At 33.9% G+C, this 72,089-nt stretch overlaps 5 protein-coding genes across 9 annotated transcripts; 2 read left to right on the top strand and 3 right to left on the bottom strand.

Moving 5' to 3' along the window:
- Nucleotides 1-13,455: 13,455 nt before the first annotated feature.
- On the bottom strand, nucleotides 13,456-32,403 carry Kl-3 (dynein heavy chain 8, axonemal kl-3). The gene is given in 65 exon segments (XM_076384824.1): nucleotides 13,456-13,581; nucleotides 13,640-13,801; nucleotides 13,871-13,992; nucleotides 14,076-14,265; nucleotides 14,326-14,467; nucleotides 14,553-14,720; nucleotides 14,797-15,036; nucleotides 15,107-15,368; nucleotides 15,427-15,613; nucleotides 15,672-16,377; nucleotides 16,451-16,704; nucleotides 16,780-16,931; nucleotides 17,010-17,145; nucleotides 17,211-17,366; nucleotides 17,455-17,610; nucleotides 17,685-17,981; nucleotides 18,053-18,190; nucleotides 18,274-18,489; nucleotides 18,561-18,728; nucleotides 18,814-18,990; nucleotides 19,059-19,281; nucleotides 19,343-19,569; nucleotides 19,666-19,984; nucleotides 20,042-20,287; nucleotides 20,344-20,544; nucleotides 20,623-20,893; nucleotides 20,968-21,304; nucleotides 21,375-21,493; nucleotides 21,614-21,812; nucleotides 21,874-22,019; nucleotides 22,103-22,280; nucleotides 22,344-22,691; nucleotides 22,763-22,903; nucleotides 22,979-23,162; nucleotides 23,280-23,500; nucleotides 23,582-23,720; nucleotides 23,787-24,072; nucleotides 24,150-24,370; nucleotides 24,441-24,646; nucleotides 24,721-24,951; nucleotides 25,058-25,196; nucleotides 25,269-25,414; nucleotides 25,476-25,647; nucleotides 25,743-25,942; nucleotides 26,009-26,249; nucleotides 26,315-26,569; nucleotides 26,642-26,805; nucleotides 26,875-27,212; nucleotides 27,292-27,472; nucleotides 27,554-27,681; nucleotides 28,055-28,229; nucleotides 28,308-28,504; nucleotides 28,564-29,048; nucleotides 29,132-29,358; nucleotides 29,427-29,766; nucleotides 29,850-30,124; nucleotides 30,201-30,347; nucleotides 30,429-30,530; nucleotides 30,639-30,860; nucleotides 30,935-31,111; nucleotides 31,179-31,342; nucleotides 31,421-31,619; nucleotides 31,684-31,835; nucleotides 31,914-32,136; nucleotides 32,272-32,403. Coding segments are annotated over 65 exon segments (13,779 nt in total).
- A 1,117-nt stretch (nucleotides 32,404-33,520) lies between these two features.
- On the top strand, nucleotides 33,521-48,165 carry Vps13b (vacuolar protein sorting 13B). The gene is made up of 38 exons (XM_076385351.1): nucleotides 33,521-33,607; nucleotides 33,678-33,855; nucleotides 33,933-34,011; nucleotides 34,085-34,260; nucleotides 34,329-34,432; nucleotides 34,501-34,750; nucleotides 34,825-35,015; nucleotides 35,130-35,339; nucleotides 35,416-35,554; nucleotides 35,625-35,742; nucleotides 35,818-35,960; nucleotides 36,026-36,198; nucleotides 36,285-36,461; nucleotides 36,523-36,811; nucleotides 36,903-37,065; nucleotides 37,143-37,530; nucleotides 37,654-37,789; nucleotides 37,861-38,028; nucleotides 38,094-38,317; nucleotides 38,390-38,606; nucleotides 38,665-38,869; nucleotides 38,941-39,118; nucleotides 39,188-39,517; nucleotides 39,604-39,807; nucleotides 39,881-39,996; nucleotides 40,071-40,416; nucleotides 40,509-40,625; nucleotides 40,692-40,808; nucleotides 40,884-41,153; nucleotides 41,227-41,835; nucleotides 41,925-42,020; nucleotides 42,095-45,662; nucleotides 45,744-46,148; nucleotides 46,226-46,402; nucleotides 46,480-46,650; nucleotides 46,725-46,918; nucleotides 46,998-47,336; nucleotides 47,411-48,165. Exons 1-38 carry the CDS (start codon nucleotides 33,521-33,523, stop codon nucleotides 47,639-47,641), a joined length of 11,283 nt encoding a protein of 3,760 aa, XP_076241466.1. The 3' UTR covers nucleotides 47,642-48,165.
- A 181-nt stretch (nucleotides 48,166-48,346) lies between these two features.
- LOC143183182 (RING finger protein 37) lies at nucleotides 48,347-50,029 on the bottom strand. Of its 2 annotated transcripts, XM_076384654.1 has the most exons (3): nucleotides 49,726-49,894; nucleotides 49,336-49,663; nucleotides 48,347-49,245 (listed from the first exon to the last, which is right to left on the bottom strand). In XM_076384654.1, exons 1-3 carry the CDS (start codon nucleotides 49,757-49,759, stop codon nucleotides 48,393-48,395), a joined length of 1,215 nt encoding a protein of 404 aa, XP_076240769.1. In that variant the 5' UTR covers nucleotides 49,760-49,894; the 3' UTR covers nucleotides 48,347-48,392. The 2 variants fall into 2 exon arrangements, with proteins under 2 accessions (XP_076240769.1, XP_076240768.1); XM_076384653.1 differs by having other exon boundaries at nucleotides 49,336-50,029.
- Nucleotides 50,030-50,140: 111 nt separating this feature from the next.
- Nucleotides 50,141-51,184, top strand: Nhp2 (NHP2 ribonucleoprotein). The gene is made up of 3 exons (XM_076384434.1): nucleotides 50,141-50,388; nucleotides 50,497-50,569; nucleotides 50,658-51,184. Exons 1-3 carry the CDS (start codon nucleotides 50,220-50,222, stop codon nucleotides 50,887-50,889), a joined length of 474 nt encoding a protein of 157 aa, XP_076240549.1. The 5' UTR covers nucleotides 50,141-50,219; the 3' UTR covers nucleotides 50,890-51,184.
- A 118-nt stretch (nucleotides 51,185-51,302) lies between these two features.
- Rhobtb (Rho-related BTB domain containing) lies at nucleotides 51,303-71,461 on the bottom strand. Of its 4 annotated transcripts, none has more exons than XM_076384339.1 (15): nucleotides 70,464-71,461; nucleotides 63,225-63,571; nucleotides 61,637-61,740; nucleotides 61,374-61,571; nucleotides 60,664-60,871; nucleotides 59,979-60,221; nucleotides 59,817-59,902; nucleotides 59,605-59,731; nucleotides 58,713-58,847; nucleotides 58,046-58,069; nucleotides 57,334-57,484; nucleotides 56,661-56,791; nucleotides 55,753-55,995; nucleotides 55,518-55,666; nucleotides 51,303-55,145 (listed from the first exon to the last, which is right to left on the bottom strand). In XM_076384339.1, the coding sequence occupies exons 2-15, from the start codon at nucleotides 63,402-63,404 to the stop codon at nucleotides 54,911-54,913; spliced, it is 2,214 nt and encodes a 737-aa protein (XP_076240454.1). In that variant the 5' UTR covers nucleotides 63,405-63,571; nucleotides 70,464-71,461; the 3' UTR covers nucleotides 51,303-54,910. The 4 variants fall into 4 exon arrangements, with proteins under 4 accessions (XP_076240454.1, XP_076240456.1, XP_076240457.1 ...); XM_076384341.1 differs by having other exon boundaries at nucleotides 71,176-71,461; XM_076384342.1 differs by lacking the exon at nucleotides 70,464-71,461 and adding an exon at nucleotides 64,548-64,672.
- Between the last annotated feature and the right edge of the window lie 628 nt (nucleotides 71,462-72,089).

The raw sequence follows: 72,089 nt of genomic DNA, 5'->3' as shown, positions 1-72,089 counted from the left end.
AGAGCATTACGTAAATCGAATTTTTGTGGTCGTAAGAAATGATAAGAATAACGAATGTAAACAATAATAAAAGTAAACAATGGTTAAAACCGTTTAAATAAATTATAACTAAATAGATACCGAGAAGGTACTTACTGTTGTTACCATTGTACAATGATGCAGTGTTCTACCAAAGCAAACCTTTGAAAAAGCTATAATTATTACCGAAAGTTATGATAGACTTGTCCGTTAAAAGATTAAGCCGCAGTATCATCAGAGCCAACTTTTCAATCTTCCTAAATTTCCTACTGTTTGCCTTTTTCTGAATAAGTCTGATATTAAACTGTAACGATCCAAGAAGCAACGGTGAAAAAAAAAAAACCCGTAAGCTTCAATCTCCATCGACAGCCTCCGCTAGAGCTTTTTCACCTGTGCATTCGTTATCAATCACAAAAGTCCCATAGGAACCGACGAGTCCAGTGGAATCGAATGAATGCGTTACCCTATATCGCGGCAGAATCTCGCAGGGAGCGTTTCTATTCAGCGGGTATACCATATATACCTCCCCCCGAAAGCCCAGTATCGCTGGCCCCACACCCCAGACCATCTGCCAGTGATATCCAAAGTTCCGACGCGGCCAGAGTACATCGAATAATTTCGCAACGGGTCCCTCTCGCGCCACGTAGGTGCAATATCAGGTGCAGCGGCAGGGCGCCATGGGAAAACGTTTGCCTCTTGTGCGTTTACACCTACCCAACGCGCTAGCTAGACTGTTCATTTAATGCATGCACGCCGGAGGGGTGAGTGTGCACTCGAATGTATCCCGCTAATGGTCCGCATCGTGGACAGTGTACGTTTCATTGTGCCACCCTACCCGAGCCGGGGACTCTCTCCTTCTGCCTCTCTTTTCACTCCTTTTCTCCTGGCTCTCATCCCAGCATCGCAATTTTCCCGACCCAACGACAACAGCCAAAAAGAAAGACCACGATGAATACGTCTTTGACGCATACTGCCCTTTCGTCGACAACTGAGTCCGCCGTCCTCCGTCGTCGTCAGCTGACAAAAGCCGACTTCGACTCCCCACACGGCTCTCCAGCTGAGAGTAAGTATTGCGGATCTGTCTTATGCGCGTTTTTCGTCCGCTCTGTCACCCACGGATCCCTCTGCTCGCCTCAAAATGAATCTCGCTCGGTGAGCAATAAGCGACTTGAACCAGGAGGCCGTCATACGGTCGGGATTACATCGAGGAAGACTGCGATGATATTGCCGTAGACTACTGTAAGTCTTTTTCGAGGCACTTATTGGACGCTAGAGCTTGATTCCTGGTTTGGATATATGAGTTATCTTGCATGAATTTATAGTTTGGAACAAGTGCATTTTGAACTACTTATTGCTATGCATCTATTCTAATCCCGTGAATACGAGTACTTGACTCGCGCTACTGTGCAGACTAAATTTAAAATAAGTTCTGCATTTTACTCGAGATAATAAAGATAACATTTGTATTTTTCTGTTTACCTTAAAATTGTACAAGTTTTTCATGTTAATTTGAATTTGAAAAGAAATTAATGTATGCATATTTATGAAACCTAAAGATACTTAACAAATAATAGTACGGAGAAAAAAGTACTATGAATGAACATGTAAGATATTGTACTGCACGAAATAGTATTTCAGAATTCAACTTCTTGTACCACCGATACTATCTCAATTTATGTTGAAGTTAATAATTAATATAGTATAGAATAGCTCATCACTTTTTTTAAATAAGTAAATATACCTCATAACATGCTAGTGATCCTCAAGGGATCACTTTATACCCTTTTTGCTTTTTTTCCTTTTTTTCTCAGTCTATTTCCGTTTCTGGCGCAAATAGTTTTCAACTAATCAGTAGTTATCACCACTTTGTCCGATTACTCCCCTAAGGGTCACTAATACGTGTAGGTACTCTAAATACACATACGTACCACTATACCTATTCCATTTTTCGCTTCAAACAGAAAAAAATAAACCAAAGAATCACTTCCATCTTGGCTATACCATCAGCAACGGGCAATCTCGTATTTAGAAAAAAAGAGATCTGAACTAATCATGAATCTCATCAGTAAGATGGACATAGACCCATAGATTTCAGGAAGATTTCATTCTTTCAAACAGCCTCTTTCAAATGTAAACCGAAAGAGTACCTTTAGATTGAACATTGGATAAACACAGCAACATTCCAATGTTACTTTTTCCCTGAATAGCGAACGTCTTTGAAATTCGATTCCCCGTTGCGATAGCAGAGCGTTCCAATGCCGATTTGTATTAATTAAGGTAACGAGCAGCAGGAGTATATTTTCGAAGGGTTTCGTGTAATGAAGGAGGCCTCTTTTGCTAGGAACAAACAGAAAGAAACGCGAATTTAAAAGACCCTTTCAGACTGGTGAATTGCCGGTGAGGACCGGCATGCAAGCTGAAAAATTCATTCGCCCTGGTAAAGCGGGACGAACGGTCGCCGATGCTTTGGAGCCGCTTCCTAAATCAGACTATCCTGATTTCTGGGAACTGGATGCTACCCCTAAATTAGACCGCCACCCGGTTAATCTCGGGCCACTTCGTATGCGGGACGAGTGTGCCACCACCCCCTGGCCACCTCGCTTTGCCTCGCTGGCTAGGCCACCCAATTAGCGTTGTCTGCAGAAAAAAGTTACAAGCGTGTCCTTTTTCCTGCAGTCCACCTTGCAAATTTTCGCGGTAAAATGGCTGGGGATGCACACGCCGCTGTAGCGAGATAAAGAAACGCGCTCGTGTTTGTCAACGGTTGACTTGTTAGCATGATAATCATCAGGCGAACACCAACTAGCGTACCAGAGATTAAACCCAAAAGAACTGGCAGCTATGAAGGATGCAGTTGAATTCATGATACGAATGGAGAAGAGATAATTTGTCATACGGAAAAAAATTGAAAACGTTGAACAGAGTTTACTTTTAAAAGACCGCTTTCATTATACCTACACCCAGTGAATCTTGAATTTGGACACGATAAATTACTAAATTCACGTGCTGAGATTGTAAAGATATATTATCTTTCGTATTTAACCCGTAACTATTGACACGTAGTTTGATAAACTCCATGTGATGTATATTTATTATTGTTCTCACTTAAATATCCAAGACTTTGTAATAAAAGTTGGGTTAAAGCACATTCCAATTAACACTATACTAATTTTAAAAATATTTAATATCAATAGATTTTAATCAAAATCTTCCTTTCTTAAAAGTGAGTGACCATAGTTGAACTGGCTTGTGCCGGAGTCACTTCTAACTCACATCGGCGAGTCATCAGTGACTCAGGCATAGCATTGGGAAGGTTAAATTAAAAAAACTAAATAAAAGTTGAATGCAAAAACTAGGAATAAGGCAAACGAAAAAGAAAAAAGAAAACTTTTGCTCTCTCAAATACATTTGAATAAATAGTATTCTCCATGTATGTCCTCAATTATTTCCCATTGCCCTTATTTGTTTTTATTTCCTCAACATTTGCACTATGTATAGTATGTACTTTCGTAAGTATTCAAGAATACAATACGTTGCTTTCGAAACTTTGAACTAGTAGAATCTTCGAGAAATCATTGTTTGAAATTCAAAGCACGTGCCTAATTCAATACACAAATACGCTGCAAACTATACTATTTAAATACACGACTCCTCAGTTTCTAATTCGCCCACCCTTCTCAGAATTAAAATTCGATTAAAATCAATTCATCCTAGCAGATATAAATGCTCGCTACAGGACCAATTGCCTCACGCTCCAGGTTATTGGAACAAAGCAAACTTGATTCTAGCAACCAGTTAGTTTAATCATTTGAACCACGAAAAAAGGACTCGTTTTGACAAATCTATAGAATACCGTCCAGCGTGACGATTTCTCTGATGATGTCTGTTTGTGACATGCGTTATGATACAGTGCATACGTACACGATTATTTGCCTGTCCTCGCCAGAACAATTATTATAGCAGCTATCGTCTTGTCGAGACGCGCCCACAACTGAACAACTTGTGGCAATGCACACTACGAAAAGTGGAAACCTCTGTCCAACCATGTGGCCCAACTGTGCAATGTAGAATGTACAGGACAGGTGAGATAAGTATTAAGACCTTGCAATAGCTATGCATGCGATATAATCATCTCCTGAGTGTTACGAAACTGATGGTACAAGCAGAAAGATGATTCTACATGAAAGAATAACTGGAAAGTATAGGTTAAAATTTAGTTGACAATGTGCTCCGTTTCCAAGAAAATTGAATTTCAATTATTTACGTACTTTGAATTACGTACGTGTAAATATACAAAAGTACAGTTTCGGTTGCTTCAGTGGTAGAATGAGTAAGCAGAGTGCTCACGGTCTGACCACTGACTGTATTTACTGTAAGCTAAACACACTCCCCTTTTCCCCTTTGTCGTCCGTAAATGGCCTAAGGCTGTACTTCAATACTTTCACCCTCGAGTAAAATATAAGTCAATTTTTTTTAAAACAGATCATGATATCCAAAAATTGTATTCTACATTTTTAATTTATTTTTTCATGTAAAATCGCTACCTTTCTCATTGTACTACCATTTCTGGAACACCCTGCATATAAAGATTATTTAAAAGTAATATTTACAAGAACAGTCTCATGTGGAAGTATGTTATCCAGAAGATACTATAAATATTGACTCACGTATCTCTTAACAATTTTCACTTACAAATAGAGAGGACATTCTTTTAAACTATTTAATAATATTTGGTGCGAATAGTACCTACAATTCCTGATCGAACGCATGCAAAAATTCAATTTTTCTAACTATAATACTATCTCATAAATGGCAAATTGCATTTTGGTTATCTAAATTATTACTATATTATTAGTCACGTGCACATAATTATTAATTTGCCATCATTCGATCATTCACAATGCCAAAATGAACTTCCAGAAACAGTAAACATGTACATACATCTTTCAATCGTTTTAATCAGTCTTACTATAATTCTCAAGTAAAGTAAGAAGAAGATAAACGAAGGCATAAGGTATATAAAATTTACGAAAATAATTTCTTTCCGTTAGCGTTGAATATTTTGTTGTACCCATATGTGGGTATATTAGAACATTACTTCATTATCTCTGTTGTAGAAAGATTTAATTAATTAAAAATTAATAAAGAGAAATAAAATCGCGAAGACTGAGTTATAAAAATCGTCAATTGTATAAAGTTTCACTAACCGTAAGTTGGATATTGTAAGCTGTTCCAAGTCCAGGAACTGTATTACGGACAGCCAGGAATTAGGATAGATTCGAACGTACTCTAATCGTACTCATAATCTAATTTGATTAATTTTAAGCGTTGAATCTACAACTAGTATTAAAGTCTTCATTGTTTCACCATCTGTGAATGTAGAAACTATCCTAACATTATCCTTACTATATTGTTAGTGTTGAGCCTGCAAATGTTTGAAAGGATCTTGACTTGACTCTATAGAGGATTCCTCATTTGACAGGTAACTCAAGAGGTTATAATTTACCTTATTATTCCGAAAAAGAATTTCAAAGGAGATGACAAGCTTCCATTTATTTTCAAGCTTTTCTAAGAGACCAGTAGATACCTAAATGAGATGAAATCGAGCTAGAACTTTAACAAACAGGAAAGGAGATTCGTTGGCTGGTGAAGCTGCTCACTATGCAGTCCGAAAATAGCTAGCCACACAAGTAACTGTTTGGAGTGGGAACTTTCGAACGATAGAGAGTATGCAGGACAGTGAACAACAGACGAGACCAGCAAGACTTTGTTGCGCGACTTCGCTCGTCCCGCATACGTAAGTTTCCTCTGAGTGGCCCTCGCAGACCGAGATTTATAGGGTACACGGGACAGTCGGTCGCAGAAAAGATAAGACTCGCTGGACGGTGCAGAGAAGAATGGAAAGCCGTCGGGGACCGTGTAGCAGAACGGATTACTAGGTTTATTTACTCGAGAGATGTTTGTCGCGAGCAATTCGATACGCGGTTCAGCGAGGATCTGCATCGAAAGAGGAGTTTGGAATGTGGATCAGTTCGTGGAAACAGGGACGATTAAAGACAGGCGAGCCATGGGTTTAACGCTGATCTACAGAGGTACATTGACGAGGCGTGCTCTCTGGGAACCCGAGTACGAGTAAAGCAATCAAACATTACAGTAAACAATCGCCAACGATGCCGCTGGAAATCGGATACCCTTTCGACCCGAACTTCGGAGTCCAGTGAAGCGATCGAAATCCTAACCACTTTTCCAAAAGTGATACTGAATTATACTGGTCAGTCTCAGGAATAGAAAGGAAGAAATAGAACTATCGTTTCGAAAATTTTATCAGTCTCCCTTCGAGGATTTGGAAGAGCTGTTCGGTAGTAAACCCAAAGGAGTAAGACTTCAAAAGTTTCACTCTTAAAAGTAGCTTCTAGATTGTGAAAGTATTAGATATTCGACAATAAAACAAATTTGTCATCTCCAATCCAGCCCCGTATCAATACCTACATTCCTTTAATACAAGCCATGCACACCCTCATAAATAACTTGCTCTGTTTTAGAGGTAATTTTCAAGAAGCAAAAGCCTTCCTCGAAGGAATCACTTCAGCCACTTTCCCGCCAGTCATTCAGTTACATCAGAGAAAAGTTCTCGTAAACTCGAATTGAATACGACAACTTAGTTGCCAGGGGAAAGAAACCGCAGCTACCGTGAACTGACCAATAACGGAAACGAGTAGAAAAGTTTTCTTTGACATTTATATATCCCCCGTGAGATAACAAATGTCAAACCAACTTGGGTCCCCAACGCCCAAGCAGTGACAAAATTATAGCGTTCCCGTCATGTCTACTACTTCTGATACCTTCGAAGAACGATCGCTTAACCAGTGTTGACCTATAGCCTTTTCCTAATTTCGATGCAGACACTCTCGACTAATACCGCAATCCGTTATCATAAATCAGAAGACGTTAAGGATGTGCTTCTTACGAACCTACATCTTATAAATTATATCTTGGAGCTGTCGGGAGCATTATTCTTACGACAGTACTGATTCGATGTAAATCATTGCGATCGACATGAAAATTGAAATTGTCTCTGAAGTGAATGTCACTACAGATTATACAGTAATGTTGCATAATTTGCTTTGAATTTTTACACAGTAATTATAGTTTTTTTGTAAATTTCTTTTCCTATCTCTAATAGAAAATTGTAACTTACGAATGTTATACTATTACCTTAAAATTTTGTTCAATTTCAAAAGAAGTCTTGAAATTTTGTAGTGACATTTCCGTGGATCATCTTATAAATGGTGTTCCAAAACTAGTATCAGGAATTTTAAAATCTAGATGATCTAAAAAATCTATAAAATCGAGAATGACAAAATTGGTCTTAAGATTCGTTTCAGAGTCATCAACTCTTAAGAAAACGCCTAAAACACGCGTGAAATGTGTCTGACCCGAGATTTATTTTACTACCAAAGTGTCAACGCGCATCAGCCAGATCAGACACAGTGAAATAAGTAGAATAAATCCCAAATCAGAAACATTTTACGCAAATTTTAGGCGTTTTGTCAACAGTTAATAACTCTGAAATAGAGCTTCAATAATACCGAACCGATAATACTAGTATTGATTCTTTTTTGTACTCCTCTCGTTAAATACTTTCATATGGACCTGCTCAAGTATTGGGAACATACATCGTATCGATCTCATCGCTAGTACAAACGCTAACGAGGATTATCGAGTTTAGCTATACGATTGATTCAAAATACAGTATGGACACAGCCGTGGTATGAACCTATTGGGCGAACTTAATCCGCCTGAAACCATTCATTCCGATTCGAATTCCAACGTGTTGCCATTCAATTTCAAACCCACCCGCTTACAGCCGGACTAATTTGAAAATCAGCACGTCTTAGAACTAACGCGTGTTTCGCGCCGTTATTGCCAACGTCGACAATACACCTGCTGGTCTAATCCAGGATTACGAAGGACAAGGGACGAAACAGTTTGTACGATACAATATCAATCATGTTCAGTTAAAGTTCCTGTAGAATTTCAAGCAGACTCCAATTCATAGAGTAAGTGAAATTAATATTCCCGACGACGAGACTGTCGTCAGTTTACACGATTTCTACCTAATAGTATTTCTGAAATTAAAATGTGTTTTTTTAATTTCAATCATCCTTAAATTTTCTTCGTTTATTCTGAAGCAAAAAACACCTCCCAACTTAATAACCTTACTGATATCGATAATCGATATTGTAGTCTATTTAAAATTCCCTATTATAACTAAAGCTATAAACCAGAATCATTCCAGCAAAATAATTCCATATGAAAAATAACAAGAACACGGCAGCAGTCGTGTAGCTATCACAGAAGTATGCAAACGGAAGCAGATTTTACGTACAACGCATTTTTATGGTCTCTCAGCGACACTAAAATTGCTTCTTTTTGCTATGCCTTCCTTTTGCTCTTATAATAAAGAATTAACCCTCATCCAACGAATGTCGGATCATTTTGACCAGACTGTTGAAATGATCGCTTCACTATTCAAACATAAGCAATGACAGACACTGTGACTTATATGTATAAATAAACTTATATAAGAAATTATTACTGAATGATAACAGTGTACATTATATTTTCCAACGCCAAATTCTGCATTAAAAGTTTCAAAACGTAGGCGAAACCTTTATGGTAGATCAAAATAAGCCGGCATTCGGACTCCATGTCGCTGCTCAAAGCGTTTGTAACCCGAGTGTTAAAACTAGAATCCTGAGATTAATTTTAACAATAGAATGTTAGAAACTAGAAGTGTTACTAATGAAAAGTGAAATCCCTCGGTGAATACAATGTCTTCAATTAATGTATAATGTTTATATAAATACCGGGAAACGTTAAAATTAATGTGGTACTGGAGAGCTAACGAGAAATTAAGAGTGGTCAGTGAACAGCAGTGAACTAAATTAGCTAGATACTAGAGGCACACTGAGAGATCAAAAATAGAAGAAATAAAAATTTATCAGAAAATATTTTCAACTCCTCTTGCAACAATTTGTCATCACACATTTCCTATTAGTTTTATCGACGTAAGATACCGCAGAGTAAACCATTCCCTTAATCGTAAAACAAATTTCCTACTTACGTATACAAGGTGTTCAACAAGAAGTATCAGAAATTTTCAAGAATAATTCTAGAAGCCAAAGTAGGACGAAAATGAAGAATAACGAAATTACGTTCAAAGCTTCATTTCCGAGCTATTAGTTTTTGAATATACATATGTATACTTAAAATGCGCCTAGAATGTGTCTTACTTAGAGATTCATTCTACTTCCGATGTAAATTAGCTAGGTAAGACACAACGACGTTAGTAGAATAAGACAGTACAAATAACTCTAATTAGACAGTGCATTTCAGACAATCTTTCAGCAATTAATATCTCACATGCGAAACCTCAAACGGAATTTCGTCATTCTTCATTTTCGTCTTGTTTTGATATGTAGAATCGCTCCTTAAAATTTCTAATGCATGTTGTCGAGTATCCTATACATACACTTCTCATTTGATAATTTAACATGTTTATTGCTACGATGTTTTAGAAAATAGCTCGCATACTTAATTTTATCTTTAATAATCTTATTTTATGCAATATACTCGTATTTTCTAATTGAAACCACAAAGTATAAATTCTCTAATATTTGTACTTTGAGAAAAATAAATAAGCAGTCCGACTATTTTGCAGTACTTGTTTCAGAAAAGTGACAACTTTGTGAGAATCACTTGACTTGCGTAACATTATAAATTTTATTACAAATTATTCGCAACAAGCATTGAGATACTTGTTCTTAATTTCTTCAATTTTTTATTACTTTTCCAATTTCGATTATCATATTTCATATTGATTACGTTCTTAGTTTTATACGTTTTAAAATTTCAACTCACGTGACTTCCATAGCGCCCTACAGATTCATTGCAAATAAACAAATATCATATGCCCCTATTTAAATTTTATAACTAGACTGCGGATTTTTATGTATCTACACAAAACTTAAATATGTAAAAAAGTACAAAATGCATACAAAAATACATAAAATATTAAAAGCAAAATAAACATTGCAATATTTAAAGAATGAAATAGGTTTTCACTCAGATTCTGTTTTTTAAAATGCATTTATAAAATTTAATTTTCCATAAAAATCCACAGTCTGCTAACAACTTTTGTCTAAAACATTTTCCTCATTAACCACATTTTTCAAAATATTTGCACATTTTTAAATAAGTCAAGCACATTGTATGTGAATGTTTTAATCGACAAAGATAGTAGTTGAAGATATTTAATAAAGTATACAATATTGGTACTCACGTTAGTTTATATAACTCAATCCATTGCAGAGTAAATGTGTACCTCGAATTTATGATTCCATTTTTCGATCCATAGTTTGAACCTGGACAACAAACATGTATATTATATATTGCATCTTAGATTCTAAAAAGTTCATTCCAATAGGTAAAAGGAAAATATTACAACACTCAGAACCCCAAAAACATAGTATAACAGAAGAGTAACTGTGAAAGATTTTTTAAAAAGAGAATTACGGTCTCATTAATTCCCGTTGGCGACTACACAAAATTAAAATATTAAGATTTGCGTGCATTTTCCATATAATTTTACGCAAATTTTAACCAATATCCTACAACCATAATATAACATATAAAACCATATTGAATACTGTTAATTAAATACGGTACATTAAAATTACCTATAAAAATAGGATTTTTCTTTACCACGCAATAAAAAGAACTTTTACACAAAAACACAAAAGACCAAAATATGAAGAATACAACAATACAAAACTAGGTTGACTGGCAAAAAATTAATTATCTGTTCTATAAAAAAGCAATAAAAACTGGAGAACGAGCTAGATATCTGAACGAACGGACACTATAAAACTTAAAAGAGATCGTGCATGCGCAGTAATTCGTTCGCATTAGTTTCTGCGCAGTCAGGTCATTACGGTTATATCTGTAGATTCATATAAGTATATTTTTTAATAAAAATTATGCTTAGTTTTAACGGTCATTAAAACATATATTATTAATACAAATCTAGTATCGATTTTTAAAACTTCAACATATTCAACATAAACAACTAACTAAACATAATTAGTAACTATGTTAGGAAATAAATACTTTACACTCTACACCTGATAAAAAAAATACTTCACGCTATAACACAGATGCATTACTACTCATATAGCACAAAGAAATCTCTAAACTGTCTTAAAGACATCCAGTAAAGTCTTAAAAATGTCTAAAAGATGTCCTTGAAATGTCCAAAATTACAAAAGAATATGTCATTAGGACGTCTTAAAAGACATTCATAAAACATCTTAAGAACGTTCAAATTATGTCGTAAAACGTTCAAGCATAAAAGATACATAAAATAGACATCTTCAAAACGTCGTGTACTATCTGGATAATGACATAATCTATGATTACGATTGATCGAATTAACAATACATCTGTGTTGAAATATAAAGTATCCTTAACGGTGTATATCATACAAAAAACCAAAATGTCTCAAAACATTTTAATAGCAGTATAATATATGAAATGAAAAAATTAACTCACATTGACAATACGATCACCCCAATGAAGATATTTCTTTATTATCTCAGTTGATTCCTCTTACGCCATGATTCTCTCTTTCTCTGTAGTAACAGCAATCTCTAAAAATCGATACAGCAAATATATACTGCGCCAAGATATGCTCGGTAACAAAAGCAATTCGGATTATTCCCCATGGCAAATGAGGCAGACCCTGATTAACACACATTGGCTCAATTACATGGGTTAGGCAAGAGAACACGAAATTACCTGCTACTAACGGAGGCGCAAGGGTGGATAGAAACACGAGATCTATCGAGCGGATAACAGGACGATACATGTAAAACCGTTGAACAGAATCAGACACACGCGGGAAAAAGTTTCTTCAATGATCGTCACCGTGACGTCATCGCGTAACTTATGCGCGCGCAAAAGTTCCAAGTTAACCCTTTCGTAACTACGAACATATATGTTCCAGTTAATTTTTTCTGCTGGTGCATTTAGAATGACGTTGGAAACCAACTTCACAAAAAGAAATAAAAATGAAAGATATTCAAGGAAATTATTCGAGCACGAAAGGGTTAGAATGAGACATCCCTAAGGTTCTATTTAGCATATGACCGCATGCGAGATAGCAGTAAATTACAAATTAAAGCCGATGTTCATAAAAGAAAATAACGCACTTTCAATTTCGTAGAAATATTAAAAACAAAATAAATATCATTGACAGTTATTCGTTCGAAATGAATATATGCATTTCTATCGAAAGTGATCACTTATGACAATACAAATTTATTGTTACATGAATCGCGTAGACTCAAACATATAGAAAAACAAAAGAAAATACAATAAATGAAATTTACCATAAAATTGCAGGAAAACAAAGACCATTGACATCGTTCCTTAGAATTTTGTTATAATTGTGAGACGTTCTCGTCATTCGTGTGACCAGGCTTTTAAAGTGGACTCGTACCGGAAATGCGCAATATGTCACAATCGATACTCAATCTTTGCAAATTATAAAAATCATAATTTCAGTTAAAAATATTCGTTAATCACATATAAATTAAAGAATTAAAAAAATTTGAATTTTTATTACGATTTTAAAAAATAAATACCAACTTTATACATAAGATGTAAATAAATATAATTTCGACTCATGCATTGTGAATAATTGAAAATACCGCACTAGACATTACAAAATATTTTAAAAAATGAGACAAATAAACACACTGTGAATTAAAAGTGTTACGAAACATTTTAAATTATGTCTCTTTTACAAATAGATATAACGATCATTTGAACAAAGCGACTTCTATAAGAACCATCTTGAGTTATGTAGTTATCAATCTTTGCAATGTCGCGGGAATATTGTTTTAATGACATAATCGAACACAAACATGTTACGTCGCGTCTTTCGGTCCTACTTCATTAAATTTTGAAGTGTGTTGTGTAAAAGTGTGTTGTACGCATAATACGACCTGAGCGTGGCGAACTCAAATTATATTGCTACCGCGATTTGAAGTAATGATAGTTTGAACTTGTTATTTTGAGACTGAAGATTTTTAATAATTTAAATGTTTTCAACGCCTCTCGCGCGAGTTATTAAAGATTTGTGAAAGTAACAGTTAAAATTCTGAACTTATGTGCATGTGAATCTATTTATAAAAATTTAATTGTAGAGCCAAATTTCTAACCCGCACCTAACTTATTGTAAAACCCAAAAACCGTTAAGTGTTTGATAAAATCCAGCTATTATTTGACATCGACTACATAACGTGAGTACAACAGCTAATTTTATATAAAAGACATCGATTCAAAACAAAATATGAATTTTATTGAACTTCATTATTTAATATCACACAATAATGCAACACCGCGTAAGACCCAAAAATCAGGTGGCTTAATCGTATGCAACCACAGAGGTGTTATCAATAGTACATACGTTCTTAGTGGCTTTTTGTAGACTGGACACTATAATAAAATGATATGTTATTAATCAATTCAACACTCTCTTTTTATATATACTTACTTGATATAATTTTGGATCTTTATCAGGAATGTTATATAGGGCAAAAATATGAATTACAGGCATTAACACAAACAAAATTTTATTAGCTGATTCACATAGTCTATTGTTTCTTCTATCCCAACCTGCTCCTTCAAGGTACAATCCATACACATAAACTCCTTCCTAATAATTACATACAAATTCGTTATTCATTGAGCAAACTTAAGTTCACAGAACATATAAATAACATACTGCAGCTGCCTCCTTAATTTCTTCTGCTGTATAACGTAAAACTTCATTGTGCAATGTTACATTGTCTAGAGCCCATCCCTTGTTAGCTCTTGTTATTTCTTGCCTCATTGCAGTCAGAAAGCCTATATGATACAAGTTACTGATAAAAGGAATTATGCATAAAATTTATTAAATTCTACAGATTTATATATAAAACATTGTGTACCTTGAGGATTAAAAAATCCAGTCATCCAAAATTTGATTGGCCTGCCACTAAATAACCAGGTAGAAAATTGTTTATTTCTATCTAATAACTCTGTAAACCAAAACCCTAAGGATGACGATTCCCATGATTTTGCTTTCCATATTTGTGGTATTCTGGCATCAAATATGTTATCAAGAGCATCTCTTAATTCCTGAATGAATTTATATGAATTATTACTTAAAAAATATTGATTTTATAAAAGAAGAATTACCTCGCTCATTATAATGACACCTTCTATGGCTAGTAAAAGATCTTTGAGAATAACACCCACTAATTTAATCACTACTTGTATTCTGTCAATTTCTTGTTTCAAGAAAATATTCATTGGTTGAGTAGCACCTAACACATGCAATCTAAGTATAATAAAGCCTTTTAATTAGTTTGTAAAATTAGTTTTTATGTAAAACCATTTTATTATATACTTTTATATTACTTCACCTTTCTTTCACTTCAAATGGATCATAAGCTAGCGGCAATTTTTTCAACATGTCTTTTGCTTGCCTTGTTACAATTACTTCTCTAGATTCACCACCACCAACACCTGCTTCCTTTGGTTGTACAGAAATTATAGTGTCTAAAACAGCTTCTGTAGTATTAGTTTGATATCTGCAATAACATACATTTTTTATAACAAGGTATAATATTCAAATTCATATGTATGTGTTACAAAAGCTGCACTTACGTAATGTCTGCATTATAATGTAAACCATAAACTTGAGGTGGATCAACAGTTGGCATTTCATCTATTACTTTCAAATAATCTGAAACTTGTTTATAAACAAGAACAGGATATCCTTTGTAAAATTCATAGTCTTCTGTAAAAAGTGCATCTGAAAACCAAAATTTAGCAAACGTATTCAAGAGTCTTTTATCATAATCATCTGTAACACGTCCTCCATATTGCACTTCTCCTATCATGTACCTAAAAATTAAATACTTTGCTTATTTTAAATGCACCGAATTAATTAGAAAAATCAGTTTTTATTTATTACCGTACAGTCTGCCAACTTATTCCTTGTTTTACATCAAAATCACTCAAGTGATTGTTGATAAATATGCATGAAGCTAACCAATCTGCCAAATTAAATTCATACGGTATGTTCCACCCGAGAGGTCCAAATTTTCGTCGTTCTTGTACAATAGTATGTAAAAACGAGACTGCATATATAATTGGTATATATTGTGGAGCATCACATTGGTCTAACAGATCTTGACTCATGGCACTATATGTGGCAAGTAAACCTGCTCTTATGCCTAAAATAAAATGTTCTTTTCACATTTAACATAGAAGGCTAAACAATTATATTTTTACCTTGAGGTGGTTCATAAGTGAATTTTATAGACATTTGGAGAAGAGAAATTGGAAAATCTTTGTGTGGTTCTGTAGTAATCCACATACGAAAATCAGGATGAGGTGCCTCCATGTCCAAAAGAAAATTTACTACTTCTAACATATATTCTAAACCTAAGTGACAATTCTGACATAAAGCCCAATAACCCTGAAAACATGTAACTCGTCATTACAATTTTTCTTGTATTTATTTCATATAAACATACTTCAGTCTTTGCACTTTGAAGTAATCTACGTGCATGAACTTCTTGTCCTTGTCCCATTGAAATACTTTTACATGTAATCTCCATTTTCCTGGCAAGTAGTTCAATGCTAGGAGTGGGATCAGATCCCATACTTAAAAAGCAGATCATTGGTGTATTTGGTCTTGACTCAGAATGCATTACATCCAAAAGGGTAATTACTGGTTCTGCATATCTTTCTCCTAACGATTTACTTATGTATTTCCTTGACTGTGATAATGTTCTATCTATACACCAAGCTCTTATCAATAACAGACGTCGAAAGGTATCTAAATTATTATATTCATTTGGTATCACTTCCTCTTCTGGAGCCTCTTTATCAAACCATTGTTTCCAAAGTTTCTCAGAAACTGGTATTTGAGAAAGAATATACTGAAATTGCCTTAAGCTAGACAATGCGACTAAGTTGAGCCAAGTAATGTCGGAAATCCATTTACAAGGTTTTGGTTCAACAGTATTTAAATCTAAGGCTGCACCACCTTTTATGAAATACTGAAATTCATCATAAGTAATAGCGTCACGTTGCAAATCAATTTTTAATGTCATTAATAAGATGAACATATATTTGTGAATCTCGTAAAGCCCTCGAGATTTATATCTGAATATTTCATAAGTAAGATATTCGGTAATGAATTGTATTCTTCTTTGATTAACTGGACTTTTTTCAGACCTAAATCAGGAAAAGTATTTTCATATTTATACTCGAATAGTAAGCAGTATACATATATATGTTTTGTACATACCTTTCCATTGAAATATCGAATCGCTCTAAAAATTGAACAAGGGATGTTTGGTACATACAGTTTACTAAAGCCATGTCGCAGATTAAAAAATATAGAACACTACCACGCGTTGCGACTGGTCTAAATTCTTCTCGTGCTGTATCAATTCTCAATTCTGTATCTTTCGCGATACTTAATTTTTCATTTATTTCAGCAGCCGTTTGTTTCGTAATATTCAACACCGACATCAATTCTACGTCTTCTATTAAAGGACCCTGCATGAAAATAAATAAGAAAAGTAAAACTTTTAAAGTACAAGATATTTTGAAAAGGAATTGATATGTACTTACCTCTACAGTAGTTAATTTTTGTAAAAGATTAGCTTCTAGTTCTTTAATCTTTCTATTATTTGCAGTAACATCTGTAATTAACTGTGTCCTTTCTGTTTCAAGTTCATTTTTTTCTGATAAAATAACTCGTCCTAAAAGTTGATCCTCTAATCCTGTGCACAAAATGAACAAATGATATATTCATCTACTAAACTTTATTTGTAATAAAATCTTGCAATTATCTTAAATACCTTTTATAGTGACTGTAAAATCAATTATAGCGGTCCGAGCAAATATTTCGGGCGTGTACGATGGGTTTGGTAGTTTTGTAGTGATATAAAGTCTAAAATCTTTGTGAATGTCTACTTCCTTATCACCTAATTTAACCTATTATAAGATTGTTCAAATGTACTTAATTTATTTCTCATATTGTATAGACATAACTGTCTTACTTTCAAAGAAGTTCCTATCTTTATAAAATTTTTCTCCAATAAATTATCCAAAATAGGATCTAACTCTTCTCCTACATCTTCGATAAGTAACGGGCGACCAAGAGAAACAGTATCTTCCAAATGATTTCTGAAATATCTATGTGTAAGGGAGGTAATCTAAAATGGAATATTATAATGTTAATTCCAGACAAAAAAACTAGGAGATAAAAAATTAGATCAATTTAAAAAATGAAAACTATTCTACCTCTAATTCAAACTCTGCTTCTTTGTTCTTAATCCATGCTTTACCTTGCAATTGCGGATCAATCAAAAGAGGATATCTAGCCGCTTTCGTCACTATGATTGCATTTTGAATGGACAAATCATCCGTTGGTAGTCCTTGCAAACTCCATTCTCCAATCTTTGAAGCAACAAATGTAAATATTTCTTTGATTAGAACATACTTGAAACAATAACTTTTAATATATTACACACCGTGGCAGTATCTGTTAAAGTAGATGTAATATTAATGACAAGGGAGATAGGTATCTTCCTGCCTTGAATAAAATCAAACCACTTTCGCTGCAAGAGATTTCTAAATTCTTGATTAAAAGCTCCACAATATGATAAGAAACCTATTAAAATCAGTACATCTCCAACAAGACGATCTGTTTCTGATTTGAACAAAGCCAGTTGTTCTGTCCATCTAACTCTTTCACCAGAAAGTCCTTCAATCATTGCTGTTGCAGTATCTGTTTTTGCTTGACAAGCTTCAGCTAAATCAACTATTTCCTAATTATGAAAATACTGTATTAGTATGCTCTATTACATAGATAATATTTAAAAAATGTTTTATATATTACTTGACGCTCTTGCATCACTGCATCAAACTCTGCTTGCACCACCTTTAAGTCCTCATCTTTAGCTCTTAGAAGACTCTCAGCCTCCATTAAGTTTCGATTTGCCTTTTCATATTTACTTGCTTGCACTGCCAAATTTGCCTTGAGATTACATATTTTTTATCTGAGTAGATATTTCTAAAGTATCTTATTTTATTTCATGTCTTCTTAGTTAAACAAATTACTTTCAGAGGAAGCACATCTTTATTTACTCCATAGAACGTAACCATAGAAATAGTCCATTGGATAAGACCGGCTACATTTCCACAAGCTTGTTTCGCAGCTTCATAGGTGTACAAATGATAGTTTAAATAAGGTTGCATTAGATCAACAGTTTCTGCATTAATGTTATCTTTTGGGAAATTTTGTAAGTTGTAGAGGAATCTGGTATCAGCCATCACCTGTAATAAAAACACATTAATATAATGAATCGTACCTTTTAAATCTCTATAATTAATTTCAATAACTATACCTTTAATGCTTCGGACCAAGAAGGAGTTAAAAATTGTTTTTCATAATCAGGTTTAACTGGTTCCAATCTTCTTCCAAATAATATCATCACACAATCCATTATAAGAGTGATTAAATATGGAGGTTTGCCCAATTTTCGAACTGTAGCAATATCAGCAGCTTTTATAGTCTAGAAATAGAATTTAGACAAATGGTATCAACTAACAACACTCAAAAGAACACAAAAGCTTTAATCTACTGAGAACAAGTTTAACCTGCAACGCTGCTTCTGCTGCCAAAAGTGCTGGTTCAGCGGCTTTCAGTTTTTGTTCTGCAACCGACTTTTCTTTTGCTATGACTTTTAAAATAGTTTCAGCCTCGTCTTTAGATACTTGTACCTGTGCCTTGACTGCTTCTGCTTCCCTTTTCTTTTCGTTGACGACAACTAAAATCTACAAGCAATATATTTGAAGCTAACGAATTAAACAAATGCATTTAATCTAATAACAAAGGTACGAACAGCTTCCACTTGCACATTCTTTTCAGCGATTTCCTGCTGATTCTTTTCCAAGACTTTTCTCAGCTCGTCGACTTGAGCAGCAGCATCCACCAATTTATTCAACCCGTTGCTCATACGGAAAGCAAGAGTATTAATATTATCTAAGCGTTGCTTGTATAGCACTTTGTAGCCGTTTAAGAAAGTTAAAAATGATTTTGGAGTGACATATACTTGGCGTCGAAATCTAATGGAATAGAAACAATGTATAAAACAGCGTAATATAAATTAGGGTAATAGACTCTTGCCTGTCGAAGTACTCTACGCAAACATCGTTTACATCATTCTGTATGTCTCCCATAACTTCGATTAATTGTTGTTTCACCTCTGGAGTGCTAATTACTTTGAAGTTTTTCATGAAATGTTCTCCTACTTTATATAATGCATCCTTTGGCCATTTCCAGAACCAGTTAATTGTACAACCAGATGTTAAGGCTGGAAACTTAAGTGCTCGAGATCTGAATTTTTCACCCACCTGTGATGCAACATTATTGAAAACAATAAAATTGTTTTGAATTTTATTTACAAACACATAAATAAAAAAAGACAACAAAGTAGCAAGAGTACAAACCGGTGAAAAGCACAAAACTACATGTAAATGATTCCTCGCACGTGATATGAAATAATCATAAAGATTATCAGGTGTTGGCGGTCGCCTTGGATCGTCAATCTTCATCAACGGAGTAACTGTCGACAAAACCTCGTCAAGTTCGTCGGCTGGGAACAAATTTGCAACTTCTCCAACGCTTAAAATATTGTTAATATATTCGAGAAAAGCTTCTTCCTTAATCTCATTATCAGTAAATATAAATGTATGTCCTTTAGGTCCTGTACCGGCTTCACGATAAATTTTCCTAAGATCTTCTATTAAACTTCCAACGTTGTAACTCCTAAAAAGGAGATATTTTAATAACATGAATTAGTTGAAATTAGCCTTTGCTCGTTACCTAGATAGCGCAATCTGAAAGAAACTAAATCCTGCGATAAAGGATGCCAGTCTTGTCAGACTTTGCTTGCCTGAGCCTCCGATGCCCACAAGCAATGCATTGCTTCTAGGTACTCCAAGCAACCTTGATATTCGTATCAAATGTACCAGAGCATCATGGAAGAACACCAAATCGAGGTACATACCGCGAATATATTCGTTGAATTGTTCCATATTTTGCTGAACTTTGGCGATTACAGCGTCATAGCTAAAAATGACATGTTAAAAACCTTAATGTAAAATGAGTTCAAAAATAAATTATACCTAGGAATTTCTTCATAAATTTTTGGTGCTTCAAATATGAAGTCCTCTGGTTCATCTCCTGTAGGTTCTGGCGGTTCTCGTAAGAAATTAACAAAGTACGTTTCTTCGGGATCATAGTATTTAAAATCAGGACCTAACATCTTTTCGGCTGTACGTCTTAACGTTTTTTTGAACCAATCGGTGTCTAATTCAGTCGTAAATCTAATAAGAAATATCAACGTTAGAGCATTATAGCTTTTAGAAATAGTTTTACTTGCAGAAGGTTATAAAGTAACAAACCGATCCGCGATGACACGAGTGCATTCATGCTCCCAAAGCTTCAGCAATCTAGTAATAGAATCACATTCTGCTCTTTCTATTCTGAGAATGCCTTGCCAAATTCGAGACAAGTCCCTTAAGTTAAAAATGTAGTGAAACTTTGCCGGTGTCGGTAACATCTTTAACTTAGTCTGTTGCCATAAAATTCTGGTTAGAGGTATTAGTTTAGGCAAAAACTCAACAATGATCTCATCAAATCTATTGATACAGAAATACCCTTCACCAATACTTTCTGCAGATTACAAACGTATTCATGAATACATCTCTAATTATAAACATTTGAATACAACGTTGAATTATCCTTACTGAAAATTGTGTCCATTGATTTATTCGACGGTAATGTGCAGTTAAAAATATTAAATTGTCTCTTCAGTCTAGGTGGTATATCGTTTCTACCACCACCTGGATGAATCATTGCAGCTAGAAATTGAACATCTTGTATGATGCAAAAATCACCCGGTTTATCTAAAGAATAGAAACCCTCGTACTCCATCAATTGACGAACTATCTCATTTGTAATTTGATCCCCCCATTCGTTTATAACTGGCATATTGATATCGTCAATGAAAATGGTCATTTTTCGGCCACCTGGGGGTCCATAGGTAGTTCCTACCCTTTTTTCTACGTAGCTTTCAAACACACGCTACACAATTTATATTTCATATGACAACAATCCTTACTTGTGATCTTACTTAACTTGAAATTAAAGTTACCTGAACCATATTAGGTGTAGATGCTGAAGAAAAACTGAAGGATTTGTGTAAGTGCTCTTCGGGATCGTAATTAGACATGTAATCTTTGATCATTACTGTTTTTGCAGTTCCTTGTTCACCTATTATTTGAACACCAAATAAAGAAGAGAAAGATAAAAATAGAATCTATGGACAAAAATTAAACACAGAAAGATAGGATTTATAAATTCTAGCGAAATTTAGAATTAAAAGTTATGTACCTATCAGTAATACAGCCTTTCCTTGCTTGGCTATAGTATCAATTAAAAAGTGTGTTCTCGTGTTATCTATGTTAGGGACTAGAATTTCTTGATATGGTAGAACTTCATCTGGAGGATATACAAACTCTGGGACTATTTCTGACCAATGAATCCAGTCTCCATTCTCGGATACCAGAAACTCGAATATAGTTTCATCTTCCTAAAGTAGAAACTGTCTCATTAATCTTGTTTCTCTGTCGAATACATTATATCTGCATTACCTTGCATTTAGGCCAATTACATTGCGACTTGTGAGTGATTAAGAAATCCTGCAATGAACTTCGTTCTTCCAACTCCAACACTGCTCCTAAGCTCCACATAAGTGAGAACAGAAATATATTTTCGATATGATTATCCGGTAATATTCCTGAAAAATAACAAATTCCAAATAAAATTCCTTGTATAATAAATTGTAATCCTAATGATAAAATATCGTACTTGTTGTGTCGCCGTTTGAACCAAGTAAACCTTCCAGCAAATCAATGCACTGTCTGATATATATTGCTTCTAGAAGTTTCATTTTTACTGGAAGTTTCGTTTGAACATATACATGGGCATCATCATAAATTTTGTCAAACAGTGTGCGCAATATATCCGCTTCTGAAGCTGGTCTTTTCTTAAGCCATCCCTAAATATGCAAAAAAAACTGATAGCACACGTTTATTAACAGCTTTCAAGACTACAATATTACCTCTAAAATGGGACTCCACTTTAAAACAGAAGCACTCAAGAAAACCATCCCCATACGCGATATCGTTGCTGGTGAAGCATTGTCAACGTTATCTGGTTCAAAGACCAATTTAGTATTCGACGCCATGATTATGCGATCACCGTTCGCCAAAGTTAATGTCTTATTGTCATCCAAGACTGAATTTAAGTTTTCAATCCAAACTGCATCCACAGGACCATCTAAGACCATCCACAAGTTATCTGTTTTCTTCGTGTGTATCGATCTTCTCCATATAGTGGAAAATATGCCGTCCGTCCAATCATTAGTTGCAACATCAAGTCTTCCAAACATTTGAGACGCAGTTATGGCCTATAAGATATTTACCAGTTACTCTAGGTACTGTCGGCTACATTTTTATTCATTTTAGAAGAGCTACTAACTTTTGGGTTCATTCTGACCTCCTTATGAGGCATACCCATTTCTGTCAAAGCTTTCATAAGTGTCCACATACATCGTGTCTTTCCAGATCCTGTTGGTCCGAGTACCATTAAACCATGACGAACAAGAGACGTCTCATACAGCTAAGGAAATACAAAAATATCCTATTAATATTACGATTACGAAATGTCTGTCAGTTACCTTTGATCAAGACGTACTTGAACTACTTTCAAATTCCACGCAGGGTGATTCGTTATACCAAGCGACTCGGTTGCATTTGCTATTGCTTTTTGTAGATCCTTATATGTTTGAACTCTGAGTTTTATACCCGGAAACATATCATCAATTAAAGACATAAATAAAGGTTCATCTTCATCCACTAATTTTGATAGATTCATATCTCTGCAATCACATAACAGAAATATGTAGAAAATTTTCCAAGATTCACAATAGGAAGCTGTGAACTTTCGATCTATCGTCCGACCTAACTATAGCTTTCTCTTATCGAAGAAATTTTACCTCAAGACTCTCATGAGGGTAGTTTCTTCAGAATCAGTAGGATTTGCTCGTTTCTGAGCACCAAGAGTTCGTAAACATGATAGTATATTTCGCAATCCAAAATCGTAATGCACTTGTTTGCTCAACTGCTCTTCACATAGCTTATATAGCGTGAAAAACTTTCGCGATAGTAATACATTTTCTTTAAAGCCGCAAGCTGCCAATTTTACTCGCATGATTATCTACGTAAATGATTACAAAGTATTAACTTCCAAGCGAAAACATAGTTCAAAATGAAGCAAACAGAAACAGCATAATATTACTTGTCTATCAGGGACCATCATAGCCACGCTTCTGAATTGTATCTTTAAATTCTCCGGCAATTCTTGGCGACCAGCATAGCCAGGGTTCATTGTAATAAAGAGACCAAATTCGTAATTCAATTGATAAACTTCACCGTCGCTACGAATTACATGTTTTACTTTAGTAATCAACAAATTTTAAGTTTTTCAAAGCTTGATTGAATACCTGAACAGAAAACTCGTTTTTCTTTCCTTTCGTGCTGTGAGTACGATGGCAATCTGTTGAGCAGCTACGGATAAAACTGGTAAATCGATGCGATTAAACTCATCAAAACACCCCCACGAGCCGGACATAGCTAACCCCTTGAATATTCTGCCTAAACCACGAAAGTCCATTTGATCAGAACAATTAAACACAACCACATATTTGCCAAGCGCCTTCCCCATATCTTTCGTAGTTTCTGTTTTTCCAGTGCCAGCTGGACCTGCAGGTGCTCCTCCGAAATTCATACCTAAAAAATACGAATTTTAAAGATTGTTATTGTAGTAGAAAATTATTATATAGGTAAAACAAAGGTTGCACTCTTACCAACAGCTTGTGCCAATGTAATATAACACCTATCCGTAAGTGGTGTAATAGCAAGTCGATCTGTACAACCTAAAAACTCATTCTGATAGAGAAAATCTATATCCGTAATCTTAATGGGTATATCTTCAGAATCACTGTTGTAATAAAATCTAATCTGTTTCAACCATTCAAAATCCAACACATTCCGAACTCTATAACGGCATAGCTCGTCAAATATATCTCTGAAGAAACAGTTCATACAAATTTACAAACTTTTTATCATTAATATTGATATTAAAGTTTATGTGCTACCTTTGATGTACATGTATTGTAATTAAAGCTTCGTATTTTGCTCTCGCATATTTAGATAAATCTTTAACAGTCACTTCAATGAGACTATTCAATAAATCAAGAAACCACTGATTTGTTTTCTTCATTATCGTTCTATCTCTTTTTGCTGTAGTGAGGGCTACTTCAGCATCACGAGTCCACAAAACTTGTAAAGCTAACAAACCCACCTTACAAAATAAAATACTTTAACAAATAATAGTATCATGTATTTTCATAAAGTACATCAAGGTATTAACATTACTTGTAAAACCGAGTCATCTATCAATTGTATGATATTAAATTCTTCGGTCCCTAAAGTTTGTAATCCTTGTGAAATCACGCTACCCACAGACATTTGATGTACTGTCAATAAAGTATTCAACCAATTTTCTACACCCCCTGTGCACATAACTTCTTTTTCTAATACTATTTTTTCATTTTCACGTGAATACATAGCAATAATCTTCTCGTATTCTTTCTCTGAAAAATCAAGCTGTAAATGGAAAGAATTTCAATCATAATTAAACAAAGTGGATAGAAACAACGTGAAATAATAAAGAAGAAAATGACATAGTTTCAATGAAGAGAATAAATATTACCCTTTCTACATTATCAAAGAAACCATCAAGATATTTTTGTATGGTGTGACAATCAGCTGCTTGACCAAGTATTTCTAACAATGTAGGGTCGGATATGAAACAAAATCTTGGGAATACGCTTCGCTTCGTTTCCAAATATCTATATACATATTAAATAAGTTTAGAATATAGTAAATCAAGCTTTGGTTACGGTATAGATCAATTTTGTTACCCGCTAAGAGATTTCTGACAAGATTCCAATTGTTCTAATAAATGAGGCAGAAACTGACCCATCGTTTCATCTCCAGTACAAGTTTCCACAGCATTAAGTCTTTCACGTGCTCGATACATAATTTTAACCCATGCCTTATCAATATTCTAGAATAGCAAGTGATAAATGTAATACGCGATAGTGGTTACCAATTTAAATGTTACTTACGTTGAAACGTTTTGCCTCTGCTGGTAGTTGTTTAGATATGTCACCACCAATAAATACTGCTTCTAAGTAGGCCCATAAATTTTGCACAGTCAACCACTTTGCCAAAATTTCTGACGTATTACTCAGTTTACTTTGCCACAGTTGGATATCTTTTTTAAAATATGCATTGTACCTAAAGAAAGCAATAAAAAATTGTTTTTCTTTCTTTATTAAAAAAGCATCAAATTCATTAATATATTCAAATGTATAGTTCATATTGTTTGATACCGATTTGCCAAAAGTGAACTGATAACCATTAGGCTGTCTTCAAGCTCAGATATGATTTCAGCAGTTTCCACACCTTTCAGAAGTAATTCTCCTCGTTGTTTGAACTGGGTAAATTGCAGATCCACGATAGCCCAGTCTGCTATAATTTGTTTCAATTTACTCTCTATTTCTTGCTCTTTTACAGCGCTAATGCATATATCCTGTAAATATATAAAGATATGAGTAAAAATTTTTTAAATATTAAATGATTCTAATTGAAGTAATACCTCTACATCATCTTTGTATTTTAATAAAGGTGCCTGCATTACATTTGCCAACGTAAATGTCTCTGATTCAACATCAAAGTTGTATTTACATAGCTTTGACATTCTTTCCCAGTGTCTGTCTTGCATTGCTTTATTTGCCATCATTTCCAATAATGGACAAGTCTCGTTAAAATCATCAATTTTTTTCTTCAATTCAATATAAGCTGGCCAATCTCTCATAGCCTTTGGTAGTCTTCGACATCTGATATAAAACATACCATACTGATGCAGTATTAACTCATGTTAAACAGTAACAAATAAGATTACCTATTCTGAAAGTCACTCAGCTCAGTGACTATGGACTCAATATCAATTTCAGACCAAGGTATTTCATAATAACTATCGATAGTTCTTATCACTTGAAGATATAGGGAGTATAATTTTTGCAATAAATTTATTTCTCGCTTTCTTTGATGAAGAGCTGGGTACTCTGTTACTTCTATGCCAAATAAACTTTCACCACTGCTATAAGTCTCATATTTTTCCCACAAATCTTCTAACTGAGCTTGAAACAGAATCAACCTAAAAGAAATTATTGTAGAAAAAATTAATTTTAAATTACTAAATATAAGCAACATTATCTGTTGACATTACCGATCACTAGCTTCCTTAGCTGGTATACCTTCAACCATTGGACCATTCAACTCAAAATCGAGATCAAAATGAACTACTTCTTGTTTAAAAATGGCAACACCATCTGTCAGTTCTTTCTTCAATGGCTCTTGCATCTCGCATATTTTGGCTTGAACTTGTTTTGCCTTACAATATCCAGAATTTTACTCAAAAATAAAATGATAATAAGTAATAATAAGTTTTATGATAAGTACCGTCGTTAACATATTTGTAAAGTTGTAACGAAGACTATCTACAATGTCTTGCTCTTCCTTTGAAACAGGGATTTTGAACTTTGCCATTAATGAATACGTTTCTTCTATCAATATTAGTAACATATCAAAAAATATAAAGTCCTCTCGAATTTCAGCTAAACATTTCATAGCAACTCTCACATCTTCTAAGTCTTTTATTTCTCTTGCTAAAATTTTATTCTTTTCATTAATATATTCAGTAATGTTCTTCAACTTTTCTTTGTAAGTTGTGGATAATATTTGACCCAACAATGTTTTCCATGCACGTGCTTCAACTAAGAGTCCTAGTTTTAATTTATCTAAGAAATATTATTTCAATTAAAACATTTACTAGTCACATAATAAGAATCTTTAAAGTGAGCTAATTAAATTTACTACCCATGTTAATTACTATTGGACCCACTATGTGTTTATTGGGTAAATCTTGTATCTCTTCAACTAAATTGTCATATTCCATAAATTTCTCCTTAATCTCTTGAATAATAGGTTCAGAATCAACAAAACTCTGAATAATGTTGCTCCTCTCTTCGTCCCATATATATGAATATTGTAAATATTTCTACTTAAAAAATAGTATGTATACTCCACTCAAATATTTAAACTATGTATTTTAAGCAAAAAAAGCAAAAACATAACATACATTTCCGAGTTGCATAATATCATCTTTTAAAGCAAGAATCGCACCTTGCAAACTCATTACACTACGAACTATTTCTTTATGATCAGATATTATTTGATAATAGTTCTTCAGTGATGTCTTACTATTGCCTGAACATTTAATAGTGAACGAAATATATAAAACAATATATTGCCATTACCATCGTTATAAGTAGATTGCGGATGTTTATGCAAATTTCTATTTTCATATACAAAATTAGATAAAGAGAACCTAAGTAAAAACTTACTTTGTTCTTTAAATATTATAAAATATACCTTTCGATACTTTCTATATTTTTCTATATTATCTATATTATATATATTTTTCTATATTATATATATTTATATTATATATATTATATATATTGTTTAAATTTATGTTTATTTAAATTTCCCATTAAATTTCACATTAAAATTTCCCATAAATGCATAAAGATCCACAGTCTAGTTATAAGACACAAACCTTGCAACTTATCACTGCCACCAACTAATCGCTTTGCAGGTGTATAACGTTGTCCCCATGCAATAATATTTTTATGATTTTCTAGAATGTTAATTATCAATTTTCCAAAATAATGTTGTAATTCTTCTATTGAAGGGACTATTATAATATTCGGTATTTGTAGAACAAATGTAGTTAATAAAATTGGACTTTCTTCCTTGACATCACCTTCTTCATGTACCAGAGGACTGTAGTTGTTAAAATTAAAAATATCAAAATCATTTCTACACAATACTGTATTTTCAACAAATTCTGATTAAAATAAGAAAGACCTTAATTCAGTGACCTTTCTCCTTAATAGTTCAAGAGAGTTCTTAGTACATTTTACTAAAACTTCTATAAGTTTATTATTAAAAAATGCAAATAATTCCATACAATCATTATGCACTTTGTTTATTTGAACTTTATACGTTCTTTCAATAGGAGCAAAACCTATAAACATTTAATATATATGAAACATGATCAATATTTGTTTAACACAAGATACGTACCTAGTTCATATTTTCCTTTTGTTAATTTTGTCTGTGAAACACGTTTGTTAACTTTATCTGGATCCAACCAATTGTATTTAATATTTTGAACAGATTCATCAATTATGACATCCATGAATTTATTAATTATCATTATAACAGCTTTTTCTGCTGCTGATGATTTTATTTCCAAGTCAAAGGCTATTGTATTTCCATAAGCGATATTATCTTCTAAAAGTTGAGTAGGTTGTTTTGGGTAGTCATCAAGTTTCAGCAATATAACTTCTGAAATAGACTCAAACACTTCATCAACTCTTGCCTCCTTCATATCTTTGATCTCTTTAACAAAAATTTGTATTGATGTAACAGCCTTTTGTATTTCTTCACATACTTCAGAAATGTTTAAGGATATCCATGTCATTACAGATAAACATGGTTGAAATGCAATCTCAAGATTCACAAGAACAAGTTTTGTTAAATTTTGAAACAACAGTGGTATTCTTTGTCTGCAATTCAAAATAAAATCTAATATTATACATATTTTATTTCTTCAAAAAAATATTATTCTTTCCTAAAAGTAATTTTATACCTTAATGTATCATTTTCCTCAACCAACTTTTTTACTGTTTCATATGATGAAAAAATTTTATCTTTACAGAAGGTTATTATTTGTATAAAATCTGGTACATCTAGACCAAATCTAGCCATATGTTCTGATTCACGTATCACTTCAATTATGTATGAATCAAAATTTAAATGGTACCTATTTGTTTCTGGATGACGTATAAGTAAAGGTGATGCTAATGCCAATCGAACCTTCAAATACAAAATGTAACAATACAAGTAAACATTATCATAATTTTAAGATACAATTTACAACTTACAATCTCTGAAGAATCATACCACGCTTTGTGATATATTAATTCATAATGTATAAAAACACTGATTATGGCATTATAAATTTTAATACATTTTTGCATATAATCATGACTGAGCACTCTTATACATTTTTTATATATCAACATTGGATTTTCAATACGTCTGTATAACTGTCTAATCCATAAAATACGACCAGCAATGGGAGGTATATTTCGTGGTAATGGTGGATCTGATCTATCTTCATTATATCGGTCTCGTACATCTTCAATTTCTTTTTGAAACAATGTTATAAGTTCTAAGTATTTTCTGTCAATCCTCAAATGTTTGAACTTTAATTTCTCGAATCTACATACATTATAAATGATATATGCATAATTATTGTTAAAATGATTATACATAAAACAATGTTATATGTTATAAAACATTACCTTGCTACAACTCTCAATGCTTCTGTTATATTTGGTGCTTCAGAAACACATTTATAGAAAAAACTTCTTAGTTCTGTTTCTGTATCAGCTACATTTTTCTTAAACTTGTCATAATCTGCATTAAAATATGGTTTCCTATGATCTAATGGATCATATTGTTGTGATGAAATATCTTTAAAGAAGTTAGAAAATTTATTTGCAAATACATCTATTCCTTGTATAGCAGAACTATGAAGAATCGAATAAGCCAATGATATTTCTAAAACATTCATAATCTGAAATGCAATTACTTTATTTATAATTATTGGCTGTAATATATTTTTATTTTTGTGAAGACATATAACTACTAACTTTTATTATTCTTGATTTGAAAGTATTAAATTTCCCAAAAACGTACATTTCAGATACTTCGAAAGGCTTTTCATCAGTAGATTCTCTAACTTGCTGACACATTTCATTATAGTAGCTAAAGTATTGCTCGCATAAGTTTTTACAGTCCTATAATAAAATAATTGTACAATAATAATTATCCTATTTGTACATTTGACTAAAATTTCTCAAAAATACATTAATGTTTACCTTTATTTTAGATATCATAACAGATTTAGCTTCTTTCCAAACATTTACTTTACCATTCTCTGTCAAATAAGCTTTACATGCTAAAATCATTTGATTTGTCATCTGAAATTTTCAATGAATTTATCTAAATTATATTGAATTTACATACAACACAAAATTTATAAATCCCTTCATTTTATGATAATTATCCTTTTAATTTTATAATAATACTTTTACAAACACTGCTGTAACCATTCTTCTTGTGTTAAAGAATCGTGAAGAAGCATATATCATTCGTATAGCATACATAAGTGGAGGTAAGTATTCTCCAATTTTTGTTGGATCAAGTCTGTACAAGGGTTGAGTAAATTTTTCCAGTGCGTATAGGTATTTTACATTATCTTGAGAAAGTATTTGTATCGTTTTAACATGATTTTCCAATACTACCCATTTCTATGCAGAAGTATACAAAATATCTATTATTGCTGCATTAATAAGAAAAATATTGGACTTTTGGTTAAACATACCTTCATATGCTTAGATTTTACTGTTGTTAAAAATTGTATATACTTTTGAGTAGTAGGAAATTTGATATGTTCAATTATTGATGAAAAACGAGCAAGTAATCTTCTCCAGTAAGTAAGTTCTGCATTTGGTCCCATTATTTCAGTTTCTCTACGTAACTGTTGACTTTCAACGACAGCCTACACTCATAATAATTATTATCAGTTTCGTACACTTAAAACGAAAATTAACAATTATAAATTTTACCCGTTCCATAGATTTCATCCATAATCTAACATTATTTTCTATTGCGCTGATGGCTTCTAAATTAGTGGTACTCTCTGTTTTTTTCTCTGCTGATGCTAAATATTTATTATACACTTCCCAATCAGTATCAAATTTTATTATATTCTCTAAATCTATTTTTGTCACTAAAATATAAAATATAATATAAAGATAATATTATAAAGTCATAATACAACATATGCATATAAATTTAAATGTCTTACTGCTTAAAAATTCACAGAAATCTTTAAAGTCATGAATAAAATTATGTTTCACTTTTTCACCAACTTCACTTTTTGATAATTCACCCCATATTGTATTAAAAGTGATTGCTGGTAAATTTAATCTCACAATTAACTGTGATACAGCTGCAAGTGCACTTTGGGATATAGGATCAACTTCTGTGTATGCGTAATACGTCTCCTATTTAGAATTTTAAACAGTATGTGAAAGTACTTATAATGCTGTTATAACATTAAAAACATACTTCAAGGAGATGTTTAGCTTCAAAATTAATGTCTGATTTTAATCTATAGACTATCACACATTTGCCACAAAGCTGTTCTGTAGAACCATCAGTAACACAACAACGTATTACTTGATCTGTTCGTTCGTATGAAGGATCCCATCGTCCTGACTCTATTGTTATGTGTTTATCACATTAATTGATTTTGTGATACAGAAAACTACATGCGATAGCAACATATTAATTAATACCAAATGGTGGTGGTTCCATAGGTTGAAAATATATAAGTATTGCACGTTTTCCATCTTTAGCAAAAAAGCTATCGAATACATTAATATATTCATCTTTATCAACAACTCCTTCTTCTAGGAGATCAGCATCAACATGTAAAATAAAAGCTACAACTTCCAGAATATGTCGATGTGTAGGTTTCAGTAATCCTTGTCTAGCATTTCGATTTTCTTTAAATTTTTCCTAGAAATATAATAATACAAATTGAGTAAAATGCCTCCCTAAGAAATGCTTTTTTTTTTTTTTTTAATAAATCTTGACATTATAAAGAATAATTTTTTATAAAACATATTAAATTAATTAATTAGTTTTACGTACAAGACGTTCTTTTAGAGTCTCTGTAGGTAAAGTTTCTACACCAACTCTTCTTTTTAATAATTCAGCAATGCGACGATCAATCGCAGGTTTCGTATAATCTCGAGTTGCAAAATATGCAGCTATGTGTGCCATTATTTCTAAACGTAACGTAATACATAAATGACACAAAACTTATATTGCATTCAGTGGAAACATCAGAGTATGGATAAAAATTGAAGAAACAAATGCGAATAATTTTTATAGAGTAAATTAGGTATGATAAAAATCGTCTGCTTCAACAAGTATGAAATAATGTGGATATAAAATAAAGGATATAAGAATTGAAACAAAAATGAAACTTACAAAATAAGATATTTAAATATATTTTTATTTTTTTTAGTATCTTACATGCGTACGATATCAATGAATGTATATTTATACATATATACAGAAGTTAACCACGTGTTAACATTTTAAGTTTCATTCAAAAATTTACGATCATATGATACGCACGCGCACTATAATTTACTATGCACATGCAGCTGCAGTGTACATAAAATTGCAAAGGTTAAGGCAGACAGCATAAATAAAACTGTATTTACAAGATAAAAAGTTGTAATTAAGAAGCGCTCAATTTTAAATCATTGAAAGTGATATCGCCTTTGTTCTTAAATTTTATGGTTCATTATAAAGATGTGCAGGATGTGTATTTTATAAACATATTTTTATAGCTGATTTTCATGCTCGGTCAACTTCCGATGTCCAATTTAAGGTTAATATATATTTTATAAATATTCTATATAATTGTATAATAGTATTTTAATAGAGCTCTGCAAAATATAAATTATGTTGGCTTCGTATACAAATAGAAGGAAAATAAAAAATATTTCTTTAAAATGCCTACTGATTCTGTTCACCCTACTTTACTTTCCTGTTAAAAATTTAATATACACGTATTTATCTCTTTTATGTTTTATTCTTGCATTAAGCTGTCATATGTTTACTACAAATTTTGCTTTTAATATTCAAGTAATTTCATTTTCAGATAAGTGTGTACATTTTGAAATATTATACATGGTCAATTAATATTTCTACCATTATGCTTATTATTTTGGCAACCAATAAACTTATAAATGCATACATGTAATTTGTAATATATACTTAAAGAATTAACAAGTTCATTGATAAATTAGTAAAGGCAACTTTTTGTATTTGTACCAATTTATTAAACCTATATGAGTATGTGGAATGCATTGAACTGTCAGCCACAATGTTCAAATTGGAATCGTACATAACACCAGTGATTCTTAGTTATGTTGAGAAGTATGTGAAAAATTTTAAGCCAGAACAATCACAGGTATAATAGTTTATTTCACTTACATAAAGAAAATATATTTCTTCATATTTCATCTTACTCTACATTTTAGGTTTCTTTGTGGGGTGGTGATGCTTCATTTCAAAATCTTGATTTACGATTAGAAGTTTTAGAAGAACAATTAAATCTTCCATTTGTCTTTGTTAGTGGTCACATACATGAATTACTTATTCATGTTCCTTGGGTAAAAATTAACTCAGAGCCAATTGTTATTACAATTAATACAATAGGTATGTACTAACAGACGTGTTGTACATTTATAATAAAATCAAACATACATAAGTAATTTTCTAATCTATATTCCTAGAATGCATTTTAAAATTAAAAGATGATAACAAAGTTGAAGCAAGTACTTCTACACTGCAGAAGAGACAGGAGATACCACAGTGAGTAAAATTTTGCTATTATTATACCAGTGTACATAGTATTGCAATCACTCTTTTACTAATTTATTCACAGGGAAGAGGCACCACCTGGTTACATAAAGAGTATAGTAACAAAAGTTGTAAATAATATAACAATTAATTGTAATAATTTAATTCTAAAATATGTGGAGGAAGATATTGTTCTTAGTGTCAATGTCCGATTTTTAAGTATGCAAACTGTTGATAACAAATGGGAATCTGCATTTACTGGTACATATTTTATAATTTATTTTTAAAAAATAATTAATGAGACAAATTAAATTTACACATATTTACAGATGTCAATGCATATGAAGTTATGCTTAGAAAAGTTATTACTATTCAAGATCTAACATTATGTTTAGACAAAATGGATGCTTCTGGGAAAATAGAAATATATCAGGTATTAACTTCTAGTATGATACACTACAAATTTTTTAAAAAATAGTCATACGTTGTTTTGTTCTTTAGGATCCTGTTCTGTATCGATGTTCTGTTATAATACGTCTGATTATAAACTATCATAGCAACACTGCAAGAAAAGCTTCTATTACACGTTTGGATCTTCATTGTCAAAAAATGGAATTTAGCATAACAGAACAACAAATACCAATGCTGCTCAGACTAGCTGCATTGATAATGGCATTGCAAACGAAACAGTTTCCATCTAGTAAAGAAAAATCTTTAATTTCTGCAGAAGAAAGGGAGGACAATGTACAAGGTTTAGATTGTTCCATAAGATATCTTACTATATCCTTCTGTAAACTTATTTATAGCTATTAAACATTATTATAGATGATATCATTGATCATGTAAGTGGAACTGCTACAGAAGGTTCAGGATGGGGTGGATGGGCTTGGAACATGGTATCATCTTTATTGCCAATTGATTGGGACAATGATTGGTCTACAGAACAACAAATGGCTTACTCTGGACATACTATTCATTTAGGTGTATATGTACAAGATGCCACTTTAACTTTTAAGGTATATATTTAAAAGAGAGTATTCATTACTTTGGTTATATTTTTCATCAATTTATCACATTCTTTATTTACTTATTAGAAAGGACTATATAATTAGTAGAAAATTAACTTCCAGACAGTTGAAAATGTTAAAGAGCAATTATTTTATAAATCTCGTAAGCTCAGATATAAATCATTTTTAACATTGCGATTAAATGGCGTGGTGATAGATATGTTACTCCAAGGAATTGCTATGACTAGTTTTCAAATTGGGATGGGTTGTATACGTATATATCCGAGAGGAACTTGCAGTTGTGGACATCTTGAAGTAGTTGATGGAGCACAAGTAATATTCTATGCTATATTTATTAATTTTTAATTCAAACTAGATCATTACTAATGTAATAATTTATTTTTATTAGCCACCCTTGTATTTAATAGCTGGAAAATTAAATACTGATTATTTAAAAGATTCTTTATTTGACAATGATTCAGTAGAAAATAAAGGGAAAAAAAGGGATTACAAACAAGGAATATATTATTACCTGAACACAGTTTCAGGTATTATTTCCATTTCACATATACTATTTAAAATGTAAATAAAAATATTTATATAAGTATATAATTCTAGAGGAAAGATTGATAGAACGATGTCCTGCATTTGTCTTGGACTATGTCCATTGTGTGGAATTACCTGACGATATCACACCTGAAAAATTAGCAGAATTTGGATCTAATTTCGAATATAGGTAATTATAATATACATCTAAACATCTATTGAAAAATATAAAAATAAAAATAATTTAATGTATACATTTTTATAGCAATTTTCATGAACATAGAGTAATGAGGTACATTATAGGTGACTTAACTGTTAGATTATGTTCAGGTGTTTTTCATCGTATTGAAACAATAAAACAGGCTGCTGCAAATTACGATTATAATCCCTATCTTATTACAAAACCAGGTATCTATATATTTATTCTCAAAATAAATAGAAAATGTTCATCATTATTTATGAACTGTTATCAGATCCACATGTGGATGAACTTCCACCAGTTACACTAGAAGAATATGAAGCATTACGAGAAAATGTATCTATGGTCGAGACAAAATTAATCATATTGAAAGCATCTCTACAATTACAGTTGGCAGATCACTCTATTACTGGATTACCACGGCAACGAAAGATTGCTGAAAGCCGAGTAAGTAATAAATGCATTGGTATAAACATATACAGTCCATGGTATTTTCATTAACTATTAATTATTTCTTCGTATTATTTTGCTAGACGACACCTTTGACACCTGCTTTAACAGATGATCCTTTCATGAGTATCGAATATGATGAAGCGATACTAACCATGCTTCAACCTTTATATCCATTTAGACTCGCAGCATGCGCATCAAAACAAACTGATCTTTCAACAGAAATGTTTAATCAATGTCATAAGATCATTACATTACAGGTAATATAAAAAATTAATGTATTATATATGTAATTTCTATTCAATGATGATATTTAATTAGGTAAATGGAGTAAGAAGCCAACTTTATTTAACAAAAAATTGCCACACAGCCATAGTTATGCCTTATTCTGTTGAATGCAAGGCAAAAAAATTACTGTATCCACAATATTGGAAAAGCGTTGATATTATACATGAAACATATTCAGTACACACAGACAGTATTACAATTACTGGAACAAAAGCAAAATTAATGGTTGCTGTGTCCATATTAACTTCAATACTTGATCCCACTGATACAACAAACCCTCTTATCTGCTCATCTTTATTTAATGATGCCTGTCAAGAAATAGGTATCTATCACAATAAAAAAAGAATGAGATAGTATCATTATTAAAACTTATTTAATCAATTAAATACGTTTAATTTATTTACACATTTCAGATCCAATATATCTGGAGTTACTTTTAGAAAATGTAAATTGTAAAAAATTATCATCTTTAGTTACAATTTCAAATGAAATAAATATATGTTCGATTAAAATGTTTGCTCTTAATGAATCGCAACAAGCTTTTATATTCTCAGGTCCAGAAAGCAATGTTCATGGGTTAGCATATTTTCAGAACTATACAAAAATGAATATCATGTTAATTCTGTTAAATAATAAAGTTTTTGTGCTTTTAGAGATGTAGAACATAAATCACTCCTAACGGCTGTAATACAGTTCCCGAAAAATGTTGAGAAACAAACGCATCCACCTTTAATTTCACTTCAAATGGCAGATATTAGAGCCTCACTCGATCCACTACTATTTAAATGGTTGGAATATCGTGTTACATATTATAATTTAGGTACTTTATGTACAACTCGACCTGAAACGCAACAACATTTCGAAGGCACATCTTCTGATACTGGTACAAAGAAAAAAACGTTCCCCAGTTTGCACGAAAGCGTGCATAGCTCGTCAGATAAAGAAAAAAGAAAATCAGTTGTAACAACAGAAAAATCAAAGACTTTACAAAATGATGAAATTCAAAAGAGAAATGACTCCAAAAACGATAATAAAAGACAGGTATATTGATCAATGAATTATAGAATTTTGAATCAACTAATTTTTTAAGATGTAAAGGAACTTTTATTTTATTTTATTATTTGTATATAAATTTATTAGTTATACAAAAGTAATATATGGTAGAACTTACAGAATTTGGGAATATTGGCCAGATTAGCAGAACTGTATCCTTGGTGGTGTGGACTTGTGTTAAGTGGTTGTGTTGGACATATTGTTATATACATACCATCAACTACAATGAGTGGTATTGGTGCATTTGGTAGGTAAATATTTTACACAAAATGTATAATTTGAATTATTAGTAACATGTGTTTTTATATAATTATTTAGGTATAGAAGAAGCAAAAGACAGAGCGTTAAGAAGCGACGATAATCTACAAATATTGATAATAAAGTTACCCACTCTTCTTGTGCATTCATCTAATGTAAATTTTGAATTATTGGCACCTTATCTTCACGAACTACCTGTCAAACTACCGAAAGCAATGTGGACAAATAGTATGTAATAAAATAAGAAATTTATTGACCTTCTGAAAAAAAGTTACCCTGCTTTAACTTTCCAGAATTGCAAAGTTTTCCATGGACGTTGAGTCTTGTTGAGTTTCATTGTTACATGTTACAACAACATACTCAAAAAAACTTTATAAAAAAGGTTTCATTGAATGCTACAGTAGCCCTTACTACTAAAATCACAACATCTCAATCAGGAGAAAGTATATTAACTGCATTAGGTGTTTGTGTTCACATTGACAATTCTCCGATTATCGTTTCAATCTCTGAAGAACAGGTATTTTAGGAGAAGTATTTTATTAAATATTTATATATCATTACAAAATCATAAAAAATGTTTTTACTTCAGGTGGTCTTTATGAATAAAATAATTTCAACCATTTTGAATGTATGGCGAGTTGCAGCCAGTACTAATAAAAGTATTATAGCTAACACACAAATAAATACCGAAACACAAGTTCTTCCTATTATACCACAAACTCCATCTACACCAACACAATTACTGTATCCTGAAGACACAACTACAAATTCAACTGTTTCAACTTCAAAAGAAGATATTCCACAAGGTACATTACAAACTTAGGTTTTATTCAGTCCCATGTATAACATTATGTGCTTTTTCAGAAACAGATGAATTAGTTTTAACTGCATGGATTCAATGGACCATAACAAAAATTGCAGTTAAATTATATGTTGCAGAAAAAGAAAATGCATCATCATTAAAATTAGTTCTTGAATTAGAAGATATTATTACGTCTCTAGATTTACAGCCCGTTTATCTTAAATTAAAAAGTAAAATTACAACAGCTACAATTTTCCATTACACAAGGTATGGAATCGTACAAATAATTAGTTTTTATAGTTTTAGAATATTATATTTGAAAAAATACTTCTATACAGAGCACCGAATTCACTGTCTTGGGATATTGGAGAATATGTAGGTGCAATACTCTGTGGAAGAGAGGATAGTTTAGAAAAAGGTGATGATTCTGGATTTTTAAGTTTTACACTAACTAGAGCAAAGTCTGGGAATGTTCATACACGATGGGGCACCTACAAACGACATAGGAGTCAAAAAGTATTTAATGGTTGACAGTAAAATCAACATTATTGTCATGATATTCTATTTACTTTTGGTTTTTTTTAGAAGGATATAATGACAGAAGCTGCGCTTTCTGGTAATAATTATATCTCTGAAGTCGTTATAAAAATGCAAATGGTGGATATTATTTTACCACTTACTGTAGTTAGCAGATACATGCAATTAGTAAAACCTTTTACTTGTTTCAATCAATCCATTGAGAAAGATATATTTGAAATTCATGAACAAAATATAACACCACGGCTAACTAACATTGCAGGACTCGATAATGAAATTTTACCATTGATATATTTAGATTTTAAAGGCCTTAGATTAATGTTGCCAACTTCAAACATAGTGAAATTTAAACCGCAACACGATCTATTAATGCTTCAGGTAAAAATATATTTTTCTTCAGAGTTTTATTTAAATACAAATATGAGATACAGTTGAAGGAAAAGGGAATTTTATTCGTTTTATAGTTGGACGGAATTCGTATTACACCACACGCAGAAAATCCGATTTGTAGGACACCTTTAAGATTAGATATATATCAGCTTGCAGCACAGGCAAATATTTTAAATGTACCAGGTTCTGCTGTAGAAGATCGACAGTATCAAATTAATATAAAAGGCATATGTATCCATACAACTACTTGGAAAAACTACCAAATGAGCATAAACAAGGTTTAACTTAAAAATATTTGTTTTGCTACTATGATCTCTTAAAGTGTATAATTGCTAAATTATATGTTTACAGAAAATGTCTCAATCATATCTCTATACTATGAATGAAAATCCTGCATTAGAATGGAATAAACTTGGACACGGAAGCAGTTTGGAACAACAGTTTTCTACACATCCATTATTATCGAAGTATGTAATAATTAAATATTTTAAACTTACTTATCCATATTATACTATTCCTAATGTATTAATATGTACTATAGGTTTGACTTATGCTTGATCATTGCACCACCTGTTCTATTTAAACCAGATATAACAGTATGTGGAAGTGCAGTTGAAGTAAATTGCATTACAGACATTGAAATTACAATAAATTTAGATCAAATTCAATTAATTTCAATTCTACATAAGGAGTTCAAAAATTTATTTCTGGGAAAGTATGATAAACACAAAGATGTATCTAGCAATACATCTCAAAAATTCTCTGCAGCTGTAGGAAGTATTAAACAAATTACGTGGACGAAGCATACTTCTGATGATATTGATATCGATTTTACAAAAGATAGCGGTGTTGATTTTGAAACATCTAGTGTAAATTCAACAATAATTGTAAGTTTTATTTGTGGATCTGAATTTCTTGACAAATTTAAAAGATTAGTTGTATTATCAATATTATTAATTATTTAACGTTTTCTCATAAGGGTAAACCACCACCTTCAGAAACTTCTGTACTATTACCATTTGAATTCCTGGTGAATTGTGGAAAAATAACGTTTATACTCTATGATATCCAAAAAGTAACTACAGAATATCAAGTCGTAAGTAATAATCTAATACAAATTGCGTTTCGAAGCAATGATACAATAGATAACATTCATGCACAGGATATAAATGAAATTGAAGAAGATGAGACTGAAAATCAAAAACAACCATTACTTTACATTATGGTTAATCAACCAAATCTTTATTTTTCACAACAACATCCATCACAAAAAATACAAGTACGCTAACTTTTAAGTAAGAGTAATGAACTTCTAAGAAAATATTTTTTAATAAAAATTTGTATGTAATGTTAGGTATCATGTTTTGATATGAGCATGGCACTCGGAGAAAAGGAAAATCAAGTATTAATTTCAATACCAACAGAAAAAGATTTTAAAGTTTTCATGATTGAAACAAAAAATGGCGATTTACATCCAGATACAGGCATTCCCCCATCTTTCGTAACTATGAAATATGAGAAAACTTTGGGGAAAAATCCACAATTCTCGATAAATATGGGTAGACCTACAAAAATTCATTTCTCTTTATCAAGATTAAATCAAATATGCATTATGCAAAATAAGGTAATAGCTCTCATTTAACCATAATAAAAAAGAGTATGAATCAGTAATTGATTACATTTATATTTATTATCAGATAATGGCATGCTTTATAAATCAACTAGAGACAGCATCAATAGGACAATTTGACGATGTAAAAACACCTTCAGTGTCAAGATCCAGAAAGATAAATTTGCCTGACTTAAATGTAAATACAAAGCAAGTCGTATTATCTTTAAAAACTGATTCTGGTGCAGAAATAATATGTAGTTTAGCTTCATTTTCCGGAAACATATCGTCTCTGCTTCGACCCGATAGAATATACTCTAACTCGTCCATTGATTCTTTTATTATATCCGCGATTCTCAATGGAAACATAAAAGTTCTTTTGAACCCATGGTGTTGTAATATTACGATTTGCTTACTTTGGGAACCTTGGCAAAATACCGATACAATCCCTCAAGTACAAATACAAGCGGATAGCGATAGTCTTTATTTAGACTTCGGGCCAGAACAAATAAAAATCATAAAAAATGTTATGGAAGATTGTCAGTTACTATTGAATGAATTAACAACTTCTACAAAATGCAAAGATAATGAAAAACAAATTGTATTATCTACTGAACAACATTATAAGGATGATCTCAAAGCAGGTGCATTCCAATTTGTAAATGGTAATGCAGACGAATTACCTTTTCCATATCAAGTAAGATTGTTATTACTTGTTCTTTTTTTATTATAAATTTCATTACATAGTCTCTAGAAAGTATTCATCTTCTACACTGATTTATTTAGGTTGTATTTTTTGCTTATCCTCAACAATCAATGGCTTGGAGATATCCACAACCAAGGACATTAACAAGAATACACGTGTCACCAGTACCATTTGAAGTAAGCAAAACAGTGTACTTACATGCATTTTACCATGAATGATATTTTGCATTAAAAGCAATTTCTTTTTCTAGACATTAGATTCTGATAGTACTTATGTTGATAAAGTACCTTGCGCTCTTGAATACTGGAGTGACTGTCATATGGCTTATCAACGTTATGTCGATTTTTATTTATCAGAAACGGATTCGTATCGTTTAGAACTACCTGAAAAAGCACCAGCACGAGCGGTAGCTTGCATATGGCGAGTAGTTCTAATATCAAATAGTAATCGACCACTTTCTAAAACAATAATTTCAGCTCGTGTTCTTGCGGCATGTTTACGTATTGATTCGTACTTCAATTCGTCAATTATACCTAACATACAAGCTGCACTTAATATTGGCGCAGTCCACATATCCATGTTTAATCATGTTAACACGACTATGTACACCAAATTGCAACCACCCTTGAAAAATTATACATTAACAGGTATGATACCTGAAACTCAATGTTTTTTGACCTTGGAACACAAAGAAGCTATTCTGGTACTTAACAAGTGGATAGATGGTTCGATACTCATCGATATTAGCGGCACATTCGGTGTTCACATACTAGATTACAGTTACTTAACTATGCAAGAGATACTAGATCCATTGGAAGCAAGATTTCAATTATCTCTGTCAGACAAAATCGACATATCTTTAATGTGTAGTCCGTTTTCGTTAAAACTGGGGCCAACGATAGCGCACACACTTGCTGTTTCAACACATTTATGGTTTGCATTCCTAGAAGAAGAAAATGAGAATATGATTTTATTGACACGTTACGTGATAGCTAATGATAGTAATGTACCCATCCTCTTTGGTCAAAGTGGTACAGGAGAAAATATATTATTGGATAGTAGACAATGTACCTTTTATTCATGGCGACATATTGGTAATAAAATGTTACGGATAGCAATTGAAGAGAATGTTTGGTTGTGGAGCAAACCATTTTCTGTGAGCACAGACGGTACCCAAGCAGTTGAATTTAATAATTCTACAACAAAAGCAGCAGCGTTCGTTAGTGTTGAATCCCTATCTGCTACGCAAAAGCTCGTGACATTTTCTGGTCAACTTATAATCTCTAATGAATTAATCGATAACTTTGAAATGAAACTAGTAAAGTATGAAGCTGACATTGGATCGAAAGTGACTGTATTGAAAGATATGTATCCTGTGTTTGGTAAAAGTCGTCCTCCATCTGTCATACTTGACGGATATAAAAAAATGGCTATACGTTTACGTTTTACCAACGCACCAAATTTATCCTGGACAGGGGACATTCCACTTCAACCCAATGCTAAATGGGGACAGCCATGGCTTGTTAAAGTACCATGGCAGGAACGTGGTCAATTTTTAAGCATTTGGGTACGAATCGTAACGCAAGTAATTCAAGATAGAACAAAAGTGTTAGCCGTACTAAGTCCACTTTACATGATCCAGTCACATTTGCCAGTACCGGCTAAAGTACAAATGGACACGCCCTCGTTAAAAATAACGCACAGTACAATGGTAAATGGTCGAGGCGAGCGACAACAGCTGTATTGCCCTGGAACATTTGAACATTTTCACCAGTTAACGTTTCAATTAGAATCTGGAGTTTCCACATCCAATCCATATGTGCCATTATCGTATAGTTCTGTAGATCAACGAAAGTTTTTCAGAAGACCTGAAATAGAAGATATTGATATTATTTTAAAAAATCTTGAAAGTCGAAACGAGGAAACAGAATGGCCTTTCCAAGGGGACGAAATAGAAGAGTGGATATCTGCGGAGCAGCCACAAACACATGTGCAAGTAAAATATCAGGATGCTGGTCTGGTCTCAAGTACATTATTATTAGAACTGCAACCTTGGTGCTTTATGCTGAATTCTATGGGGTGTCATTTGTCTCTCGTATCAGAAGATATTGAGTTATGTCAAATTCCTCATTATGGTATTGTAACACCACCAAAGTTGGAGGGTACATTTCATTTATGTGTTGGAATTGGCGATACGTTCTATACATCCCAAGCTCTTCAATTAGCACGACCTGACTGGAGCCAAAGCTTTTACATGCCCCGAATTGGGGGACTTATTCCTGTCGAAGGAAATATTAAAACATGTGTCGATTGTGGCTCAGGTGTCTCTATCATGAGCATCAATTCAAGCATGCACGAAGATATGCGCCTGGTACGCATTACAAGTAGCCATGTGATCAGTAATTTAACGTCTCAAGAACTGTGTATTGCTACGTTAGCGGTGCGCGAAGATGCATTTAGACTCGAGTTGCCTAATGATCTTACTCTTTATAGTCTTAATATTTCACCGGCAGAAGATCAGAAGCAAGGTATACCAATTACACAGTGGTATACGTTATACATGGAAGACATTATCGAGCCCCTCGTACTTTACATATCTTTAAGTTTAGGACATAAATGGTCCTGCCCAGTTCGCGTGGATCAAGGTATGAGTCGCAAATGTGTTGCTGTTCCAAACGGCTCTAATACTATGCCAGTCGTTATAACAACTCAGGAGGACAAAGGTACGACCTATATAATGATTCACGAGGATCATCATCCTCAACTATTGATTGAAAACACATGCGCTTTCAAAATTTTACTGGGACAAGCCACTGAAACGGCGGAAGAAATAATACCAGACACGCAGCATTTTACATGGATTTGCGAAGTAGAAAGTAATGCAACATGCCATTATTCTCTTCCATCCATTAGTAACAGACTACCTGATGCGCCTATTATAACTGCATCGAATGTATTATTATTTTCGGCTGTGATAAACAGTCACAATGATCAGAGCGTAAAGAACAAAGAATTACGATGGTCAAGGGGTATAAATCTCTCTGCGATATCCAGTGCATCAGTAGATCAATATGTACGACTACCATCGTATGGAGATGTTAAATTAATTATGCAAAATCGTTGTTATACCACATTCATTAGTATCGTTCCCATATCACAAGTGGAAGTGTCCGCTCGAGATATTAGAAGTCGGCTTCTACGAAAAGAAAGCGACATAAAAGATGTAGAAACAGTATATAATAGATTAATTGATATAGAAGATGATAAAATGACAACAAATGTACAAAGTTCTGATAGCTCAACTTCGATAACAACCTTCTTCTCAGCTCAAGACGATACTGCATCCACAGAAATTACACTTCCTTCGCAAATACATTTACGGCATTTAATGACAAATATGGAAAATATAAAAGCTAGCAAGAATAATGATGCAAAGGCTACTGAAGGCAGTACTGCTAAAGAAGGTTCTGCAACTATTTGTCTTCGTGGAATTACCATCATCATTATGCACGATATGAACGAAAATGCACAAAGAATTGAAGTTGCTAGTTTGTCTATGACTGATGTTATAGTAACTGTCGCTGCAAAGTCTAGAATTGTCAATTTACATACTTTTATAGGAGATTTACAATTGGATAATCAATTATTCGATCAAGGAGGTTTTGATTTTCCAGTGGTCTTGATTAGTCAAACTCCACTTGTAACTAAAGAAACGGGATATTATACAAACAACTGCTTAATGAATAAAATAGAACAAATTAGAGAAAATTCTTTAATAGCAATTGACTACATTTTAGAAAATCAGGGACAATTAAGAGGTGTGTGATTATATCGTTAAATTTCCTATGTGTTTAGCACATGTCATATTTTTTAATTTCTTTTTACTAATACTTTTTCAGCATCAAAAGAACTGTACGTGAAGATTGCACCAATTAGTGCTTACATCGAAGATACGTACATAACTCAATTACTAAATTATGCAACTTCGATGGTACCACCACGATTTTTAGTGTTGGACGATATAAAAAAAGCACGAACGTTAATTTCAACTAGTGAAGTGTACATACCTGATTACATAATGATTGATGCAAAAATATTGAGTGCTCCTTTAAGGTTGCAAAATTTGAAGATAGAACCCGTTTCTATCTTATTAAGTGTTCATACTTCTGTGCGATTATATGTGGCTTTAGATCATTCTCCCCTATATTTTGGTACATTTGAGAAGAAAAATATTTTAACTACTCCATACAGACTTGGTAATGCACTTACAATGCATTATTTATCTGGCGCAATATTTGGAGCAGGTATAAACATTATATTATACGTATTTTATGGTACTATAATCTTGAATGTTCTAGATTTTAGATTGTGTAAATTTCAGGTTGGGTAGTTGGATCATTGGAAATATTAGGTTCACCGGGTAGCTTAGCTCAAGCCCTTGGTTCAGGGCTTCGAGATTTCATTTCTCTTCCATTTCAAGGTCTATTACAAGGACCATGGGGTTTCATAGTCGGAATAACTCATGGCTCAGCCAGTTTAATGAGACATGTAACAGCAGGTAGATCTTACAAATATTTGTAATGTGAATGTATACGTTTCCCCTATATTTTATAATAACCAACATATTTCGTGTAGGTACTCTGAATTCTGTAACAAAACTAGCATCTAGCGTAGCACGAAACTTGGATCGCCTAACACTTGATGAAGAGCATCTCCAAAGGCAAGAAGAGTCTCGAAGAATGCGGCCTCAAGGCATGGCACAAGGACTTTATCAAGGTTTAACTGGACTTGGAATGAGTGTTCTTGGTATATAATGTTCAATATTTGTTTACTTCATTTTTCTTAAAATAGTTGCTTAAATTGTTGTCTTACTCATTTAGCTGCGGTTGCTGGTCTCGCTCATCATCCCTTACAACAAGTTTGGTCAGGAGAAATAACAACTAAAAGTTTAGTGACTGGTGTTGGACTTGGATTGGTTGGTGTAGTTACAAAACCTTTAAGCGGTGCTGCAGAATTAGTTGCATTGACAGGCCAGGGACTGTTGCAAGGTGCTGGTTGGAATTCTTTGCCCTCGGTAAGTATTATTGAAACTACAAAACTCTTTTACTCTTAAAATTCCGTAACATAGCTTAATAACAAATACCGCTTGTTAGCCTCGTCAACGACCAGTAGTTCAATATACAACCGGCAGCAAAAATGCATCTATTCGATATGCTTGGTGGTTGTTACCTTTGCTTGAGAACAACCATGGCAGTGTTTTACATGTTACTACTGCAGATTATGTGATTCAACAAGGCAGTAATCGTGCAGTAACATTGGTTCTGACAAGACATGCGTTATTATTAGTCAATACAGCTGAGGATAGTGTAGAACGGATATTTCTGTTGAAAGACTTAACAAGCGCAGAGCATCATTTAGATTCAACAATATGTCTATACTGTATCCCTGAGACGACACAAACAAACAGACCTGTATCACCTGCTCCTTACGAGGTATAATATGTATCCTATTATTTCATCAGATACATATATACATAATATCTTTACTAAAACTATTTTTTTAATAGATGGATCAAGAAATGCGAGCACGAGTGGCTGAATATGTGCGAACAAGTAGTACTGGTCTAGCTAGTGTTTCTACAAATAGTGACGGGCAATCCGATATTTTTGAAAATACTACTCCTCATTCTGATCGAACTCTTACATTTTACGTTTCTCCCGATTCGCGGAATTATTTACTGTCGTTGTTCAATATTGCTAAACGGCAAAGTCAGGGTAGTGGATTCAAAGTATTATAATAAACAGATTAAATATGCTAGACTGTTCTTGTGAATTAAGAGATACGATAGTTTCCTAATATTTTTGAGAAATGAAAAGTGGTAAGTTAGTATTACACTTCGGACGGAAGAAAATTGTTTAAAACATATAATTTATGGGATACGCCCTAATTACGAAAGTTCTATGTGTATATAGCGTGACTTAAGTTTTGAGTAATATACAACAGACGTCGTAAGAATATCTTGATGCGTTAATAAACGCAGAATTACTACTAATATGCACAATTTGCAAATCATTTATATATGAGTACTGCTGTTTCAATTTTTATGAGAAAATCTTGTATATTGAAAATATTCCTGTTTTTTATTTGCTAAGCAGTATACAATGTACATAAGTAGAAAAACCATAAAACATATACAAATTCAAGTGTTACACAGATATAATTTTGCATTTTGTTTTATACATATCTTATGCATATTTTTCATACTATTTATAAGTGGCGTGCATAAGATTTGTAATGTAATATGCATTTGGTAAAGATAAAATTGTCTGTGACCTAAAGTAGAATTTAATGTAACTGTATTGTTATGTATTACTTGTGTCATTATTTATTACAAGTTCCATATGTATGAATTGAGAATTCATAATTAGAATGCAATAACATAAAAAAATTTTATATATTTATTCGAAATTGTTAATACATCTTATTTACAACGTTTAGTTAATTCAAGCAACTCCTATTATTTTCTCCTTTCCTTTAGTTAATTTAATTTATTGATGAATACGTTCAATTTCATTATTTTTGTAAGATATGTTGCATAATGTACATTGATTATTCTGAATAGATGTTAAAACTTTCCTACATAATACATGTTTACATGGAAGTTGGTAAAAAATTCCATCAGAACAACAGGAACAACTATTTAATATTTCACTCATATCATTTTGTTTTGGAATGCTGTCAAAGCGCTTTAAATTAGGTATTACTGTATTATTATCAAATGTTTCACTACTGTCAACACTTAAATTTACATCAGTAAAATTATCATTTTTTACTTCACTTTCACTTTCTTTTTGTGGCTGTATATGGAAGTTAGTCTTTTTCCTTTTTACTGATTTAATTAAAGCTTGAGTACTTCGTTTATGACACATTACAGCAACTGGCAATTTATGGCAGAATTTTTTATTCTCTTGAGCATTTGTTGTAGAACAATGTAATTTTGTCTTAACATCACTTAAACTTTCATTAATCCAATTGTTTTTTAATACATATTTAGGAAGTTCTGATATTTTTTTATTTTCTGTACTTGAAGATGCTGCATGTCCCAAAACTCTTGGTAATTTCTTGATTTCCTCAGCATTACTATTTTCCAGTAGAAATTTATCTATTCTCACTTTTAATGCGCTAGCTATAACTGGTTTACGATCTACACTAAATGGCATGCCGGTGAAAGGATCTGTTAAGCTTCTTCCCCATAATGCTTCAGTTTCCTCATGTTTTTGTAATGTACTTTGATCAATTATTTTTCCACTAGGCAGTAAAATAGGCTGTGTCATAATTTCCCATGTAATTGCATCTAAGAAAGATTCTGGAATGTCTAAGTTTGATTTCAATTCCTTCTCCCTAAAACAATCGTTCATATAATGAATTGATGTTGTATCATTTACATTATGATGCATATGCATATGGTACAAGAATTAGTTTCATATTAACCTGTTATTTTTAACAGTAATAAACGAATGGTTGGATTCAGATTTTTCTGAAGTCTCAGATATGAAATCATGATGTTTAGACCATAAAGTACAAATACTGGCCACTGTATCTTTTCCACAGCGTGGTGATACGGTTCCCCAAACTTCAATTCTACCTAATGCAGGTACTGAATTCTCTGTTTTACATATACAGATCCTTAGATTACTTATATAAGTCGTTAAATATTTGAAAGAAGATTTTATATATCGTTTTAAAAAATTTGGCGGTGTAAAAATCTCTTCATGATCAACGTTTAATGGGTAAAATAGTAAACCAGTGTTTGAGGAATCTAAAAATCCAGTAGCTAATAAAGCATAAGGAACACTAGTATCATTACTTGTTTTAGCATACAGTTGAAAACCTGATGACTTTTGTGAGCCAACATAAGGCCAAATCAAGATATGGCTAATGCTCACATTACAAAGGAATGTAAGGTCAATATTAACAGGAGGTTTAATGCAAGCATATGCTAAAAAACCTTTATCAGAATCACTTATTAAGTTTGTGACTTCATAGCCTTCTGTACTGACAGTACTGCACTGAATTTCTGGTCTTAAACGAGGATCACAAAAATTGAAGAGCATTTCTTCGTTATGACAGCACAAGCAACAACATTATTTAAGATCACTTTACAGTTTGACATCACATAAGCTAAATATACTTATTATTTTCATTCCGAAATTAAATGACCACTATCTGTTTTGTTGACAGAGTACGCTCCTGTATTCAGATTAGGTTAGTGTCTCTCAGCGTTGAATCGCGTCGAACCTGTAAATGGAATTTGGAAGCACGTGGACGAGGTGAATTAAAATTTTAACTGAAAATAATAACTAATATCGTGCAAAATGGAACAAACACCAGTTAAAATGGAAATAGACGATAGTATAAAAGAAGGTGAAGGCACAGATACAACAGAAATTAGTTATGAAGAAAAGTTAAAATACGTGAATGCTATAGCTAAACCTATGGCTCCAAAGAAATTAACAAAAAAGATTTATAAGTGTATAAAAAAAGGTAATTAGTTTCTTTAACTAAACATCTCTCGTAACATTTTTTTGAATGTGATAGATTTTTAAAGTAAAACGTGTATCAGATATACAATTTATAACATAACCTTTTCAGCTTCGAAACACAAAACATACCTTCGAAATGGATTGAAGGATGTTCAGAAGCATCTTCGTAAAGGTGAACACGGGTAAATTGTATTTTTATTTTAAAGTGAAAGTAAATTCTATGACATTTGCTAACTAATAAATAAGTAATAAATAATGTGTTTTTGTTAGGTTGGTTGTTTTCGCTGGTGATGTTTTTCCTATAGAAATTATGTGTCATTTACCAATCGTATGTGAAGACAAAAACATTCCTTATTGCTACACACCTTCGAGGCAAGATATTGGTACTGCAATGGGAGTAAAAAGAGGTAGTCTTATGGTACTCATCAAGGAGCACGAAGATTATAAAGACCTTTATGAAGAAATAAAATCATCAATGGCGACTTTATTGACACCATTATAGCCATATATTCAATTACTTGTACTTTTGGTCATTGTGTAAATAGATCAGATGGATTCATCATTAAATAAGTATTGTATCAGATAACTTCTGCAAGACACATATTAAAACATTCTCTACTAGACCATTTTAACTGAATGGTGAAAGATCACTGTTGCTCATATATGAACAACACAGTAAAGAATGTGTTTAAAAAAAATTCAATGGATTTCCAGAATACTACATTTTTGATACCATTATTTTCTCCAACAGACTTTAAATAAGATATAATTGAATAAAATATACAATTTTAAAAGTTTATCATTTGAATTTATCCCCTTATATATATGAGGTACACTTCATAAATCTTTTAAGATCGCTGATATTTTCAGCATTAAAGGGTGGGAATGTCAGTATCAAGAAAACAGAACAACTAATTACAAATTAGATTTATTTATCGCCTGTGCATTTGAAAATAGATTATTAAAATTTTGCTTAAGATAAAAATCATATTTCTTGAAGCGACATGCATACGTACGTATATACAGCTTTGCTTATATTTTAAGCGGGTAAAATTAAATACGACATAGATGTCGCCAGTGTCACGATTAATGGTGTTAAAGATATCCGAAGATCAGTTTGGATTGTCAGTCAAAACTTGTTAAGTAATCGTTTTTCTTTTCTCTTGCGATTTCGTTCCATGTGATTCTCAAGATATCTTTGAATGTAGTTTTTATAGATAATTAGAAAATTTGACGTTATTAGCATTTGATAGTGTTTCATGTTCTTTAATTCGCAACGCGTATCAACAACCAATGAATGAGTATGTAAATTTGAAAATATTTGCAAACATGGAGTATGGAAACAATTTGTTATTAATTGTGAGTATAATTAAAGTAATAGAACGATGAAATACGTGAAATGGATAAAAGTTTAAGACGTAAATTATGTTCATGTACAATAATTCCATTTCAGATTTTAAAAATTCATTTTTATAACATATTCTTTTCCGGCATGGCTCGATTTCAATAAGTTAATCATTTAAATACTTTGAAGCAATTTGTAACATACGATGAACATTTCTTTTTGCTTGAATATTTAAATATTGTTTATTTACCAATAGAGCATGTTGTTGTACGAAATGTTCTAACAAGTTTATAATTTTTATCTCATATTTATGTTTGATACGATTGAATTGCTTATTTTCAATAATCCCGACAATGGGTTGTTATTCGATTAGTTTGTATAATTCGAAACAGATGTCGCAATCGCAACAATAATTCTCGTTTCAGGATTGGCGGCTTTGCGAGCACGGAAGAGCTGTGCTGTGGTATGCTGGTATCGGATTCGAAACGTAAAATGTGTCTAAATATTCAAAAAAGCAGGGAAGTCTTATTTTTGCAGAATCTTTCGGTGAGTGATACTTCTATTTTTCAATGTAAAATAGTTGATACGCGTAATTTTGCATAGCGAGAAATGTGAAAACGAAAATTCTGTCGCCCGCAAATGCCTCTTACTGAAATTTAACTGAATCTCTTTTACAATTGGCAATTGGCAACTGGCGACTAAAATGCGTGCGAAACGTTAATGTTTTCGATTCTCTATAGTTCTACATCTCTTTTCGTATGTAACGACTGTACCCTTAATCCTATGATTACCAATGTCAGTATAAAATATACATTTACGAGCGACGAAGGATTTAACATTGACATCGAAATTGACGTGGCGTTCAAGTGGGACGTTATTCTCATCCTTGCCGGAATAAACAGTATTCTACATATGCGTCATTTTCGTTACAAAATTTTGCATACATTAGGCAGTAGCGTATCGTACGCCTGTACACATTTATTCCTCTTTTATGGATTTATTCGAACTGTTCTAAATGTTTGATTTTTTTTCTCCCACTCATGAATAAAGTATAGGATACAAAATCATTCGAAATCAATTTTTCTTATGTAATTCGTTAGACATTATGATTTTGCACGTATACAATTATAAAACAAAGACGTTTGTGGAATAAGGAATTAAAAATCTATGAATTATATCTATCAGAGTTATGTTTCAATATGCGTATACACTGATATTAGAGATCTGTATTTCGCGTATATTTGAGACATGGATTTATATTTGTGCATGCATTTAAATACATGTAAAATAGGAATATTTATAATTCGGAGGTTCGAGGAACTCTTTGAGTTACCGACTTAGTATACAATGAGATTGCCAGCGCCATTAGCGGTACAAATTCAAACTATGTACGACCAGAAAAAGACGAACAAGAAAATTAATTTTCAGCATATTTTTTACTTATAGCCCTATTATTAAATAATTTTGAATATGTATTTGTCTTTCTATCTTATTTTCAATTGTTTTGAAATTTTTTCTATTATCAGTACAATAGCACAAACTGAATTTTGCATTTGCCAATTTTAGTAATATCGATGGTAGATACAAACGATTCTTTTAATAAACTTCCACAAAATGATATATCTATCCTATACTTTTTCTGTGCCTCGTTGTCATCTTTCATTCTCTCATTTACGTTCAGGCACACATTTTCATGACGATGATTCGCGGCGAAGGATGAAGTAACGAGTATCAAATTGTTAAAACATTATTACCGACCATTAACATGGGTCGACGATACAGGTCGTCCCAACCAGCCCTTGCAAAGCGAGGTTACGCTTCCTCAGGCGCTCGAGAATTTGTGCACTTACAAAGTACAAATCGTCAGGAAAATATGTGATGACTTAGACAAGGGTTCGCTTTCCTGATACAGCTCCGCTCTATTTTCTATGAACGTTAGATATACGTGTAATATACTTGTTAAAAACATAATTGATTCTCTCTTATGCTCTCTCATCCCCTACGTAATAACTATCCCTATCGTAGTCATTATTAATAATTATAGCAGTAACCCATTACCGTGATCGATATGTTGCAATTATTATTGGACAACTTCCTCTCGCATTTCTCTCAAAAAAAGTGAATGGAACTGCTGTTCGTATTCACCCTCGGCAGTTACTCGATAGTAACTTCGCTTTAGTGTGGATCATTAGAAAAATGGTATAAATTACGGTGAAGTCTCTTAACGCTCGAAGGAACAGTAACCTCGTTTGTGAAAGGGAAACTGAAACGTTAAAGCAGGGTCTCTTAGATAATGTGCGAACGATGTAAAAACCCGAGCCAATTAAATCTTAGTTACAACTCGCGTAGTACATGTACGACGTCTTACACCCTTACGTTACACGTAGTTTCTTTACACGCTACTATAGACTAAAGCTATTGCTCGTTTCCTTCAGTCTAACACGCATTGATAAAAGTACGGCGATTTAGTATCGTTTCATGGGAATTTTTGAAACTGAGTTTTCATAGTTCCCCCAACTCCGGCACATCGTTATGTATATATAAATAAATCTCTTCGGTAGGCAGAGGGAATTGGTAACGTCGACAACTACTGAAAGTCGCTCAGATCGGTAGCGAGTGTCCTTAGAATCGTTTTAGTTGCAAAGACGCGTCGTCAACAAAAGGCACCAGCTTATTTTTGTTTAGAAACGATGGACGCCAGTTCACAAATCCCTTCGAAAAGTACAACATGCACGTTTCTGATCGAATTCATTTAACGACGGCACAGAATCTGAAAGGTTCGTTCTAACCCCTTCTGGAGGGATTTCACGTACAAAAAATACACCAATTTCTCGTAACAGTTCGCTTATTCTTAGAAAAAGACCTACGCTCGAACTAATTCAATATTTCTTCCTTGCTTTCGGCAAAGGACGAAGAAACTTATACCAGACGCGAGATATTCGATTTGATCGCGTACGACCAAGATTGATAAAGAACACGAGGCTTGTACTTCGGGCGTACATGAGTCCTCGCGGAAGATACTTATCAGTGTGCATAGGTCGTCTCATCGGCGTTCGTCGCTCTCTTACGTATAAATCTGTAGCAGTATCAAAATAGTAAAAATGGTGCATATGAAGACCATGAGTACGGGTAGGATCAGAACGAATCTGACGGAGCGGCTTAAGCCGCTAGGCTCTTGTCATACAATCTGTTCGCCCGATTCTATCGATGCGTCAAACAGGGGTCGTTCAGCTTGTGCGTCGTTCGACGATGAGGACGTCGTGCCACCGTTCACAGAACTCTCTCTCCTCGTTTTACTGGAGCTAGAGAAACACAAGCAACCAGACTGGTTGCGGTTCCTCTTTAGTGTGGGTTTGTTCTCGCGGTCCCGTTCCGCCAAACATTTTTGATAATAATCGTAGTCCTTCAAGTACCTGTGGAACAGGTGGTGTTTCAGCTTTTTTCCAAAAACTTTAGCAAGTATTCAGATAGCACGTGTCATCTTGAAGACGACTATTTTATGTCCATTTAATGCCTGAACGTCTTACGATATAATTTGGATGTCTTAAAGGCGACTATTTTCTGTTTAAACGTTTTATAAGATATGATATAGGCGACTTTAAGACGTTTTATGAAAGCTTTTTAAGATGTCCTAAAGACATACTGATTTGTGACTTTGGAAGACTCAAAGACGTCTTTTGAATATTTTTGAGACTTTACTGGATGTTTTTAAGACATTTTAACTTAAAGCTTCAAAGACATCTTCGTGCTATATGGGTATATCTAATGCTTTAGCATTAACTTACCATACTGGAGGCCATCGATGCTCGTTCAGATACTCCTGATTCTCCGGATGAAGCAGACGAACGCTTCGAGGAGACACCTTACAAAGTTTATTATAATTCACGCACAAGTGGTTCATGCACCAGTCCGCGAGTTGATCGGCATTGTGTAACTGAAATACGTGAATTGATAATGAATGATTGAAGTGCTTTATCGAAGTAAGAATTCGTTTTTGTCATTATTGAAGTGAGAACTGACCTTGCAAGGTTCCAGTAACCTCAGGCAGTTTTCTACAGCTTCGTTTCCCTCGTTTTGGGACAGTCTTTCAAGGTCCTCGATTACCCTACTCTCGACTAGGTTCACCAGTCGTTGCAAACAGAGACGATTCGCCAGTTCTAGTAAATTTAAGCATCTGGCGGAGGAAATCGCTGGCACTTCGTCGGTATAGAGGTAACAGAGCAATTTGTGGAACGTGTATTCGCGTACGCCAGGAAACACTATCTGTTGATCGAATATTATTTGAATTTAATTGTCAGAAGATGCAGACTAGATAGAAAGTAACTTTATATTTAAAAAATTTGGTACATATTTCTAAAATATACAAGAAAATACTCTGAACTTTTTTATAAATTGTAGCTCATCGTTCCATCGCGTGTTGAAATTACACTCAATTGTGACTTTAGAAGGAACTAATGGCAAACAGTTCGCTGCAGATTAGAGAAAAATGGGGTGCTATTTTGTATATTTTTAGAAATGCAGATAATATTCTTGAAATAGGGATTAACATACCACTCATTCTGTAGAATGGATAGAAGGACATGGATGTGTGTTAAGAAAAGTAGAACGTCTTATTTGTCTTACGAAAAGTAGACTATTTTGACTATTTACGAAAAAGAATACATTTCATCTCTTTTTATGAACAGTAACATGTTTCTAGTTTGCCACGAAAAGTAATCTATATCATCATTTCGCCACGAAAAAGATCATATTTGAAGATTTGATGGCACATGATATGCTTTCTTGGAAATCATATAAATGTGCTTTTCCTTACATCAGAAAACGGAACATGATATTTTGAATCACATCGAAGAAGAAACTGTTCTTTGTCGTAAGACAAGTAAGACGTGCTTCTTTTCTTAACGCACGTCGATATGTTAAGTACCTACCACTTTTGCACTACTTTCGCGGAAATCCCCAGAGAACATGGCCTTCATTACGTCGCATCGAGCAGTAAGAATCGCCTTGTGGGCTGGCACGCTTCCGTCGTCCAGATTGAATACCACGTCAGCGAACAGCCCTAAAGTGATTGCATGTAGAGTCAGCAAAAATTGTTCTTGTATTAACTTTTTCAGGATTAAGGAACATATATGTTCCATCCGTTTAATCTTGCAATTAGAGACTTTTGTCCAACAATCTTCTAGTATAATCGTTTACCTAATCTTTTTGCAGATTTTATTTTTATAAGACAATATTATAAGCTTTTTATTGGAAACATATTATTATTTATAATATATCATATGCTTTCAAATGTAAGTAAATCAGTTTAAACTAATCAATGGATATACTAATTGGTATATATACATGAACACTCAAGTTACTAGCTCATAATATTTATGACTGATTCAGAAAGATGGTTTCGGCGCTAAGTTACGGTCTTTTTTACAAGTTTATCAAATGTACATTGTGGAAGTATGTTGTGGTATAAAAGACAGTAACTTAACGTCAAAACCATCTTTCTGAATCATTATAAATTGCGATCGATATACTAAAAATTATTAGCTCATAATGTATATGGTCCTAAAATAGTTAATTTTAATTTTAATTTTATTAGGGTCCTACCTTGCTCTAAACAAATATCCTCCAATCGTTGCCTCACTACTTGCTTGTACCGATTATTGAGATCGTTATTGAATTGTTCTCTCGATTGTATGCCTCCTAGTACCATCAGTAGCTGCGGGAGCTCCAAAAACTCTGCCGCTTGCCTGATTTCCTACGAGTGAAATAGAATTCAAATTAATTGCTGTCTCTTTTACAATAATTGTCGAACGTGAAATGATCGATATGAGAATATTTTTCGAGATCGAAGACTCTAATTCTCAGATGAACACAATTGGAAGTGTTTCCATGCATCCATGATTATCGCGAACATTTTTCGCTTTTACTAGATAAAACTTTATTTGACGAACTCCATGCGTTTTTAAGAACACTGAAGTTTAATCTAGGTATCTACCTTCTATTAGCAATTTTTGGTTAATTTGTCAAAGTAATCGACATTTCAAATGTTTCATCGCTTCTCTAAATTGTATCTACATAAACTAAATGTTTGTCGTTATTTGTCTTGATTACATGGCTAAATAATTTAAGAAGAATATAAGAGCTATATAACATGCTAAAATGACAATGACTATGGTAATGACCTAGCGGATTGATATTTTAGAAATCAGTAATCTGATGAATCGATACCCTTCACACAAACTATAATACGTTACTACAGTGTGCGTGCGTGTGTATGTGTGCTCATGTCAGCAAACGTATTTCACATTGTACTAACCAGTAGAAGCCCGATAGGAGCTGTCTGAAAGAATAGAGCCGCGTTAATTGCCGTATATCGTACTAGTAACACCGTATTTAAACTCAATCACTTAAGCAAATTATATTTATTTCAAGAAGAAACTAGCATTTACCTCTTATATTTTCCTAATAATAAAAAGACGGTAAAAAAGATACATATTAGAGTCTAAAACTTCATGTGTCCTTCAAACTAGCAAATCTTTCTTTTCGTTAATAATTCAAATTTTACAATCAGTTTCAAATAGCTTTAAATGCTGAATAACTCTCTGAATTTCCTAGATTCCTTGCAACTGTTAGTCCAACTGATCTAATTTCCTAAAAAGATTAGTTTTACCCCTCCAATAGTTAGCTCGTACCGCAACCATACTCGCGAGTAAACACACACAATACACAGACTACGATCACGCGAACTGAGGCAGTACTAGTCTAATCCTTTGCAGTCCAATTTTCTTTTCTCAATTTTAATAGTCTGGACCCGATTATTTTGTTTGAAATTTATCAATTTATTCATAAATAAATGTATCAGTAGGTATGTCGAATCTCACTCAAAGTTGGACTGTAAAGCATCGCTTTTTATGGAACGACGCACGAGGGCAGTCGTCTCCGATGTAACAAACTCCATAGAAAATTCAACCAATGCAACGTACTTGTAGGTCGTGATACCGTTTATCCAAGCTGCCCGTATAAATGAACTGCAAACACTGTTGCATCGCTTGCGGCGTAATCAGCTTCGATAACGTCACTATAGTTGTTGGCTGTTGCACTCCGTTTGTGTTTTCAGTCTGCAATTAAAATTTGATGAGAATGCGCTTTAATATCACTTAAGTCGAAAGTGAACTCTTAGTTTTAAAAATGTGCTTCAAAGGGGATTAGAACATTTGTAAGATTTATTTAAAATTAACACATTCTCTATTGGGTAGATCGTATACACATAATCTTTTATCATAAACTTTTATCATAAGAGCAAATATATTCTGTAGTTTTTATTTCCTTTTATAAAAGAAAGTTTCAAACCATAATAGTCTACAATCTATACGAATAGGGAATACAGAGTATGAGAAATTAAATTGCAAATATTACGACAATCTGGAAATAATAGGTATAAATCGCTTTATTCCTACTTTTAAACAAACGTCTCATTATCTCTACTAATCTGTTTCAAATATACCCCAGCTCTGATATAGAAACTCATTACAGCTCTCAGTTTTTCAAATTTAATTATTCAGAGTCGTCAATTAAAATACACATAAAACGAGACCAGTTTTACCAAGAATGGTTTAGGTCTTACGGTATGAAAGGAAAACAAAAACTAAGCATTAGTTAAGCTTTTTTGTAGATAATATTTTCTAATATTAATTAAGCACTTCTTAGTCTCCTATTATTACTATTATATTATTATAATCAAAAATTTCGCTACAACAGGAAACGTGTTAATATGCAGTTTGTTATGAAGAGAAAAGAAAAATCATCTAGACCTATGTCAAAATTAATGAAGTTCTTCGACGAAATTTAAACCTATTCCATCGACAAGACACTTACCTGACATACACGAATATTCTGGAAGGCAGGATGATTGAGTTCTCTTGTGGCTCCGGCCGATTTTCGCTGATTATCCATTGTGGGCAGTACTTGAAAGCTCGAACGCCGCTTCAGTTGTTCCCAAACCCTGTAAAATACATCCGACCGCGACCATAGGATTTGATTGTGGTTTAAGTTGCTTAACGCTTAACAGATTTGCCGGATAAACTCACTTGGCGGGTTTTGATTGATCAATACGAATCAGGCACTCGGTGTCGTCATTAAAATCACCAACTGTCGCTTCACCGAACGTGCTCACCTTCATTGGAAAAGAATGAGTACTGCTTTATAAGAGGGAAACGAAGATGGTAAAAACAATGGAGTATTAAAATTACCATGCTAGATTCGCTGGAACTTCTCGGCGTCTGCTCCTGAACCAGTTCCATTGTAAAGAGTCGATGGAACGCCGGAGATGCTGCAGCCAGCAAACACCGATGCGCTGAAAACGAGCAGTTTCCAGCTATCAGAGTCACGTCTGTATGAACTGGCTTTGTCCACAACGTTTTCATGTTTTCCTCGTACGTGCTTCCCGCTAAGCATACTTCTGGAGGGACAGGTTTCGGTGGACAGAAGGGTGCCTGTAAGACCAATCGATGATGTTTCGAGATTGGAATACTCCCTGAATTGTTTATGGTGAAACATTTTTTCGGGGTCTAATTATTATGCAAGAGATTATTTGAAAATGATTAACTTTGAATTCGTACTGTTCTTCAACTCACTGGTTCAATTGACATGCAACTTTGAGATATTACTATAATTTCAAAATGAACACTTGAACTGATACTCTTAAATACATAACAACTACTGTGCTTCAATTATCTTCTGCCAATTATTCAAGAAATGAAACTAAAATGCAACAATAAATTAAATACTAAATCCAAGTTATAATTCTGAATAGAAGTTCCAAATAGTTATTTCGCTATCTGAAAATGACCTTACAAACCTACGTATTTAGACCCTACATAGCAAGCAGATGCAAGATCGATAAGAAGTTGAAAACGGGATAGGGTTGTCTTATACCTGAAGCAGGGGCCTCTGCACCCTTTTAAGATTCGTCATCCAGAATCGCTGTTGCCGCCTCGCTATCAAAGCGGCGCGTATCGAGTTCTCGAAAACTTCGTTGACGCCATAATAAGTGAAAACGCTGGTCTCGTAGTAGCAGACGCCAAGTTCTCGCGCGACAGCACGAGCTTGATCAGGCATCACCAGATCACTTTTTCTGGTTGCCCTGGAAATCAGAATTACAAATGGCAACACGTATCTAAAGGACATAACATCGGTGAAATCTATCGTTAAAGACAAGAATAGCCGAAATACTGGCAGAAAAGTGTCTAAAAGTCACGATGAACTTTAAAAATCCCCTGGGAGCCTGCAACCGTATGTCAAGGTTTGCTCAATTCTGTTTTAGTCTTACCACCTAAATGGAACTCAGTATTACGTAAATTCGAACAACTTAAGAATCGTATTTTGTACTGATGCTGATCTCAGAATAAAAAAGTCAGAGACTCTTTAGCCGTTTCATTAGATAAGAGTGGCAGAAGTAGTGGCCGATCAGGAAGGCCTGCTGAGACTGCTGGAATCAATACTTTGACACACTTTGCCAAAGGGGTCATCGTTGAGGCATCGATGCACTCGAAACTGTTCTACATGCGATGAAAGAATCTAATTCCGCAGCATTTCACAGTTCGTAAGTCTGCAGGAGGAAGAAACCATGGACAATAAAAACTTACCTTACGAATGGGCTGCGATCGCGAAAGTAACTCAGATAAGTCTCGTCTCGGTACATATACCGCAAGTCGTTTTTGCAACCCACTAACAAGACCGGAGTTTGCGGGCAGAATCTTCGTATCTCCGGGTACCACATCGCCTTGCAGTTCCGCAAGGAAACGGGGTTGGTGATAGAGAAACATAGTAGCACCACGTCTGATCTGTCCAGACAAAGTTCAATGTTTCAAAATCGACCGCCTCAGCTTTCAATCTCGCCAGAAGTTACCTGCCGTAAGCGAATCGTCGATCCTTCTCGTGATCGCCAAACGTATCCCAGAGTCGTAAGGACACGTTCACGTTGTCGACTACTTCCCAGGATCGCTCTAAGACCTAGCAAATCATTTATTCAAGCATTTAGAGTAATCAAAGATAGCTGGGGACATAACAAATCTTGCTATGATTTATCTATTTAATATATTTTACGTTTTTTTTTTTTTTTTTTTTTTTTTTATAATGGTGGCAAAGGAAGAAAAAAAATAAAATTTGCAAAGTACTATGTACCTATGCCTTAACTGTATGCTATAGTTCACCGACTCCACACTATTTAATTCTCATTTTTATCTTTATGAAGAATTGTTCTCTTTACGTAATTATTCTGAATTTTTTACTAAAAGTTTTCAACAGATGTTTTATCTATCGTATAAAACTTGAAGCGTTCAAGGCAACAATTATATACGCTACATTGAACTTATATTAAAAAAAATAATTTCAAAGATTTTTATTAAATCTTGAAATCAGGTAAAAATTTATCGAATTCATGCTATATGATGCATTTTCAAACAGTTTCTGTGTACAGCCAACTTATTGTTTATCTGTATATCAAATTAACGTAAATATGGGCAACACGGATTTTTAAGCGTAGCGTCACTAATTTTCATTATTTTTTAATAGCTTTTGTTAGGCGGTTTACGATCATCTGGGAATATATTGCTATGTAGATCTCTCGAGTTTTGTTAAAATGTGGGTTATGCCCTCATTGCCCCGAACGCTTCATTTAATTCTCTCGTATAATGTTATACAGTCAACCCTTCTATAACACGGTTCATTCGTTTCATGTTGTATCAAAATCGTATTATATGAGGGTTGTCCAAGTTTATCAAGACGTGCTACAATATATGGAAACCGTATTATTCAATTTTAGTATCGTTTTATATCGAAACCGTGTTTTCAGAATATAAATTTTATAAACACGAAATTTGACAGAATCTGTGCCCATATATCTGTCGCTGTAAGGCAAAACGTTCTATGTCACATTTCTAACAAATCTGAGTTATGGCCTTAACGAAAGTCTAGAATATAGAATTTATATTTGCAGAAACAAGAAAGGGCATTAAAAGACGTTTTTGGCTTAATGAAAAGGATTCAAGAAGACACGAGTTTATAAGACAATACTAAAGCTGAAAACTTTAAACGTCAATATCTCGAAAACAAAAACATTATTGGAACTTTGACATTATTGGAAATGCATTAAATATCTACATTTTTTTATTCATACTAACTGATGTCAGACGTTATTCTCACCGATATTTGTAAACCTAATATAATTGTCTGAGGTGAGGTTTATAGTCAAAACTATGCTACAAAATTTTACTTGGTGTATGTTACACATTGCAATAATGTGAAAGTGTCCAAATACTTATGCATGGTAGTGTGTGTCATTTTGCATTACAACTACAGATATCATGTAGTGTCTAAACTCTGAGCGTCAATAATTAGGAATTCAAGAGAACAATCCTTTTAATCGAAGTTAGCACTGAAACGTTTCCTTAATTTTTCAGTGACCTCGATGGCGGTCAAGGACACAGGAGACTTACGTCCTTGTAGATTCTGTACTGGTCGATGGCCCAGACGGTGGGCACGTGGGTCGTCAACAGTTGCGAGAGCGATACGTGCTTGTTGCAAGCCCTCGCGCAGATCAGCCTGGTCTTTCCAACTGCTGTGTCGCCCACGACCACGCACTTGACCAGTTCCTGATGCGGCTGCTCATTGTCCATCACCGACAATCTCCCCTGCTCATCCAACACGCCCTTCCTCGTGCCAGGTCGCTGTTCGAAGCTGCCTCCGTCGTTGGTGCTACTGCTGTCGTTCCACAGGCCGAACAGCACGTCCACCACATCCGAAGATCAGGCCTGGGATCAATTTATCGGCCCGTCCTACGATGCTGCAACCGAACCGAAATCGTCGGGACATGAAGCACGGTGAGTCAATGCATGCACGCGATGCCCTTGACGAAATTCCAGAAACGACTGAATCATTGCGGGAATCGTGGATCGTTGGAAAAAAATTGTGCTTCCAAAGGTAGGGCACGCGCTCACGTGAGGACATGCTGGTTACGAGTTGTATCGTGTGAGCAATTACGGGGGGAATTGTATAACGCGTTTTCTAGAGTAAGGTGGGTTTTGGTATTCGCTTGTGCCTGTTATATTCTTGCTAACCCTCTGCGACACTTTAGTGAGGTTGCACGATTGTCAGAATTTGATTGCTGAGATTATTTTAGTAAAATTATTATAATTATACAAGATTCTTGTGTATATTGATGCATAGATTATTGTAACATTTTATGTTACATATAAATGAAGATTATTTTTTTACTGTAGATATTTTATGTATTTTTGCAAATCACGTGTAATCTATCTTGTTATACTCATTTAGATTTATACTAATAGTCGCAAAGAGTAATTACTCAGGAACAACAGTGCATGTGACTAAGGCACTGACAGTGTATAAACATCTGCAATCTATTGATGAAATAGTTATATCTTATTTAATGATAATTAGACTTGATTTAAAGATCTTATTTAATCAAATACATGCATATATAAGTATTCTAAATTCCTTATTTTTAAAATTATTTTCTCATTTTATTTTACTTTCATATATGATGAGACAGAGTTAAATTATTAATGTATGAGTCGATTTTAGGAAAACCCTATTCTCTAAAAACTTATTCCTACTAGTAACGAATTCTAAAATTATACCAAGTAGAGACGTTATATTTATTACAGTTTCATACAAATATTATAGAAATAGTTCCCAGAAAGTAAAAAAGTAACAATTACTGATTTATTTCATCATTTACAACTTTCAACTTCCCTTTCGACTATCTTAGTATTAGGTGTCAAGAATGTTTAACATACCTGACCGCAAAGGGTTACTCAGGAACAACAGTGCACGCGACCAAGGCGCGGACACTGCGATTGCATTGGAAGTAGTCTAAAGGCGGGATTTTCTACACGCGTCTAACGCTGTGGGCTACGTCTGCGTCCAACGCATAGAACATTCTTTTAGTATGCGTGTGATTACACGTACATTGAAGGGCATTGTATGCACTGGACGCAGCGTCGGCCGCGTGCAGGAAATTCCACCTTAATACTATCTTGGGTGCACTTAATCAACAAACGTTGGTAGAAAAGTGCTAATAATTATGACAGCGTGTGCAGACGAGATCTTTTGCGTTGGCGTAGATATTTTAGGTTTAGGCCTTCCGTGCATCGTTCAGACGTTCAGGCACCGTGCATATACATATACACGCAGAATGCCTATTGATTTGACCCCGTATGCGCCTTCTCTATATTTAGTATCGAACCTTCGCAACTTCAGCTTCGATCTCGATATCACCTTAACCCTGAACGAACGCGTGAACGGGTCGTTTAGCTTCTGTAAGTATGTACAACCTGCTCAGCAACTCTACTTATTTCTCGAATTGCATGCTATTGCAGAGTATTTGAATCTTCCTTCGGACTGGGTTGCACCAGTTTGATCAGAATTTGCCGACATTTATTTATATCGGACCTGAAAGTCACATATTCCCGCAACGATTCGTCACAGTAGCTAAATATATCGTGCCATTCATGATCATCTGAACAATAATATTCAGACCTTATTCTCATAGGTTATGAAAGATGAAATGGTTATTCCAGGGTAGCCTCCATGTCATACAAATATAAAATGAGGGATATATTATTTACAGTGAAGGTTTACTATTTACTTAGAATTGTAATTAAGATTGATTTTGTCGCAAATATCTGTTACCTTATACAATGATTATAGTGCAAAGAGAATGGTCATAAACATTGAAACTAGACTTTGTCAAACCTATATAACGCTTCTGTGAATAACAAGTTGTGTTTTCACTCGCTTCTAGAATAATTATGAGCGGTACTACATAATAGGTCGAATATCGAGCAGAAGCGTAATTAACCATGTTCTATTTGAACAAACAAGCGTATTAGGTTTACTGATGTTTCATTTAGGTTTCTGTGTCAAACTTGAACCCAAGAGACTCGTTGCAAGTCAAATTACCTAACAGTTTGTACCCTAAATCAAATACCTCCAAACCAGTATTTTAATAATTATTGTTAAAGATAAATCAGAGATCGAAAGGTCAGAGAGTCGTGTGACTCCAGGGACGTTATCGTATCTTCGTAGATACCATAAAACCGTATTTCAGTTGGACGCGTCGATAACCGATGTCAGGTGACAGTATCTACATGTCTGACTAAAATAATCATCGAGTCCTGTGACAGTTGTAATATAAAAATCGAACAATCCAATTCGTGATATATTCACGAATATTACTCTCTTCAAACTGGCTATGAATGAATCCATTCGTACGATAAAGAATTCTATCAATCAACGTGGCTTTATACTCGTGAGATCGATCGTTTAGCGGTCGAGGGGTGGACGAAAATAATGGGAATCTTTCGTACACTTGGTGTTTCTAGTTTAAATTATAATTAAGGTCACATATTACACGTATTACATACATTTCTTTAGGTGTTTTCAAGATTGGTACCTATTATGAATTTTAAATAATCTTATACTACTTAAGTAAGTTGAAAGAATAATAAGAAATCTATTACGGTTTAATTTTCGAAAATATTTAAATTTTTGTAGGAAAACTATTACTTTATCATACGTTTTTTATTTTGCTTCTCATGTGTCTTTACCTAGCTTATTATTTCTCTCTTCTACCAAAAAGTATTCTGTCTGCCTTCAAACGTTTTAATCTACTTCTACCTTAAATTTAGTATTGCATTAGACTTATATTTTCAAGGTTAGATTTTTCTGCCCAAAATGATCTCAAATCTTTCAAATGCACCCGAGAAAAGTCTATACGCGGAAATGTTGAGCAAAAAGAGTCATTCGACAATTTGTGGATGATAGGATACAATTTAAAATAGCCTTCGTATATAAACTAGACTTTACGTGTCCAAAAGTTTTCAAGAAATTTTTTCTTCCCTGCGCAGAAGCAATAACTCGAACCTGGAAAATTTAAAAATCGATAACAACAATCGATAGCAACAATTGTTTCTGTACCAATTGTTTGAAAGTTGTCATCGATTTCCGAGTCAGGTCTTATTGATTTTAAACGCGGTATTATGCGACGTTGTAAAGTGCGTCGGCGCTACGTTGAATCATTATGCGATTGAAAACGATTAACAATTCGAGAAAAGCGGAGCTGCCACTTGAACTTATCGCGCGATCGTTAAGAGCACAGGGTGACCTAGAAACGAGCATTGGATCTAATATATTTTTGCAATCTATTCAATGCATTGACTCATAAAATAAATGATTATTTCCTCTGGAAATTGTTTCAATGAACGGCAGTTTTTAAAAGAATTTCAAATCCATTCATTACATTATACATCTTGGAATAGTTGTAGAAAAACTATCGCTTATCATTGGATAACATGACTTGCTCATTCTTTCATTATTTTGCAGTTGTATTCGTATTCTTCCATATATTTAAATTGAAATTTCGAAACATACAGTAGATGGCTTTTTGATAAATAATTTCTGCAACTCTACTTGTTTTCTTTCTTTATTAAAATTTAAATAATTGTGTTACATTATCAAACTGTAAAGTTAAACACTTGCTTTAGTGGTTTTGAAGCCACATGAAATTAATAAGCAACGAGTCTTTCAGGTCTTCGCCTCAATAATTTAACCCTTTTAATGCTGACCAACTACTTTAGCATTACATCCTAATACTCATAGATCTTGGTACTAAAAGGTTAAAATAGTGAAGTTATAAATTAAATTATAAATTAAAATAATTAAACAATATAAAGGGTGTCCCAGAACTGGTAGTACAAACGGAAAAAAGATGATTCTACACTTACACAGAAAAATAAGACGAAACTATAGAATTCATTTTTTTGATACTGTGCTACATTTTCGAGAAAATGAGTTTAAATTATGATGGGATACAAGCATACGGTAGTACCGTTTTGGGTGCTTGAGGGTTATATGGAGTAAGGAGGACACTTACTACTCATTTAAAATTCAAAGTCAATTTTTTTTGGATAAGAAGCATGATTTTCGTTTAATTTTTTTGTGTAAAATCACTCTCTTTCAGCTTGTATCGTCCGTTTTGGAACACTCCGTACATTGAATGCGTTAAACAGATTGTAAAACCAAAAACGTAGTATCATTCATTGATTACTGTTTTATTTCGTATTATGTAGCAAATCACCATCAGCAACGTATTCCATAAAACATGTTGCACACTTTTCAGCTCGAAGCTCATCTATTTCCATTTCTGTTATTATTTCTGCAAAACTTTTCTACTATTTGTTTAAACAAAACTTGTCCAACTTCCTGTTATTTCCTTTAATTTGGCGCGAAAAATGTATCTACCACCCCAGTTCTCCGAAAGTTATGAACAAGGGTGTAGTTTCTAAAGTAACACGCATCAATTCTACTTCCGCTTCATTTATGAGAAGACTCGAGACGTTACGCACAAACTTGAATGAAACTTTGCAACTAGGTCGAAGCTCGACGAGCAACAGAATGCGAGTTAATACGTAAAGGCATTGGACTCAATTCCCACAGAAGTGCATGACAAAAACGAGTGATTTATTTGCTACGTCGAACAGTGTCACTAATATTGTCGTCTCGCTATTTAAACTAAAGAAAAAGTACACTACAACGTGTTGACAAATCGTTGAATTAAAAATCCCAAAAGAGAGTGCAACGTAGTTGTGAGAACTGCAAACACCTGCATTGGAATAACTTTTACGTTGTCATTGTTTAAACGTTATTGTTGGTGGATATTTTATTTATTGAGTTATCTAGAATGTTCGTGCCAATTTTGAAGTAAAATAAGAACCCTTATATTTTAATATATTACTAAGAAATCTGACATTTTAGGGGAAAATGGAATTTTCAAATTACCTCACAGATGATAAAAGGTTGTAGAAAAAAGTGGTGTATAACTTACTGAATAAAAACAAATACATTTTAAAATATAAGGCTCCTTATTTTGCTTAAAAATTTGTATGAACTTTCTGCACAACCCAACATAACACAGTAATGCTTATATCCTCCTCCAGGACCGACAGACACGACCAACTATAAGTAACCAGCAGTTGACTAGAAAGTCCATGGAATGAATGATTTATTTGCAACGTGTTGGTGATCCTACAATTTAGGAACTCCTTTTGGATAAAGGAAATAAGTCAATTTAGGAACATGCAATTAATTATTTAGAACTACAATAGAATCTTGATTATCCGAAATGCCACGCGATTTAAACCTGAAACATTATTCTGATAGCTAGGATTATTTTCATCAGCAAACTTCTACATCATTATACATGTCTTAATCTATCTTCTTTAAAACTATACTCTTATTATTATTGCACGAAATATTTGGAACTTTAAATAACAATTTTAAATATTCGAAGTTCGGTTAATCGAGGGTCTACTGTAAAACTTCTAAGTTGTTTTCAAATTAAATCTCGAATAAATTGTAGAAAAAAAGTTGCGACAAAGTCAGATTTACGAGTGTTAAATGACAAACTACAAATGAGCTCAAATAAGGCTGAACGGTGAACGGGAAACGCTAACAACATGATTTGTCGTGGCGTCGTATTGCGTGCAGACAGAGACTGACGCATTGCAGAACGAACTGCCGAGAAAGAAGTGAACGAAAAACAGGCAAAAAGTTGCGATGTAAAAACGCAAGTTGGAGCAACGACGCGTCTCACTCGGCCAGAAAATGGTCCTTGTTGACGAATCAATTTGGTCGAAGGGCGAACCAAGTCCAAGAATTGCGGTGGGGTCAACGAGCCGCTCGACGGCTGCATTAATTGAGTAAACGGTGCTGTTATTACCTCTGCGTGGATGGGTATCGCACAAAGCTTAATGCCGAAAATAGATCGTCGAGACTTTTATTTTCGGCGACGCAGAATCATAGAACTTAAATAACTGAGAAGAAAAGGTTTACGAATAAATAGTAACTGAGAATTAGGAATGGTAAAACTAAGAATTAGAGTTGGAAAGACTCACCACCGAATGGAAACGAAACTGTCGTTGACCTGGTGATACTGACAATTAATATCAAAGTAAAGTAGATGAACGATTGAGCAAAGTTTACAGTATTTTGAGCGGAAGATATAAATGACGTAGAGATTAATCATAAGAATGTTAGTACGATACAAAATTTAATACACAATCTCGAAAATAGCCGACTAAAAAATCGTGCGATTGTCCTGCTGTCATTGAACGCAAACCACGACACCTTGAACGTGTTTGGTATCTGCGCAAATCGTCTACTGGTTAAGTCATCCTTGACGTTTAATTGGGTGATCAGTCGACTGGACTATCATCGCTGTCGCCGAGACCAGCTGTCGACGCAGCACGTGCGTACCCCATCGAGATTCGCTCAGTCTTGCGTCAGAAGATGAAATCGACATTTTGCGTTGCAGTACAGACAAAAAACAGACAGAGAAATCGGGAAGAAAAACGAGCACGAGGAACGAGAATCCACGTGCGATCGTTCGAAACTCCGTATTATGCCAGGGACACTGGCTGCTTACATAAGTTACAACAAATGCTAGACAGAGAGGAACCAAGAAGACGAGCTACTAGCGTGAGTCGTTGATACGCGATGTTCTCGCGAGGACAATGCTTTCGTCTTGAAATGAATCATTTAGAAATCCACTGGAACTCCAAAAGGAAAAGACACTCGCCAGCAACTATCATCCAGCACGTAAAACTCTAATTTGCATGTATAACTATTGACAATGTTAGCCCATGTTCACTCACCAAGCTCTCCTCAGATCCTGACAGCGTTGATCTTTCTTCCTTATTGCTCCGTCTCAGAAACAAAGGAAACACACTCATGAATCGTGACGTTACACCAAAGCAAACCCTCTCGATCGCTCTGAGCAATTGTCACACCGGTTTCTACGGTCTTAGGAGTGCGTGCTGCTCAGGTAAGCCTGATAATCTCGAAACGTAAACGATCGTCGTGATACGCGAGATTCATCCGCAACGTACTCGCTACATAGACCGATCGACGTGTCTGGGATCGCACGTTTATTCGCGCGCACGGACCGTGGCGGCTCGAAACAGAGTTGAACAGTTAGCGAGACACTCGCGACGAAGGATTCAATGGAACGGATGAATTCTGCCAACGACGAACAGGTTCTATCGCGCGACGCAGACGCTCAAGGCTCGACGACACGATTTAATCGAGGCACCGTCCTCGATGGTTTTCACCATAGGCTTTTCTCCCTTTCTCCCTCACCGTGATCCAGTCGTCACCCGGATCGCGACAATGGACTAGAAGCTGCAGCGGCACGCTGCACACCCAGAACGCAACACGCAAGTTCCAGCTGACGTCCTGGCAAATCGAAGAAGTGGGGAGGAGCATGCCACCAGGGGAAGTTAGAACAACCCTTGTGGATCTAGATGGACCCTGGTCGACAGTTCGCGCGGTACGCTGTTCGGATTCGTCACGGGACTTCTCGTTTACCTTCAATTAGGACGAGTGGTTCCTGAGTCGTCTATCCGTCGATCCACCGATTCGTTCACACGACGTTTTGCCTCGTATAGTCGGGTTGGAACTGTCAGTCTCGTTTTACTCTTTGTTCTTCTTCAGAAGGGACTAGGGTAATACAGAAAGCGAACTGAGGAATCGCGGAAACTCCGCGTAGGCAAGCGGCAATTCGTTCTTCGACGACTGGTTCTGTCGATCGAAAACGTCGTCGCGAAACCAGACCACGTCAAGCTGCCTTAGAAACGCGTCCCGTCGCCGTGACGGCGCACGTGTACACTCGTCTAGCGCTGAGGTAGACGGCAAGCTGGCTGATCGTCGACGACGAACTCCCCCGATTCAGCCGGAGGAAGAGGGAGAATTTGTTGGGAAGGGAGAATCATCGAGCGAGACCATCTGAGAGAAAGGAGAACAGGGAAAGAGAGCGAGAGGGAAACTATCAGCGACACTGAATGAACTCGTCTGTGACCCTTCGCTCCGATCTTCAGTCAGAACCACCCATACGTCCATCTACTCCCCCTTCCGCAATGCCATGTCCTTTCCTTGCTTCTGCCAAGACCAGAACAATGGTTGACTGCCGATTCGACGACTCATCTTGTATTTGTAAGGAGGGATTGACTTCTTAACGAGACCACTAAGATTAAGTTAAATATCTGAGGTGGAAAAACTGTACATTGCAAATAAATTCTAAGTATAGACTTCTTCAGACTTTTAACTGAATTTAAATATTTTGCAAGAATCTAAGTGCCTATGACTAAAATGTGATTAACTTGAGGTCTGTTACTGTTCAAGAGCTCGTTAAAAAGCGAGAACAACATCTCGAGACCTTTTTATGTTAATGTCAATGTAGCTTTGTTGAATATACGTTAGGATTCACTCGATTAGTTGTACGT

Source organism: Calliopsis andreniformis, chromosome 9 (assembly GCF_051401765.1).
Source record: "Calliopsis andreniformis isolate RMS-2024a chromosome 9, iyCalAndr_principal, whole genome shotgun sequence".
Classification (NCBI taxonomy): Eukaryota; Metazoa; Arthropoda; class Insecta; order Hymenoptera; family Andrenidae; genus Calliopsis; species Calliopsis andreniformis.
The sequence above is the reverse complement of the archived record's forward strand: the minus strand, read 5'-3'. Positions and strand labels throughout refer to the sequence as shown.

Excerpts from the sequence above, each read along its gene's own strand:
- Vps13b (XM_076385351.1), top strand. The coding sequence starts at position 33,521 with ATGTTCAAATTGGAATCGTACATAACACCAGTGATTCTTAGTTATGTT. Across the intron at positions 33,856-33,932 it reads TATTACAATTAATACAATAG|AATGCATTTTAAAATTAAAA; the intron begins GTATGTACTAAC and ends CTATATTCCTAG. Across the intron at positions 40,626-40,691 it reads TAACTACAGAATATCAAGTC|GATATAAATGAAATTGAAGA; the intron begins GTAAGTAATAAT and ends ATTCATGCACAG.
- LOC143183182 (XM_076384653.1), bottom strand. The coding sequence starts at position 49,958 with ATGCTCTTCAATTTTTGTGATCCTCGTTTAAGACCAGAAATTCAGTGC. Across the intron at positions 49,246-49,335 it reads ATTACTGTTAAAAATAACAG|GGAGAAGGAATTGAAATCAA; the intron begins GTTAATATGAAA and ends CGATTGTTTTAG.
- Nhp2 (XM_076384434.1), top strand. The coding sequence starts at position 50,220 with ATGGAACAAACACCAGTTAAAATGGAAATAGACGATAGTATAAAAGAA. Across the intron at positions 50,389-50,496 it reads TTATAAGTGTATAAAAAAAG|CTTCGAAACACAAAACATAC; the intron begins GTAATTAGTTTC and ends TAACCTTTTCAG. Across the intron at positions 50,570-50,657 it reads CTTCGTAAAGGTGAACACGG|GTTGGTTGTTTTCGCTGGTG; the intron begins GTAAATTGTATT and ends TGTTTTTGTTAG.
- Rhobtb (XM_076384339.1), bottom strand. The coding sequence starts at position 63,404 with ATGGACAATGAGCAGCCGCATCAGGAACTGGTCAAGTGCGTGGTCGTG. Across the intron at positions 58,848-59,604 it reads AGAATATTCGTGTATGTCAG|ACTGAAAACACAAACGGAGT; the intron begins GTAAGTGTCTTG and ends TTTTAATTGCAG. Across the intron at positions 56,792-57,333 it reads GGATATTTGTTTAGAGCAAG|GGCTGTTCGCTGACGTGGTA; the intron begins GTAGGACCCTAA and ends CAATCACTTTAG.